Source organism: Camellia sinensis, chromosome 6, assembly GCF_055761805.1.
Source record: "Camellia sinensis isolate YWXY chromosome 6, ASM5576180v1, whole genome shotgun sequence".
Taxonomy (NCBI): Eukaryota; Viridiplantae; Streptophyta; class Magnoliopsida; order Ericales; family Theaceae; genus Camellia; species Camellia sinensis.
The window spans coordinates 53,542,208-53,614,296 of NC_138966.1; the positions used below are offsets into that span (position 1 = coordinate 53,542,208).

Consider the following 72,089-nt stretch of genomic DNA (forward strand, 5'->3'; position numbering starts at 1 on the left):
TCCTGCACAGTGGCAGATATGTAAATACGGGGTTTCCGTACCAATTCTTGCGCATTACGGTTCGAACACCCGAACACCTATACGGATTCTTCTGCACAGTGGCAGATATGTAAATACGGGGTTTACATACCATTTCTTGCGCATTACGGTAAGAACACTCGAACACCTATACGGATTCTCCTGCACAGTGGCAGATATGTAAATACGGGGTTTCCATACCAATTCTTGCGCATTACGGTTCGAACACCCGAACACCTATACGGATTCTCCTGCACAGTGGCAGATATATAAATACGGGGTTTACATACCATTTCGTGCGCATTACGGTTCGAACACTCGCACACCTATACGGATTCTCCTGCACAGTGGCAGATATGTAAATAGGGGGTTTACATACCATTTCTTGCGCATTATGGTTCGAACACTCGAACACCTATACGGATTCTCCTGCACAGTGGCAGATATGTAAATACGGGGTTTTCGTACCAATTCTTGCGCATTACGGTTCGAACACCCGAACACCTATACGGATTCTCCTGCACAGTGGCAGATATGTAAATACGGGGTTTACATACCATTTCTTGCGCATTACGGTTCGAACACTCGAACACCTATACGGATTCTCCTGCAGTGTGGCAGATATGTAAATACGGGGTTTCCATACCAATTCTTGCGCATTACGGTTCGAACAACCGAACACCTATACGGATTCTCCTGCACAGTGGCAGATATGTAAATACGGGGTTTACATACCATTTCTTGCGCATTACGGTTCGAACACTCGAACACCTATACGGATTCTCCTGCACAGTGGCAGATATGTAAATACGGGGTTTCCATACCAATTCTTGCGCATTACGGTTCGAACACCCGAACACCTATACGGATTCTTCTGCACAGTGGCAGATATGTAAATACGGGGTTTACATACCATTTCTTGCGCATTACGGTAAGAACACTCGAACACCTATACGGATTCTCCTGCACAGTGGCAGATATGTAAATACGGGGTTTCCATACCAATTCTTGCGCATTACGGTTCGAACACCCGAACACCTATACGGATTCTCCTGCACAGTGGCAGATATGTAAATACAGGGTTTCCATACCAATTCTTGCGCATTACGGTTCGAACACCCGAACACCTATACGGATTCTCCTGCACAGTGGCAGATATGTAAATACGGGGTTTACATACCATTTCTTGCGCATTACGGTTCGAACACTCAAACACCTATACGGATTCTCCTGCACAGTGGCAGATATGTAAATACGGGGATTACATACCATTTCTTGCGCATTACGGTTCGAACACTCGAACACCTATACGGATTCTCCTGCACAGTGGCAGATATGTAAATACGGGGTTTCCATACCAATTCTTGCGCATTACGGTTCGAACACTCGAACACCTATACGGATTCTCCTGCACAGTAGCGGATATGTAAATTCGGGGTTTCCATACCAATTCTTGCGCATTACGGTTCGAACACCCTAACACCTATACGGATTCTCCTGCACAGTGGCAGATTTGTAAATACGGGGTTTACATACCATTTCTTGCGCATTACGGTTCGAACACTCGAACACCCATACGGATTCTCCTGCACAGTGGCAGATATGTAAATACGGGGTTTCCGTACCAATTCTTGCGCATTACGGTTCGAACACCCGAACACCTATACGGATTCTTCTGCACAGTGGCAGATATGTAAATACGGTGCTTACATACCATTTCTTGCGCATTACGGTAAGAACACTCGAACACCTATACGGATTCTCCTGCACAGTGGCAGATATGTAAATACGGGGTTTCCATACCAATTCTTGCGCATTACGGTTCGAACACCCGAACACCTATACGGATTCTCCTGCACAGTGGCAGATATGTAAATACAGGGTTTCCATACCAATTCTTGCGCATTACGGTTCGAACACCCGAACACCTATACGGATTCTCCTGCACAGTGGCAGATATGTAAATACGGGGTTTACATACCATTTCTTGCGCATTACGGTTCGAACACTCAAACACCTATACGGATTCTCCTGCACAGTGGCAGATATGTAAATACGGGGATTACATACCATTTCTTGCGCATTACGGTTCGAACACTCGAACACCTATACGGATTCTCCTGCACAGTGGCAGATATGTAAATACGGGGTTTACATACCATTTCTTGCGCATTACGGTTCGAACACTCGAACACCTATACGGATTCTCCTGCACAGTGGCAGATATGTAAATACGGGGTTTTCGTACCAATTCTTGCGCATTACGGTTCGAACACCCGAACACCTATACGGATTCTCCTGCACAGTGGCAGATATGTAAATACGGGGTTTACATACCATTTCTTGCGCATTACGGTTCGAACACTCGAACACCTATACGGATTCTCCTGCACAGTGGCAGATATGCAAATACGGGGTTTCCATACCAATTCTTGCGCATTACGGTTCGAACACTCGAACACCTATACGGATTCTCCTGCACAGTAGCGGATATGTAAATTCGGGGTTTCCATACCAATTCTTGCGCATTACGGTTCGAACACCCTAACACCTATACGGATTCTCCTGCACAGTGGCAGATATGTAAATACGGGGTTTACATACCATTTCTTGCGCATTACGGTTCGAACACTCGAACACCCATACGGATTCTCCTGCACAGTGGCGGATATGTAAATACGGGGTTTCCGTACCAATTCTTGCGCATTACGGTTCGAACACCCGAACACCTATACGGATTCTTCTGCACAGTGGCAGATATGTAAATACGGGGTTTACATACCATTTCTTGCGCATTACGGTAAGAACACTCGAACACCTATACGGATTCTCCTGCACAGTGGCAGATATGTAAATACGGGGTTTCCATACCAATTCTTGCGCATTACGGTTCGAACACCCGAACACCTATACGGATTCTCCTGCACAGTGGCAGATATATAAATACGGGGTTTACATACCATTTCGTGCGCATTACGGTTCGAACACTCGCACACCTATACGGATTCTCCTGCACAGTGGCAGATATGTAAATAGGGGGTTTACATATCATTTCTTGCGCATTATGGTTCGAACACTCGAACACCTATACGGATTCTCCTGCACAGTGGCAGATATGTAAATACGGGGTTTTCGTACCAATTCTTGCGCATTACGGTTCGAACACCCGAACACCTATACGGATTCTCCTGCACAGTGGCAGATATGTAAATACGGGGTTTACATACCATTTCTTGCGCATTACGGTTCGAACACTCGAACACCTATACGGATTCTCCTGCACTGTGGCAGATATGTAAATACGGGGTTTCCATACCAATTCTTGCGCATTACGGTTCGAACAACCGAACACCTATACGGATTCTCCTGCACAGTGGCAGATATGTAAATACGGGGTTTACATACCATTTCTTGCGCATTACGGTTCGAACACTCGAACACCTATACGGATTCTCCTGCACAGTGGCAGATATGTAAATACGGGGTTTCCATACCAATTCTTGCGCATTACGGTTCGAACACCCGAACACCTATACGGATTCTTCTGCACAGTGGCAGATATGTAAATACGGGGTTTACATACCATTTCTTGCGCATTACGGTAAGAACACTCGAACACCTATACGGATTCTCCTGCACAGTGGCAGATATGTAAATACGGGGTTTCCATACCAATTCTTGCGCATTACGGTTCGAACACCAGAACACCTATACGGATTCTCCTGCACAGTGGCAGATATGTAAATACAGGGTTTCCATACCAATTCTTGCGCATTACGGTTCGAACACCCGAACACCTATACGGATTCTGCTGCACAGTGGCAGATATGTAAATACGGGGTTTACATACCATTTCTTGCGCATTACGGTTCGAACACTCAAACACCTATACGGATTCTCCTGCACAGTGGCAGATATCTAAATACGGGGATTACATACCATTTCTTGCGGATTACGGTTCGAACACTCGAACACCTATACGGATTCTCCTGCACAGTGGCAGATATGTAAATACGGGGTTTCCATACCAATTCTTGGGCATTACGGTTCGAACACTCGAACACCTGTACGGATTGTCCTGCACAGTGGCAGATATGTAAATACGGGGTTTACATACCATTTTTTGCGCATTACGGTTCGAACACTCGAACACCTATACGGATTCTCCTGCACAGTGGCAGATATGTAAATACGGGGATTCCGTACCAATTCTTGCGCATTACGGTTCGAACACCCGAACACCTATACGGATTCTTCTGCACAGTGGCAGATATGTAAATACGGGGTTTACATACCATTTCTTGCGCATTACGGTTCGAACACCCGAACACCTATACGGATTCTCCTGCACTGTGGCAGATATGTAAATACAGGGTTTCCATACCAATTCTTGCGCATTACGGTTCGAACACCCGAACACCTATACGGATTCTCCTGCACAGTGGCAGATATGTAAATACGGGGTTTACATACCATTTCTTGCGCATTACGGTTCGAACACTCAAACACCTATACGGATTCTCCTGCACAGTGGCAGATATTTAAATACGGGGATTACATACCATTTCTTGCGCATTACGGTTCGAACACGCGAACACCTATACGGATTCTCCTGCACAGTGGCAGATATGTAAATACGGGGTTTCCATACCAATTCTTGCGCATTACGGTTCGAACACTCGAACACCTGTACGGATTGTCCAGCACAGTGGCAGATATGTAAATACGGGGTTTACATACCATTTCTTGCGCATTACGGTTCGAACACCCGAAGACCTATACGGATTCTCCTGCACAGTGGCAGATATGTAAATACGGGGTTTACATACCATTTCTTGCGCATTACGGTTCGAACACTCGAACACCTATACGGATTCTCCTGCACAGTGGCAGATATGTAAATACGGGGTTTCCATACCAATTCTTGCGCATTACGGTTCGAACACCCGAACACCTATACGGATTCTCCTGCACAGTGGCAGATATATAAATACGGGGTTTACATACCATTTCTTGCGCATTACGGTTCGAACACTCGCACACCTATACGGATTCTCCTGCACAGTGGCAGATATGTAAATACGGGGTTTTCGTACCAATTCTTGCGCATTACGGTTCGAACACCCGAACACCTATACGGATTCTCCTGCACAGTGGCAGATATGTAAATACGGGGATTACATACCATTTCTTGCGCATTACGGTTCGAACACTCGAACACCTATACGGATTCTCCTGCACTGTGGCAGATATGTAAATACGGGGTTTCCATACCAATTCTTGCGCATTACGGTTCGAACACCCGAACACCTATACGGATTCTCCTGCACAGTGGCAGATATGTAAATACGGGGTTTACATACCATTTCTTGCGCATTACGGTTCGAACACTCGAACACCTATACGGATTCTCCTGCACAGTGGCAGATATGTAAATACGGGGTTTCCATACCAATTCTTGCGCATTACGGTTCGAACACCCGAACACCTATACGGATTCTTCTGCACAGTGGCAGATATGTAAATACGGGGTTTACATACCATTTCTTGCGCATTACGGTAAGAACACTCGAACACCTATACGGATTCTCCTGCACAGTGGCAGATATGTAAATACGGGGTTTCCATACCAATTCTTGCGCATTACGGTTCGAACACCCGAACACCTATACGGATTCTCCTGCACAGTGGCAGATATATAAATACGGGGTTTACATACCATTTCGTGCGCATTACGGTTCGAACACTCGCACACCTATACGGATTCTCCTGCACAGTGGCAGATATGTAAATAGGGGGTTTACATACCATTTCTTGCGCATTATGGTTCGAACACTCGAACACCTATACGGATTCTCCTGCACAGTGGCAGATATGTAAATACGGGGTTTTCGTACCAATTCTTGCGCATTACGGTTCGAACACCCGAACACCTATACGGATTCTCCTGCACAGTGGCAGATATGTAAATACGGGGTTTACATACCATTTCTTGCGCATTACGGTTCGAACACTCGAACACCTATACGGATTCTCCTGCAGTGTGGCAGATATGTAAATACGGGGTTTCCATACCAATTCTTGCGCATTACGGTTCGAACAACCGAACACCTATACGGATTCTCCTGCACAGTGGCAGATATGTAAATACGGGGTTTACATACCATTTCTTGCGCATTACGGTTCGAACACTCGAACACCTATACGGATTCTCCTGCACAGTGGCAGATATGTAAATACGGGGTTTCCATACCAATTCTTGCGCATTACGGTTCGAACACCCGAACACCTATACGGATTCTTCTGCACAGTGGCAGATATGTAAATACGGGGTTTACATACCATTTCTTGCGCATTACGGTAAGAACACTCGAACACCTATACGGATTCTCCTGCACAGTGGCAGATATGTAAATACGGGGTTTCCATACCAATTCTTGCGCATTACGGTTGGAACACCCGAACACCTATACGGATTCTCCTGCACAGTGGCAGATATGTAAATACAGGGTTTCCATACCAATTCTTGCGCATTACGGTTCGAACACCCGAACACCTATACGGATTCTCCTGCACAGTGGCAGATATGTAAATACGGGGTTTACATACCATTTCTTGCGCATTACGGTTCGAACACTCAAACACCTATACGGATTCTCCTGCACAGTGGCAGATATGTAAATACGGGGATTACATACCATTTCTTGCGCATTACGGTTCGAACACTCGAACACCTATACGGATTCTCCTGCACAGTGGCAGATATGTAAATACGGGGTTTCCATACCAATTCTTGCGCATTACGGTTCGAACACTCGAACACCTATACGGATTCTCCTGCACAGTAGCGGATATGTAAATTCGGGGTTTCCATACCAATTCTTGCGCATTACGGTTCGAACACCCTAACACCTATACGGATTCTCCTGCACAGTGGCAGATTTGTAAATACGGGGTTTACATACCATTTCTTGCGCATTACGGTTCGAACACTCGAACACCCATACGGATTCTCCTGCACAGTGGCAGATATGTAAATACGGGGTTTCCGTACCAATTCTTGCGCATTACGGTTCGAACACCCGAACACCTATACGGATTCTTCTGCACAGTGGCAGATATGTAAATACGGTGCTTACATACCATTTCTTGCGCATTACGGTAAGAACACTCGAACACCTATACGGATTCTCCTGCACAGTGGCAGATATGTAAATACGGGGTTTCCATACCAATTCTTGCGCATTACGGTTCGAACACCCGAACACCTATACGGATTCTCCTGCACAGTGGCAGATATGTAAATACAGGGTTTCCATACCAATTCTTGCGCATTACGGTTCGAACACCCGAACACCTATACGGATTCTCCTGCACAGTGGCAGATATGTAAATACGGGGTTTACATACCATTTCTTGCGCATTACGGTTCGAACACTCAAACACCTATACGGATTCTCCTGCACAGTGGCAGATATGTAAATACGGGGATTACATACCATTTCTTGCGCATTACGGTTCGAACACTCGAACACCTATACGGATTCTCCTGCACAGTGGCAGATATGTAAATACGGGGTTTACATACCATTTCTTGCGCATTACGGTTCGAACACTCGAACACCTATACGGATTCTCCTGCACAGTGGCAGATATGTAAATACGGGGTTTTCGTACCAATTCTTGCGCATTACGGTTCGAACACCCGAACACCTATACGGATTCTCCTGCACAGTGGCAGATATGTAAATACGGGGTTTACATACCATTTCTTGCGCATTACGGTTCGAACACTCGAACACCTATACGGATTCTCCTGCACAGTGGCAGATATGCAAATACGGGGTTTCCATACCAATTCTTGCGCATTACGGTTCGAACACTCGAACACCTATACGGATTCTCCTGCACAGTAGCGGATATGTAAATTCGGGGTTTCCATACCAATTCTTGCGCATTACGGTTCGAACACCCTAACACCTATACGGATTCTCCTGCACAGTGGCAGATATGTAAATACGGGGTTTACATACCATTTCTTGCGCATTACGGTTCGAACACTCGAACACCCATACGGATTCTCCTGCACAGTGGCGGATATGTAAATACGGGGTTTCCGTACCAATTCTTGCGCATTACGGTTCGAACACCCGAACACCTATACGGATTCTTCTGCACAGTGGCAGATATGTAAATACGGGGTTTACATACCATTTCTTGCGCATTACGGTAAGAACACTCGAACACCTATACGGATTCTCCTGCACAGTGGCAGATATGTAAATACGGGGTTTCCATACCAATTCTTGCGCATTACGGTTCGAACACCCGAACACCTATACGGATTCTCCTGCACAGTGGCAGATATATAAATACGGGGTTTACATACCATTTCGTGCGCATTACGGTTCGAACACTCGCACACCTATACGGATTCTCCTGCACAGTGGCAGATATGTAAATAGGGGGTTTACATATCATTTCTTGCGCATTATGGTTCGAACACTCGAACACCTATACGGATTCTCCTGCACAGTGGCAGATATGTAAATACGGGGTTTTCGTACCAATTCTTGCGCATTACGGTTCGAACACCCGAACACCTATACGGATTCTCCTGCACAGTGGCAGATATGTAAATACGGGGTTTACATACCATTTCTTGCGCATTACGGTTCGAACACTCGAACACCTATACGGATTCTCCTGCACTGTGGCAGATATGTAAATACGGGGTTTCCATACCAATTCTTGCGCATTACGGTTCGAACACCCGAACACCTATACGGATTCTCCTGCACAGTGGCAGATATGTAAATATGGGGTTTACATACCATTTCTTGCGCATTACGGTTCGAACACTCAAACACCTATACGGATTCTCCTGCACAGTGGCAGATATGTAAATACGGGGATTACATACCATTTCTTGCGGATTACGGTTCGAACACTCGAACACCTATACGGATTCTCCTGCACAGTGGCAGATATGTAAATACGGGGTTTCCATACCAATTCTTGCGCATTACGGTTCGAACACTCGAACACCTGTACGGATTGTCCTGCACAGTGGCAGATATGTAAATATGGGGTTTACATACCATTTCTTGCGCATTACGGTTCGAACACCCGAACACCTATACGGATTCTCCTGCACAGTGGCAGATATGTAAATACGGGGTTTACATACCATTTCTTGCGCATTACGGTTCGATCACTCGAACACCTATACGGATTCTCCTGCACAGTGGCAGATATGTAAATACGGGGTTTCCGTACCAATTCTTGCGCATTACGGTTCGAACACCCGAACACCTATACGGATTCTGCTGCACAGTGGCAGATATGTAAATACGGGGATTACATACCATTTCTTGCGCATTACGGTTCGAACACTCGAACACCTATACGGATTCTCCTGCACAGTGGCAGATATGTAAATACGGGGTTTCCATACCAATTCTTGCGCATTACGGTTCGAACACTCGAACACCTATACGGATTCTCCTGCATAGTGGCAGATATATAAATACGGGGTTTCCATACCAATTCTTGCGCATTAAGGTTCGAACACCCGAACACCTATACGGATTCTCCTGCACAGTGGCAGATATGTAAATACGGGGTTTACATACCATTTCTTGCGCATTACGGTTCGAACACTCGAACACCTATACGGATTCTCCTGCACAGTGGCAGATATGTAAATACGGGGTTTCCGTACCAATTCTTGCGCATTACGGTTCGAACACCCGAACACCTATACGGATTCTTCTGCACAGTGGCAGATATGTAAATACGGGGTTTACATACCATTTCTTGCGCATTACGGTAAGAACACTCGAACACCTATACGGATTCTCCTGCACAGTGGCAGATATGTAAATACGGGGTTTCCATACCAATTCTTGCGCATTACGGTTCGAACACCCGAACACCTATACGGATTCTCCTGCACTGTGGCAGATATGTAAATACAGGGTTTCCATACCAATTCTTGCGCATTACGGTTCGAACACCCGAACACCTATACGGATTCTCCTGCACAGTGGCAGATATGTAAATACGGGGTTTACATACCATTTCTTGCGCATTACGGTTCGAACACTCAAACACCTATACGGATTCTCCTGCACAGTGGCAGATATGTAAATACGGGGATTACATACCATTTCTTGCGCATTACGGTTCGAACACGCGAACACCTATACGGATTCTCCTGCACAGTGGCAGATATGTAAATACGGGGTTTCCATACCAATTCTTGCGCATTACGGTTCGAACACTCGAACACCTATACGGATTGTCCTGCACAGTGGCAGATATGTAAATACGGGGTTTACATACCATTTCTTGCGCATTACGGTTCGAACACCCGAACACCTATACGGATTCTCCTGCACAGTGGCAGATACGTAAATACGGGGTTTACATACCATTTCTTGCGCATTACGGTTCGAACACTCGAACACCTATACGGATTCTCCTGCACAGTGGCAGATATGTAAATACGGGGTTTCCGTACCAATTCTTGCGCATTACGGTTCGAACACCCGAACACCTATAGGGATTCTCCTGCACAGTGGCAGATATGTAAATACGGGGTTTACATACCATTTCTTGCGCATTACGGTTCGAACACTCGAACACCAATACGGATTCTCCTGCACAGTGGCAGATATGTAAATACGTGGTTTCCATACCAATTCTTGCGCATTACGGTTCGAACACCCGAACACCGATACGAATTCTCCTGCACAGTGGCAGATATATAAATACGGGGTTTACATACCATTTCTTGCGCATTACGGTTCGAACACTCGCACACCTATACGGATTCTCCTGCACAGTGGCAGATATGTAAATACGGGGTTTACATACCATTTCTTGCGCATTACGGTTCGAACACTCGAACACCTATACGGATTCTCCTGCACAGTGGCAGATATGTAAATACGGGGTTTCCATACCAATTCTTGCGCATTACGGTTCGAACACTCGAACACCTATACGGATTCTCCTGCACAGTAGCGGATATGTAAATTCGGGGTTTCCATACCAATTCTTGCGCATTACGGTTCGAACACCCGAACACCTATACGGATTCTCCTGCACAGTGGCAGATATGTAAATACGGGGTTTACATACCATTTCTGGCGCATTACGGTTCGAACACTCGAACACCTATACGGATTCTCCTGCACAGTGGCGGATATGTAAATACGGGGTTTCCGTACCAATTCTTGCGCATTACGGTTCGAACACCCGAACACCTATACGGATTCTTCTGCACAGTGGCAGATATGTAAATACGGGGTTTACATACCATTTCTTGCGCATTACAGTAAGAACACTCGAACACCTATACGGATTCTCCTGCACAGTGGCAGATATGTAAATACGGGGTTTCCATACCAATTCTTGCGCATTACGGTTCGAACACCCGAACACCTATACGGATTCTCCTGCACAGTGGCAGATATGTAAATACAGGGTTTCCATACCAATTCTTGCGCATTACGGTTCGAACACCCGAACACCTATACGGATTCTCCTGCACAGTGGCAGATATGTAAATATGGGGTTTACATACCATTTCTTGCGCATTACGGTTCGAACACTCAAACACCTATACGGATTCTCCTGCACAGTGGCAGATATATAAATACGGGGATTACATACCATTTCTTGCGCATTACGGTTCGAACACTCGAACACCTATACGGATTATCCTGCACAGTGGCAGATATGTAAATACGGGGTTTCCATACCAATTCTTGCGCATTACGGTTCGAACACTCGAACACCTGTACGGATTGTCCTGCACAGTGGCAGATATGTAAATACGGGGTTTACATACCATTTCTTGCGCATTACGGTTCGAACACCCGAACACCTATACGGATTCTCCTGCACAGTGGCAGATATGTAAATACGGGGTTTACATACCATTTCTTGCGCATTACGGTTCGAACACTCGAACACCTATACGGATTCTCCTGCACAGTGGCAGATATGTAAATACGGGGTTTCCGTACCAATTCTTGCGCATTACGGTTCGAACACCCGAACACCTATACGGATTCTTCTGCACAGTGGCAGATATGTAAATACGGGGTTTACATACCATTTCTTGCGCATTACGGTAAGAACACTCGAACACCTATACGGATTCTCCTGCACAGTGGCAGATATGTAAATACGGGGTTTCCATACCAATTCTTGCGCATTACGGTTCGAACACCCGAACACCTATACGGATTCTCCTGCACTGTGGCAGATATGTAAATACAGGGTTTCCATACCAATTCTTGCGCATTACGGTTCGAACACCCGAACACCTATACGGATTCTCCTGCACAGTGGCAGATATGTAAATACGGGGTTTACATACCATTTCTTGCGCATTACGGTTCGAACACTCAAACACCTATACGGATTCTCCTGCACAGTGGCAGATATGTAAATACGGGGATTACATACCATTTCTTGCGCATTACGGTTCGAACACGCGAACACCTATACGGATTCTCCTGCACAGTGGCAGATATGTAAATACGGGGTTTCCATACCAATTCTTGCGCATTACGGATTGAACACTCGAACACCTGTACGGATTGTCCTGCACAGTGGCAGATATGTAAATACGGGGTTTACATACCATTTCTTGCGCATTACGGTTCGAACACCCGAACACCTATACGGATTCTCCTGCACAGTGGCAGATATGTAAATACGGGGTTTACATACCATTTCTTGCGCATTACGGTTCGAACACTCGAACACCAATACAGATTCTCCTGCACAGTGGCAGATATGTAAATACGGGGTTTCCGTACCAATTCTTGCGCATTACGGTTCGAACACCCGAACACCTATACGGATTCTCCTGCACAGTGGCAGATATGTAAATACGGGGTTTACATACAATTTCTTGCGCATTACGGTTCGAACACTCGAACAACTATACGGATTCTCCTCCACAGTGGCAGATATGTAAATACGGGGTTTCCATACCAATTATTGCGCATTACGGTTCGAACACCCGAACACCTATACGGATTCTCCTGCACAGTGGCAGATATATAAATACGGGGTTTACATACCATTTCTTGCGCATTACGGTTCGAACACTCGCACACCTATACGGATTCTCCTGCACAGTGGCAGATATGTAAATACGGGGTTTACATACCATTTCTTGCGCATTACGGTTCGAACACTCGCACACCTATACGGATTCTCCTGCACAGTGGCAGATATGTAAATACGGGGTTTACATACCATTTCTTGCGCATTACGGTTCGAACACTCGAACACCTATACGGATTCTCCTGCACAGTGGCAGATATGTAAATACGGGGTTTCCATACCAATTCTTGCGCATTACGGTTCGAACACTCGAACACCTATACGGATTCTCCTGCACAGTAGCGGATATGTAAATTCGGGGTTTCCATACCAATTCTTGCGCATTACGGTTCGAACACCCGAACACCTATACGGATTCTCCTGCACAGTGGCAGATATGTAAATACGGGGTTTACATACCATTTCTTGCGCATTACGGTTCGAACACTCGAACACCTATACGGATTCTCCTGCACAGTGGCGGATATGTAAATACGGGGTTTCCGTACCAATTCTTGCGCATTACGGTTCGAACACCCGAACACCTATACGGATTCTTCTGCACAGTGGCAGATATGTAAATACGGGGTTTACATACCATTTCTTGCGCATTACGGTAAGAACACTCGAACACCTATACGGATTCTCCTGCACAGTGGCAGATATGTAAATACGGGGTTTCCATACCAATTCTTGCGCATTACGGTTCGAACACCCGAACACCTATACGGATTCTCCTGCACAGTGGCAGATATGTAAATACAGGGTTTCCATACCAATTCTTGCGCATTACGGTTCGAACACCCGAACACCTATACGGATTCTCCTGCACAGTGGCAGATATGTAAATATGGGGTTTACATACCATTTCTTGCGCATTACGGTTCGAACACTCAAACACCTATACGGATTCTCCTGCACAGTGGCAGATATATAAATACGGGGATTACATACCATTTCTTGCGCATTACGGTTCGAACACTCGAACACCTATACGGATTATCCTGCACAGTGGCAGATATGTAAATACGGGGTTTCCATACCATTTCTTGCGCATTACGGTTCGAACACTCGAACACCTGTACGGATTGTCCTGCACAGTGGCAGATATGTAAATACGGGGTTTACATACCATTTCTTGCGCATTACGGTTCGAACACTCGAACACCTATACGGATTCTCCTGCACAGTGGCAGATATGTAAATACGGGGTTTCCGTACCAATTCTTGCGCATTACGGTTCGAACACCCGAACACCTATACGGATTCTTCTGCACAGTGGCAGATATGTAAATACGGGGTTTACGTACCAATTCTTGCGCATTACGGTTCGAACACCCGAACACCTATACGGATTCTTCTGCACAGTGGCAGATATGTAAATACGGGGTTTACATACCATTTCTTGCGCATTACGGTTCGAACACTCGAACACCTATACGGATTCTCCTGCACAGTGGCAGATATGTAAATACGGGGTTTCCATACCAATTCTTGCGCATTACGGTTCGAACACCCGAACACCTATACGGATTCTCCTGCACTGTGGCAGATATGTAAATACAGGGTTTCCATACCAATTCTTGCGCATTACGGTTCGAACACCCGAACACCTATACGGATTCTCCTGCACAGTGGCAGATATGTAAATACGGGGTTTACATACCATTTCTTGCGCATTACGGTTCGAACACTCAAACACCTATACGGATTCTCCTGCACAGTGGCAGATATGTAAATACGGGGATTACATACCATTTCTTGCGCATTACGGTTCGAACACGCGAACACCTATATGGATTCTCCTGCATAGTGGCAGATATGTAAATACGGGGTTTCCATACCAATTCTTGCGCATTACGGTTTGAACACTCGAACACCTGTACGGATTGTCCTGCACAGTGGCAGATATGTAAATACGGGGTTTACATACCATTTCTTGCGCATTACGGTTCGAACACCCGAACACCTATACGGATTCTCCTGCACAGTGGCAGATATGTAAATACGGGGTTTACATACCTTTTCTTGCGCATTACGGTTCGAACACCCGAACACCTATACGGATTCTCCTGCACAGTGGCAGATATGTAAATACGAGGTTTACATACAATTTCTTGCGGATTACGGTTCGAACACTCGAACAACTATACGGATTCTCCTGCACAGTGGCAGATATGTAAATACGGGGTTTCCATACCAATTATTGCGCATTACGGTTCGAACACCCGAACACCTATACGGATTCTCCTGCACAGTGGCAGATATATAAATACGGGGTTTACATACCATTTCTTGCGCATTACGGTTCGAACACTCGCACACCTATACGGATTCTCCTGCACAGTGGCAGATATGTAAATACGGGGTTTACATACCATTTCTTGCGCATTACGGTTCGAACACTCGAACACCTATACGGATTCTCCTGCACAGTGGCAGATATGTAAATACAGGGTTTCCATACCAATTCTTGCGCATTACGGTTCGAACACTCGAACACCTATACGGATTCTCCTGCACAGTAGCGGATATGTAAATTCGGGGTTTCCATACCAATTCTTGCGCATTACGGTTCGAACACCCGAACACCTATACGGATTCTCCTGCACAGTGGCAGATATGTAAATACGGGGTTTACATACCATTTCTTGCGCATTACGGTTCGAACACTCGAACACCTATACGGATTCTCCTGCACAATGGCAGATATGTAAATACGGGGTTTCCGTACCAATTCTTGCGCATTACGGTTCGAACACCCGAACACCTATACGGATTCTTCTGCACAGTGAAAGATATGTAAATACGGGGTTTACATACCATTTCTTGCGCATTACGGTAAGAACACTCGAACACCTATACGGATTCTCCTGCACAGTGGCAGATATGTAAATACGGGGTTTCCATACCAATTCTTGCGCATTACGGTTCGAACACCCGAACACCTATACGGATTCTCCTGCACAGTGGCAGATATGTAAATACAGGGTTTCCATACCAATTCTTGCGCATTACGGTTCGAACACCTGAACACCTATACGGATTCTCCTGTACAGTGGCAGATATGTAAATACGGGGTTTACATACCATTTCTTGAGCATTACGGTTCGAACACTAAAACACCTATACGGATTCTCCTGCACAGTGGCAGATATGTAAATACGGGGATTACATACCATTTCTTGCGCATTACGGTTCGAACAATCGAACACCTATACGGATTCTCCTGCACAGTGGCAGATATGTAAATACGGGGTTTCCATACCAATTCTTGCGCATTACGGTTCGAACACTCGAACACCTGTACGGATTGTCCTGCACAGTGGCAGATATGTAAATACGGGGTTTACATACCATTTCTTGCGCATTTCGGTTCGAACACCCGAACACCTATACGGATTCTCCTACACAGTGGCAGATATGTAAATACGGGGTTTACATACCATTTCTTGCGCATTACGGTTCGAACACGCGAACACCTATACGGATTCTCCTGCACAGTGGCAGATATGTAAATACGGGGTTTCCATACCAATTCTTGCGCATTACGGTTAGAACACTCGAACACCTATACGGATTCTCCTGCATAGTGGCAGATATATAAATACGGGGTTTCCATACCAATTCTTGCGCATTACGGTTCGAACACCCGAACACCTATACGGATTCTCCTGCACAGTGGCAGATATGTAAATACGGGGTTTACATACCATTTCTTGCGCATTACGGTTCGAACACTCGAACACCTATACGGATTCTCCTGCACAGTGGCAGATATGTAAATACGGGGTTTCCGTACCAATTCTTGCGCATTACGGTTCGAACACCCGAACACCTATACGGATTCTTCTGCACAGTGGCACATATATAAATACGGGGTTTACATACCATTTCTTGCGCATTACGGTAAGAACACTCGAACACCTATACGGATTCTCCTGCACAGTGGCAGATATGTAAATACGGGGTTTCCATACCAATTCTTGCGCATTACGGTTCGAACACCCGAACACCTATACGGATTCTCCTGCACTGTGGCAGATATGTAAATACAGGGTTTCCATACCAATTCTTGCGCATTACGGTTCGAACACCCGAATACCTATACGGATTCTCCTGCACAGTGGCAGATATGTAAATACGGGGTTTACATACCATTTCTTGCGCATTACGGTTCGAACACTCAAACACCTATACGGATTCTCCTGCACAGTGGCAGATATGTAAATACGGGGATTACATACCATTTCTTGCGCATTACGGTTCGAACACGCGAACACCTATACGGATTCTCCTGCACAGTGGCAGATATGTAAATACGGGGTTTCCATACCAATTCTTGCGCATTACGGTTCGAACACTCGAACACCTGTACGGATTGTCCTGCACAGTGGCAGATATGTAAATACGGGGTTTACATACCATTTCTTGCGCATTACGGTTCGAACACCCGAACACCTATACGGATTCTCCTGCAAAGTGGCAGATATGTAAATACGGGGTTTACATACCATTTCTTGCGCATTACGGTTCGAACACTCGAACACCTATACGGATTCTCCTGCACAGTGGCAGATATGTAAATACGGGGTTTCCGTACCAATTCTTGCGCATTACGGTTCGAACACCCGAACACCTATACGGATTCTCCTGCACAGTGGCATATATGTAAATACGGGGTTTACATACCAATTCTTGCGCATTACGGTTCGAACACTCGAACACCTATACGGATTCTCCTGCACAGTGGCAGATATGTAAATACGGGGTTTCCATACCAATTCTTGCGCATTACGGTTCGAACACCCGAACACCTATACGGATTCTCCTGCACAGTGGCAGATATGTAAATACGGGGTTTACATACCATTTCTAGCGCATTACGGTTCGAACACTCGAACACCTATACGGATTCTCCTGCACAGTGGCAGATATGTAAATACGGGGTTTCCGTACCAATTCTTGCGCATTACGGTTCGAACACCCGAACACCTATACGGATTCTTCTGCACAGTGGCAGATATGTAAATACGGGGTTTACATACCATTTCTTGCGCATTACGGTAAGAACACTCGAACACCTATACGGATTCTCCTGCACAGTGGCAGATATGTAAATACGGGGTTTCCATACCAATTCTTGCGCATTACGGTTCGAACACCCGAACACCTATACGGATTCTCCTGCATTGTGGCAGATATGTAAATACAGGGTTTCCATACCAATTCTTGCGCATTACGGTTCGAACACCCGAATACCTATACGGATTCTCCTGCACAGTGGCAGATATGTAAATACGGGGTTTACATACCATTTCTTGCGCATTACGGTTCGAACACTCAAACACCTATACGGATTCTCCTGCACAGTGGCAGATATGTAAATACGGGGATTACATACCATTTCTTGCGCATTACGGTTCGAACACGCGAACACCTATACGGATTCTCCTGCACAGTGGCAGATATGTAAATACGGGGTGTAGACACCCCATTTTTGACCGACCTTAAGACTCAGACGTCACCGATTAAGCGCTTGGTGATGTTGCATAATGTGCTTGTTCAGAAGTTTCAGAGTCGCGGCTGTGAGCCCTGCCTCCGGACTTCCAAACCCTTTTCTGTGCCTTGTCTCGGTTTGCGAGCCAGACTCGGTTTTCTCCGTTTCTTTTCCTGAGGGGAGGGAGAGGTCCCGTAGACCATCTCTCAATGTCCGTAGGCTACATTTGGTGGCCGTAGGCCATTTTGCCCATTTCGGAGTCCGGTTCCCGGTTTTCGGAGCCGTCAGGCCGTGTGCCTCGGTTCGGGACCACCTAACCATCTCCGTTTGCTCTGATTTTTGGCATACATCCTATTTCATCCATTTTGAGGGACACTGAGGGCTGAGAAACCCACTTCGAGGTCAAATACAATTTTCGGTGCTTAACAGCCCATTTCCGGGACCTCGAAATGCGTGTTTTGGCCCCGGAACATTCGTTTTGCAATGGTTTTCGTTCATTTTTGGCAGGTACCTCTGTTTTATCACAGGGAAGGTCACTGAAGGGTGGGAGGCCAGCAATTGTTGCAGCAACCAGTTATCTCTCCTCCGGAGCCTCCCGGCGCCCGTTTTTCCAACTTCCGGGCTAATGTTGAATACCTTAGAGCCAGCGTTGCCAACTTTCAACCACATATCTGTGATCTACACATCTGAGAGGCCCCTAAAAGTTCATGGCCGGCCATTAAGGTCACCTGACCCTTTTGACCCCTTTCTTCCGGGCTAATGTTGAACCCCTTGGACCCTTTTTCTCGAACTTTGAACCACATATCTGTGATCTACACATCTGAGAGGCCCCTAAAAGTTCATGGCCGGCCATTAAGGTCACTTGACCCTTTTGAACCCCTCTTTCCGAGCCACTGTTGAACCCCTTGGGCCCACTTTCTTGGAATTTCAATTACATGGTTGTGTTGTACACACATAGGCCTACCTCCCCAATACCTGGCCGGCCAGAAAAGATGGTTGACCCTTTTGACCCCTAGCCGGCCGGCTAGGGGGTGTGGCCGGCCGGCCACCTCCGGCCAAAGTGAGCGGCCGGCCGTGCTCTCCTCACTGTGCCCCTTCCAGCTGTGAGGCAATATCCCCCAGATATTTTCTGTATCCGGGGGATATTTTGGGAGAGAGTTTTCCTCTCCATTTGACCCCCCTTTTACACCCCCTTTCTTGACCTTATAACCAGCTGAGGACCTTCTTCTAGGGGGTTAGAAAATTTGATCTTAAGAACTCCATAGCCAACTCCATCTTCATCTTCTTCAATTCTTCAAAAACCCTAAGTCCATTAACCTCCATTCCTTCTATACCACCAAACTCTACCACCACTATCTCATTTCCAGCAGCTAGGAAGGGTTCTTGAAGGCCAAAGGAGCAGCAAATCCATCCAAGAAGCAACCAAAGTCTAGATCTTCAAGGGTAAGTTCCACTTTGATCCTTTTGACCCTTTCCTTTGATCTATTTCTAAGCCTCATTTCTTTTTGGTTTCAAGCTTCGGTCCTAACTGAAAAGGACAATATTTTGAGCTCATCATCACTTCTCATTAAGGGCTCAACCTTGTTTGAGCTCTCCATAATATACTTGCTTCATTGACCATGTTGTATGTCATGATTTTGTATGCCTTTTTTGACCTATGAGCAATTTATTTTCGAGCATGTTGTAAACTGATATGAGGCATATTTTGAGCCCCTCTTCAACATTGGAGAAGGGCTCAACATTGTTTGGTGTTTCCATATGTCACTTGTAGTTATATCTCCTATTTAGCCCCATTTTTGCATAAATTAATAGCTCTCTTTGCTTCTGTTTTTGGACCTTGGTCCGAACTGAAAGAGGTCTTATTTTGGCCTATACTTCATGTTTCATTCACACTTTTTTCCTGTTTGGTGATTAGTTTATACACTTCATGTTTTAGCACCTTTTGAGCCTTATTTTGCATCATATTTTTAGCATGTTTGTATACTGATTTTGAGGCTGCCATATACTGTAAATGTTCATATTTTTGGTCCATCTTCAGTGTTGTAGAAGGAAATTTTTCAGTTTGAGCTTTGCTTACACCACTTGCTTCTTTACCCCTCTTTTGGCCCCCATTCTTGCATGCTATGCTTCCCTTACCTATGCTTGCTGTTTGGCCATGTTCATAACTGCGAAAGTGCATCTTTTGGGACTGTCTAGCTTCTGTCTTTGCATTGCATGTCCATGTTGTGCATATTTAGTATGGCTATAGGCCATTTCGGATGCCTAATGTTGTATTTCGGGTCATTTCCTTACATTTCATGTCATTTCACTTCATTTCGGGACTGTTTTCCCCCATATTTTGTTGCTGAAATTCCATTAGCATGCTTACATATCATTTTCCATGTCATTCGCATCATTTTATCATTGCCTCGGTTTGCGTGCCCGCGTGCACGCATTTCGAGGCACTTCATTTTCTGCCATCGGCATCCGATGTGAGTGTGGCTGAGGCTCACTCATGTTGGTGTAAGCCCATTTGTCATTTCCATGTCATTTTATCATTGCCTCGGTTTGCGTGCCCGTGTGCACGCATTTCGAGGCACTTCATTTTCTGCCATCGGCATCTTATGTGAGTGTGGCTGAGGCTCTCTCATGTTAGTATAAGTCCATGTTGCATTTTCCATGTCATTCGCATCGCTTTTGCATCGCCTCGGTTTGCGTGCCCGCGTGCACGCATTTCGAGGCACTTCATTTTCTGCCATCGGCATCCGATGTGAGTGTGGCTGAGGCCCACTTCATGTTGGTATAAGCCCACTTGTCGTTTCCATGCCATTTCATTGCATTTTATCATTGCCTCGGTTTGCGTACCCGTGTGCACGTATTTCGAGGCATCTCATTTTCATCATTCTGTCATTGCCTCGGTTTGCGTGCCCGCGTGCATGCATTTCGAAGCATCTCATTTTCATTGCATTTATCATTGCCTCGGTTTGCGTGCCCGTGTGCACGTACTTCGAGGCATCTCATTTTCATTGTATCTGCTATCGCCTCGGTTTGCGTGCCCGTGGGCACGCATTTCGAGGCATCTCATTTTCATTGCATTTATCATCGCCTCGATTTGCGTGCCCATGTGCACGCACTTCGAGGCATCTCATTTTCACCGTATCTGTCATCGCCTCGGTTTACGTGCCCGTGTGCACGTACTTCGAGGCATCTTATTTTCATTGTATCTGTCGTCGCCGCGGTTTGCGTGCCCGTGTGCACGCATTTCGAGGCACCTCATTTTTAGCACTGTGTATGTTAGGATCGCATCTTAGTTACATTTCATGCATATCATGCATATTGCATCGTGTCCGGAATAGGAGTTAGTCCGGGCACGGGAATCGAGGTACATTTCGTACTCCGAGTGACGGAATGTGTCTCAATTCCCCAGTCACCGACACTCCGGATTATCCATGATGGAGTTAGGTTTTAGCTGTAGTTTCATGTGCATTTATCCTATATTGAGTTGTGCATTTCGACTCCTCGGCCATCATGCCTCGGTATGCACGATTGGTGGCACGAGGATCGAGACATGCATATATTTGTGCAAATACATTGCTATGCCCCTTTCCTGCTCTCTGTTGCAGCAAAACCAGGAATCAGCAACCTTTTGGGGGCTTGGCACGCATTTCAAGAACAGGTGTAAACAGAGGCTAATTGGGGCATTCCGGTGGATTTCCGCGCAAGACAATCCGGACATGCATCATCCATCAGAAGCAAGGCAGTCCCTGGCTTGCACGCCAGTTTCATTTGCTTTCTTAGTTAATTCATTAATTAATTAGGATTTTGTAATATTTTGGACTGTAATATTCTTTTATTCGGGACTGTAATATTGGGACTGTATATTTATTCGGACCCTCTCTGTGAGGGCACAACTGTAGAAGTGTGGGTGAGTGTGATGTATGTCTTCCAACCCCACGTCTTTCTCCTTTTTATTTATCCGCTTATTTTTTATGGTTAGATTAGGGCATATTTTAATTAGCATAAAGTATGACAGCATGTTTGCATCATTCATCTGTATTGCCTGCATCGGGCTCGGCGCATCATACTAACTGCATTGTACTTTCAATACCAAGTTGAATACATGTTAGTTGTAGCATTTCATATGCCATCTTAGAATAGCCGAACCTACTATAGTTGCATTTTGCATGTGTTGCATTAGGCATTTCTGTACACTTAGGATCATGCATGATTTCTAATATAGTTTCTATTTTGGCTTGGAGTACTCGGTGAGTTTTATGCTTTAGCATCCTTGCATGTGTGTGAGTGAATGCCATGATAGTATGCTTACCATGAGGCTATATGCTTATCCGATATATCTGACTGAATGCCTGTGGGTGAAGGTTGGGTTATCTGAATTGGAATAAATCATCAAATGTTTCAAAGCCTACCTGCGGGTAGCAAACCATTTTCAAAAAACGAACATGAAATGTTTTGTTCCAATTCAGGCGATCCAGTCTATATTTATATGCTGTGAGCATCACATAGTAACCTAGGCTAATAACCGGAATAAGAACTCACAATGTTTTCAAAAATTGATATCATGGTTAGTAGAGGCCGGTCTATGACCGGGCGAGCGGGGGTGCTCACGAAGTGACCTTCCCCAATCGTACCCAAGTTCCCGAGCCGAGGCAACTTTGGTGATGACGGACACGTGGCCTTTTGGCACCGAGTCAGGGTTTCCTAAATTTCCCAAAATAAAATATTTAGGTGGCGACTCTGTATCTGGCAAAGCAGTCCATGTTTGGCACTTCTTTCAAAAATCAGTTTTCCTAAAAACGATTTGCCGGATTTGGACTCCTTTGGTTCAGATTAAGAACCGTGACAAACATTGCGAGTCCGAGCTGTAGCGAGGTCCCCCGCGGGCCTGTTACAGTTTCTGGCGACTCTGCTGGGGATTTAGAGAACTTGACTCGAACTCATGATATCTGTTTTTGACTACACTTGTGTGTTTCTTTGCATTGCATTTGCATTGGTGCGCCTAGGACACCGTGTTTGCCATCTGCTATTCCTGAACGGTTTGCCGGAGGCTTGTCTTGTCAAGGCATGACCATAAGGCTGACCGGTTGTGGGCTCTGCCAGTATGGGAACACAAACCCCGGTTTTACCGGGGCACCCTTTTTGACCATTCGACCTAGTGCATATTCGGATCCATAGTGACCATTCCAAATTAGGACAGGTTGCTTACCCGTTTATAGGTTGTTTTGAAACCGCTATGTGCATAGTGAAACCTTAGCTCCTGACAAAATAGGACAGGGAAACCTTACCCCAACATAGGGGTGTTTTGGCTCTCACTTATCTGTTATGTGCTTTAGAGTGCGTCTCTACAGGAATGCATGTATCGGTATATGAGTTTGGGCATCAGGCCTGCGGGCTTCAGTTCAAGTATCGGCAGTATCAGGCCTGCGGGCATCAGATCAGTATATGAGTTTGAGTATCGAGCCTGCGGGCATCAGTTCAGTATTGACAGTATCAGGCCTACGGGCATCAGTTCAGCATTGTCAACATCAGGCCTGCGGGCATCAGTTTTCTATTACGGGTATCAGGCCTGCGGGCGTCAGCCAGTATTTGAGGAATATTTATCTGCGGATATCAGATTCTGTTTTAGGGAACAATGATACAGGGATGATAATCAGTGTTTGAGGACAGTGTATACTTCAGCTTATTGACTGTGTGTTGATTATGCCCGACTATGTGTCTTGCATTTTATTTTAAGCTGTTATGCTGCCCGTTTATCTGTTTATTTATTTCCTTTTCGCTTTATTTATCTTTTGCTAGGTCAGTTTTAGCACGATTGCTTCCGACCCAACAGGCATTCCCCAAGCACCTTGGACGCGCGGTCGTCGGCTCCACCGATCTGAGGATCTAATCGACGGACAGCCAGTGTTCCATTCTTTACCCCCTGTTACAAGAAGGAAACAAAGGAAGCGCAGTACGTCTGAATTGAGAGCACCAGAACAGTGGTATCCCCCACCAGTGGACAGTTGGACTGAGATCCCCCTTGAGACAAATCTGTCAGTAGTTCAGACAAATCAAGACAGTATGACGGCACCAACAGGAATTGAGGAGATGATGCGCCAAATGCAAGAAACTATGCAGGCCATGCAGCAAGATGCCGTTCGCCGGGATGAACTCGCTAAGCAACAGTCTGAAATTATGACCCATCAGGCTGAGCTGATTACCAGACTGCAACAGCAGAATGAGGCATCTGCTTCGCAACAAGTCCCTCCCCCGGCAAGGGCCCCATTACCCGAGAAGGCTCCTGTTATTCAAGACGTCCCTCCCAACACCCCGAATACTGTACCGGCTGTCCAAATTTTGCAAGAGGACACAAGTCTTCCAACGGGGCCTGTCCCGCCCCCAATTCCACCACAACTGTCCAAGGCTCATACATCCAATCACCCGGACTCTCCATCCGAGGACGAGGTTGATCCTACGGCTCTGAAATTGAGCAAACTGGAGAAGCTTTTCAAAAAATCCCAAGGGGCTAAGGCTATGCCGGATATCGGAGATGGATATACCGAGGAGGCCGTGACGCTCCCCGATAGATTCAAAATGCCACAAATAGACCGTTTTGACGGGACTGGTGACCCCATGGTTCATATCCGACTGTTTGCGGATGTCTTGCGGCCAATGGGCCTCACACGACAACAGAAGCTCTCATTATTCGGCCGAACCCTGTCGGGTGTGGCCTCCCATTGGTACGCAAGATTATCGGATGAGGTAAAGAAGAACTGGGATGAGATGGCCGAGGCCTTTGTCACACAATATTCCTATAATACTCAGATCGAGATCACAACTCGTGATCTTGAAACGACGAGGCAAGAGCCTAAGGAATCCTTCTCGGACTTTGTGGTCCGATGGAGAGCGAAGGCGTCGACGATGACTCTAAGACCCACTGACAAGGATCAAATTCGGATGATTGTGCGCAATCTCCACCCCAAGTTAATGCAAAGAATGATTGTGGTCCCCTTCCCTACTTTCGCAGATTTACATGATATGGGGGTGCAAATAGAAGATGCTATGAGGCAAGGACTGCTTGACCAGGACAGAGAACAACCGAGGAGGACCTTCAATCGCAACAACAACGCAGGCCCGAGCGGCGCTGCAAATACGAGAGCCTCGGAAGTTGGTATGGTCACCACCACTCCCCCTCCCCCTCCAAGACCCACGACTGCCACACCATTCTCCGGCGCGTCCGGAAGCAACTCACAAAACAGCCGATTCCAACCCCGAGGCCAAAGAACCTTTACTCCACTATATATGCCTCTGACCAAGGTTCTCGGAATACTGATCAGGAAAAACCATTTGAAACCCCTGGAACCCAAGCCATTACCAAATCCACTCCCTCCCTCCTTTGACTCATCGAAATACTGCGCTTATCACCAACAACACGGTCACGACACCGACCGTTGTTTCAGATTACGTCATGAGGTCCAGGATCTTATTGACAAACAGGTGATCGCACCCCCAGACAAACCCAATGTCACAACCAACCCTCTCCCACCACATAACCAACCTCCCCCTCCCAACAGAATTAATTTCATCCAGACTGGGGTCGTGTCTTACGATCCTAGCATCTATATTACGCCCACCCACCTACCCAAGCCGGAGGTGCTCCTCCCCGCTTGCACTGACCTTTTGTGCATGGTGGACGTCTCCAAAACCCAATCGGAGCCGGTGGTGGTGACCATCGAAGACAAGGCAGGGCAGATTTTAGGAAAGAATGAGTCTGTTAAATCTGGGACTGGGCAGAATTTTGCTGAGGGAGCTTATGATCCGAGCAGGCACATCCTATCAACGAGCCGAAGTGGGCTAATTGTAGAATTTCCCGAGACAGGAGAATTGTGCATGATCCGAGAGGATGGATCTAGGCTATGGGCAGATGAGCCGACAACCATAGAAGAGGACTTTGCTAACTTGCAATTTCGCGATGATCAGGAGTTGGAGGACGCGTCCATTAACTGGAATGATTATGAGGGATCAGAGGGGGCCACTGGATGGCTTGAAGATCAACCGGATGCAGTGGGGGAAGCCCAACCAGAACAGAGCCCGGCAGGGGCAGAAACATCATTTGTGGCCGGAACGGCCGAAAATCAAGTTGTACCGCCGGAGAGCGCCGGTGTTAAGAATTCCGCTCAGGACATGGGCATTACGGATGTGGGAACTGTTGAACAAACAACTGTACTGACGCAGTTGGAACAAGCAAAGTTTGAGGAAGCTGAGAGAGCCAGAAAGGCGAAGGGCCCTGAGGGGACCGGAAGTGCTGTGTGCACAAAGACAGACAACGCTGCGAGCATTTGGACAGAGAGCACTGAAAGTGCGAGTAGACTGGAGCCGGACAGATGTCTGTTGGCTGCCAGCGGAATGTGGTGGGAAGATGACGATTTGTGTCTTGCCCACACCGATGAAGACTGGGGAAATGGCCAACCAGATGATACTTGGTATCTTGATGAAGTGGACCACATGACAAGAAGTGGGCGGTACTTCAAGCCCCCACACTTAGACCAACCCGAAGCATTCGGGAAAGACAGAGAAGTAGAGAGACAAAAGGAGAAGCAGATTGAAGACGAGGCTGTGTTGAAACAATTAAAGAAAATACAAGCAGACATCTCCATCTGGGGACTGCTAATGGCATCACGAGTGCACAGGGAAGCTGTCCTATCTGCCATGGACAAGTCGAAACTTTCTATAGACACCACGCCTGAACAGCTGGTTGGGCTGGTTTTTCCGGGAGGAGGTTCCCCGGCATTAACTTTTTCAGACAAGGAGCTACCGCCTGAGGGCGTAAATCATAATAAGCCTCTCTACATCTCTGTGGAATGTAGAGATAAGTGGATACCGGTGGTACTTGTTGATACCGGGTCTGCGATTAATGTCTGCCCAACCAGAACGGCATATGCAATCGGGTTAAAACCCGCGGACTTCATCCCAACCACCCAAGTGATCAGAGCATATGACAATACCAGCAGAGAAGTGATGGGGACTGTTAAAATTCAAACTAAGGTTGGTCCAGGACAACACAGCATCGAATTTCATATCCTGGACGTTCCCGCAACCTTTAACTTACTATTGGGGCGACCGTGGTTGCACCAGGTCAAAGCAGTCTCTTCCACCCTACATCAAATGCTGAAATACCCTCACGGGAAAGGGGTAGCGGTCGTTTTTGGGAATTCATCAATCCATCCGCCGCCGGAAGTGTCTACACCCGTCTTAGAAATCGAGCACGGCACGGAGGATGTATTTTTGTCGGGGTTCACTTTGGCCGAGGCTCAAGTGGTGCAGAATGTCATGGCTGCAAATGAGGGCATGTATGTCAGTGCACAATCTATCTACCTCATGAACAAGCTAAAACATACCCCTGGGATGGGATTAGGGAGAAGTGGCCGGAAAGGCGTCTCAGTGTTGGCCGAAGTGCCGCACAATCCTCACGCCTTTGGACTGGGTTATCTGCCCACCAAGGAGGATTGGGTGAGGAAAGGAAAAGAAATGGCCGGAAGGGCCAGGGCAAAGAAGGCCGGGAAGCCATTTGATTTAATGCACAGGCCCATCTGGGGTACCCTAAACGGACGTTTCGTCCGGGAGGGGGAAGATTTTCCATTCTGCGGCTTCCCGGAGCCATGGCTAAACGCGAAGGGGGAGCGCGTGCCTGGTTTTGAAATCTTCTTCGACATACAACTATCTGGGGATGACGTTGCCGAAGCGCAGACAGACCTACCAACTGAGACTGAGCAGTGTGAAGCAGTGGATCCTGAGAGTACAGAGATGGAAATGGGGGTAGCACTGGCGAGTCTACTATCAGATCCTCCGATCGGCCAAGAGTGCTCGGGGGATAACTCTTCGGTTTCTGTGATTGGAGATGAAATAGCTGCGGGCTTTCCAGCGTCGATCTTGGATGCATCTATCGCACCTTCTCTCATCTGGCAATATGAAGAAGGCTTTTTATCTAGCAGTTCCGGGTCAGGTAGTGAGCCGGAATCTGATTCTACCGAATCTTCTGCGTCGGAATCAGATTCCAGCTCGACTGAGTCTGAGTCCGGTATTCCTGGGGGTGATAACCCGGATACCACAGTCCTGTCTAGGTCGTCTTTTTCATTTTCTTTTGAGTCTGTTGTAACAGAGGAATCTGACGGCTTGGAAGTATTTAATGAGAATGATGTGGATGTGGTTTCCGAGTATTTTTCTGTGCCTTTGATTTATTGCTTAAATCAGGATTTTCAAAATTTTGATGAAAATAGCGAGGAAGAAATTCCTCCAGTTTTGCAACGATTAATTGATCAAGAGCAAGAAAGATTTGTTAAACCTTTAATCGATGAAATCACTTCTGTGAATATTGGTACTGAGAAGGACCCGCGGCTGGTCCAGATCGGGTCCACGTTGTCTTCAGAGGAGTGCGAGCGCTTAGTCGCTTTATTAAAGGATTTCAAAGATGTTTTCGAGTGGTCCTATGAAGACATGCCTGGAATCGATCCTGAGATTGTACAGCACCGGATCCCTCTTGATCCAGAGGCCCGCCCTGTCAAACAGAAACTCAGAAGGATTCGCCCGGACTGGGCCCTCAAGATTAAGGAAGAGGTCACCAAACAAATTGACGCAGGGTTCCTGTTGGTGTCTGAATATCCAACTTGGTTGGCCAACATAGTCCCGGTGCCAAAGAAGGACGGCAGAATTCGGGTCTGTGTAGACTTCAGGGATTTGAACAAGGCCAGTCCGAAGGACGACTTCCCCTTGCCGCACATCGATGAATTGGTGGATTTCACGGCAGGACACGCCTTGCTTTCGTTTATGGATGGTTTCTCAGGCTACAATCAGATAGTAATGGCACCCGAAGACCGAGAGAAGACTGCGTTCACTACCCCGTGGGGGACATATTGTTATCGAGTGATGCCATTCGGTTTGAAAAATGCTGGAGCTACATATCAACGGGCAGCAACTACAATATTACATGATATGATCCATAAGGAGGTCGAAGTGTACGTGGACGACATGATTGTCAAGTCCAAAGATAGAGAGGGCCACTACACCGCCTTACAAAAATTCTTTCAGAGGATCAAAGAGTTTCGGCTGCGACTGAACCCCCAGAAATGCACGTTTGGTGTTACAGCAGGGAAGATGTTAGGGTTTCTGATCACACAAAGGGGCATCGAGGTCGACCCTTCCAAAATCAAGGCCATCTTAGAAATGCCACCACCAAGGACTGAAAAGGAGGTGCGAGGCTTTCTAGGTAAAGTGCAATTCATAAGGCGGTTTATTTCTAAACTAACCTTGACTTGTGAACCACTTTTTGGTCTCCTGAAGAAAGGAAAGAAATTCCAATGGGACGGCCGATGTCAAGTAGCTTTTGAGCAGATTAAAGAATATCTACAGAACCCACCCGTGTTGTCACCGCCAGAACCTGGGAGACCGTTGATACTGTACCTTTCGGTAACTGAGACTACCATGGGCTGCATGCTCGCGCAGGGGTCAGAAGACAAAGTGGAAAGGGCCATATACTATCTGAGCAAAAAGATGCTGGATTACGAGACCCGCTATACACCGCTGGAGAAGGCTTGTTTGGCCTTGGTATGGGCAACCAGGAAGCTGCGGCACTACCTGTTAGCCCACTCTGTAATGTTGGTTTCGCGTTTGGATCCCATCAAATATCTTTTCGAGAAACCAGCACTTACAGGTAGGCTAGCTCGTTGGCTGCTGTTGCTCTCCGAATTTGATTTGAAGTATGTGACGCGCAAGTCAGTAAAAGGCAGAGCGGTAGCGGAGTTCCTTGCCGACCACCCGGTTGAGGGGGATGAAGCGGTTGAGTATCTATTCCCAGATGAAGCCATTCTGCACGTCGAAGATGAAACTTGGACAATGTACTTTGACGGAGCGTCAAACCAGTATGGGTATGGGATAGGGGTGTTGCTGATAGCGCCTGATGATTCCCGTATTCCTTTAGCATTCAAGCTCCGGTTCAAAGTTTCCAACAATGAAGCAGAGTATGAGGCATGTATTGCTGGCCTAGAAGCAGCCCTAGAACTAGGGGCGAGACGAGTGGACGTCATTGGGGACTCGAACCTCGTTGTGTCTCAAGCAAAAGGAGATTGGAAGGTCAAAGAGGAAAGGATGATAACCTACCACCAAACCTTGGATTTGTTAATTCCTCGGTTTGAGAAGCTAAATTTCACCCACCTCGTAAGAGAGAACAACAGGTTTGCAGATTCATTAGCAACTCTATCTTCTATGATAGACATCCCGTCCGGAGTCCGGATGCGTCCAGTCATTATTGATCAGAAGTTTGCGCCAGCGTACGAGTCGATTTCCGCCATAGATGAGGTTCAAGACGGCAACCCCTGGTACTACGACATCTGGAACTTCTTGGAAAAGGAGATATATCCACTAGGGGCAAATGCCAAGGATAAGAGGGCTGTCAGAAGAATGGCTGCTCAGTTCGTTATCTGCGGGGGAAAGCTGTACAAAAGGAGTCATCTGGGAATGCATAAGCTCTGCGTAGAAGCCGAAGAGTCAAAACGCCTGATGGAAGCCATCCATGGGGGGGAGTGCGGTGCACACATGAATGGAGTAATGCTGGCCAGAAAGATCCTCAGACAGGGCTACTACTGGTCAACCATGGAGGAGGATTGCATTGGTTTTGTTCGGCGATGCCACAAATGTCAAATTCATGCAAATCGCATGAACATCCCACCGTCAAAACTATACAACATGACTTCGCCGTGGCCTTTTTCAGTCTGGGGAATTGATGTGATCGGAGCTGTTACCCCGAAGGGGTCAAACGGGCATGAGTTTATCCTGGTAGCGATAGATTATTTTACAAAGTGGGTCGAGGCCCAATCATACGCAGTGTTGAAGGCGTCGCATGTCGCAAAGTTCATCAGGAACAACATCATCTGTCGCTACGGGGTGCCAAACGAAATAATTTCAGACAATGGTTCCCACTTCAAGAAAGAAGTGATAGACTTGTTGGAGAAATACAATGTGGCTTTCCATAAGTCCTCTACATACAGGCCGCAGACCAACGGAGCGGTTGAGGCCGCCAACAAGAATATCAAGCATATACTACAGAAGATGGTGGAAACCTATCGAGATTGGCCAGACAAGCTGCCATTTGCTCTGTGGGGCTACAGGACTTCAATCAGAACTTCTACTGGAGCAACTCCATATTCATTGGTCTATGGAATGGAGGCTGTTCTACCCATTGAAATTGAGGTCCCATCATTACGAGTATTGGCTGAATGCCAGATAGCCGAAGCAGATTGGCAGCAAAGCAGATTCGAAGAACTCATGCTTTTTGATGAAAGAAGACTGAAAGCACTGTACCACATCCAAGGCTATCAACGCAGAATTGCCCGGGCTTTCAACAAGAAGGTTAAGTCCAGGAATCTGAAAGAGGGAGATTTGGTGCTCAAAGACAACCGAGCTCCCATCCACGACCCAAGGGGCAAGTTCAAACCCAATTGGACTGGTCCTTATATCATCAAAGCTATCTGGTCAGGTGGGGCTGTGGTTCTGATGGATCTAGATGGCTTGGAGTTCTCACAACCGATCAATATGGACAAGTTGAAGAAATACTATCCTTGAGAGGCTCGCTAGGCCGAAAACCCGAAAGGGCGACCTAGGCAAGATTCAGGGCACAAAAAATTAGAAAACATAAAAACTGAGCTCGCAAGGTTGAAAACCCGCAAAGGGCGGCCTTGGCAAAAGTTAGAGCGCAAAAGGAGAGTGAAAATACTCGAGCGAACCCAAGCCTGAACTACGTAAGACTTGATTCCCATCTTTGGGATACGTAGGCAGCTTCGTCTTGAAGTTCAGTCATAAACTTTTCCCCGATCAACTTTGTCCAATTCGATCATCTCAGTCATCTTTATCTATCAGCGTTTACCGTGATCTCCGGTACAGTGCTGTTCAAACTAGGGGCAACTTTCCGTTGCCGCGACGGTGCAGAGTTACTCAGACAAGGGGCAACTTTCCGTTGCTTTGGAGTGCCGCATTGTTCTTCAGACTAGGGGCAACTTTCCAGTTGCAAGGATCTGGGGTTGTGTATCTCAGTGACAGATTTTCGGCATGTCCAGTTCTGATCCACATCGAAAATGGTTTTGAAAAGTTTTAATAAAAGTTGACTTTGTTCAAATCAATCTTTTTATGACTTAGACCATTTTTTGGACCAAAAGTGGAAAATTTTCAGTACCATAACTTTCAATTTCATTGATTTCAAAATAGAGTTCTCCTGCTCTTGCATTACAATCGAGGTTGCTTTTTAGTACAATCATAAAGAAAACTTGAAAATACTAATAAGCAATAAATTTGGGGCATAGTTGAATCAAGTATCTCTGTGTCCCACTCCAGAGTTGGACGGGATATCTGATGCCAAGCTGGGCCCAACTTGTACCTCCTTTTTTGAGCCAATCCACATATTCATCTAACAAAGCGCAACTGAAGGTTGAAACAGGGGCCAGAAACTCTCTAGTCCTCCATGCCGTGGCATGTCTCTGGCCGGCCAGCTCCCATGGATGACTGGCAATGTTGCAGTGTGTCCCCTCGGCCTTGTCTTGCTCTTCGAAGGAGAACTCCAAGCATTACCATACAACAGGAGAGCCGAAGGCCTTCATTTCAGACGCGTTCCGATGCCCAGATCGTCAGAAGTACACCTTTTGTTTTTGAGCTTTTTGCTTATCGAGTTGTTGTACTTTGTTTATCAGTTGTTTGTCGAGCGGACGTGTTTTGTGTTTTGAGTCCTTGCTCTCTGTTTAAGCAAATTTTGTTAAAGTCTTGTTTGTTTGCATTGTTGCTTTTTGCTTATCGAGTTGTAAACTTGCTAAAGATTCTGTTATATCTTAGTAAGTTGGGTTGTTTAGTTTGTTGCGTCGGTTCACTACCTGATTTGGTGATTACAATGCGCATTACCATTCAAATTCATTTCTTGTGCAAAACAAATTGATGCGATACGATACTAAAAGTTCAAAATACAAACACCTTTTCAAAAGCTATTTCATTTCATCATGCTTTACAACGAACAAAAGGTACAGGTTTTACAAAAACAAAACTGCCTAACAATGTGCAAAGTGCTACAAACTACTAGTAAAAAGAAAAATAAAGCATGGAAATAACAACATCAAAATCCTCGGGAACGGGAACGAGAAGCCCGCCTGGTCCTCTTTTGTGGAACAACCTCCACACCATCATCAGAGTCGGAGCTGTCGTCCTCAGGATCCTCCTCAGCCTCGCCTCTGTTCCCCGAGCCAAAACCGGAGCCTCCCTCCTCGACAGATGTCTCGAACTGACGGTCGGTAGCCTCCTCCTCCTCCTCCTCATCAGACTCCACCTCCACAACATGAGCCCTGCGTCTGCGGACAGGCCCCCCTCGAGCTCCTCGAAATGGCCTAGATGGCCCGGCTCCTCGGGAAGGCCGAGATGACCCCTCCCCCTGATAAGGCCCGGATGGCCCAGCTCCCTGATAAGGCCCAGATGGCCCAGCTCCCCAATGAGGCCCAGGTGGCCTGGTCTGTGGCTGACCGGACCATGAAGGCATCTGAAAACAAAGAGTTCAATTCAAATACATCAGTCCGAATATATACATCAGATGCAGATACAAGCAAAAGCTACGTAAAGTGGGTGCATGTAAATATAGTGTACAAGTGAGGTGTGTGTCAGATGTGCTCTACACAAGTAGTCTATCGATGCAGTAGAAATCAGCATGTCATCAGAAGTATGATAAATGCCAAAAAATTGAAGGGTACCTGAATGCCCGCGACAGACAACTGTGCCTCCCTGCGTAGGACCATGCCCTCGAGTGTGGCCACCAGCTCAACCATCTCCTCCATGTACCCTCGCGATGGCTGCAAAAATGAGTTCATAATCATCAGTGAACAAATGAGTATCTAAACATCTGAAATGATGAATGACGAAAGTGGAGCATACCGGCGGTGAGTCCGGATCAATGGCATATCGATCACTGGGCATCCGAGGCTCTAGTGGAACTGGAATCGGAGAGCTAGTCCCATACTGCCACGCCATCAACTCAGTAGGCATATCTGGCCATCCCAGATGAGGATGAATCGACGGGTTCGGAGGAAACGGTCTACTCCCACCTCTAGATGCGCCAGCCCTGCTAGAAGAAGGGATGTCTGTAGCCCGAGCCTGAGCCTGATCCGAGGATGACATACCGGCAGGTCTCATCATCGGAATACGAGCTTCTGTCAATGGAGGCATCAAATATATGTGACGATAGGTGGCGTAGTCCCCCTCCGCAACATATAACAAAGCATCGCTGCCTAGCATGGCGCCGACTACCTCTGAGTAAGAGAGCCCGCCAGCGGTCCGCATACTAGCCGGAGGTACCGCGGGAACATCCTGGGAAAGATACCCCCGTACCTGGCACAGAAAGCGCTCCCCCAGGAACCAGACTCTGCCGACTGGCCCTTCGAGCAGGACCCTATACCGGGAGATGCCTGATGCTCCGGTATACTGAAGTAAGAGATCATCACCCAGAGGTGCCCAAGGCTGCCAAGTAATCTGCGGATGATAAATGTATAAACCAATCAGAAAACGAGAATATACAGAGCAAATCAAAGATGAAAATGAAAAGAACTGAAAGTTCTGAAATACCTCTGAGTGTCGCACAGTGTCGAAGTACTGTCGCAGGCGAACCAGGGTCTCTCGAGGCCTCGCCCGGTGCGGGCCCTCAAAAATCAATGAATATGGGGTCACGGGAATCCCCACCACCTCCAGCACTGGGGCTAACGATGGGAAATATACATAAGCCCATAACTGAGAAGAGCAGTGCAGAATGTAAATACGAAATGCTGAGAGCAAAATGCAGACTGTAAAAGTACGATGTGTGTGCAATGTACAAGTAATGAAGAGCAGAAATGTAAATCGAGGGGACAGAAAGTACCTCCCAAGCTCTCCAGTAGCCGCCAAGCAAATCGCCCCGCCCGCGGGAGGTCGCGCTCATGTAAAAGTAGAGGGTAGCCAGGCCAGCGCCACCCCAATCATATCTACTGACCTGTGATAGGTCGACTAGAGCGCTCAACAGATATAGCCCAATGGTGTTCCCTCTGTCGGCGAACAGGGTAGTCCCGAAGAGGAACATCAGGAAGCCACGAGTATACTGCTCTGTCTCCTCAGGAGTCTCGGGCATCATCTCAGCCCGCCGAAAATGGGAGGAAAACCAAGTATAGCGGACTCTCCCAGAGACCCTGTCAACAGGTGGGCGAGCCCCCAACAAATACATCCAGGCGGCCTCCCACTCGCCCATATCCTCATCGTATGGGATGGCCCAACCTCCGACATCAAGGCCGGTCAATACAGCAAAATCAAAAGGGGTCATAGTCATGTCCCCGGTAGCAGAGAAATGAAAGGAATTAGTGGTGTCCCACCATCTCTCTACCAAAGCTGCCATCAAGGTCCTCCTGGCAGGACAGCGTGACAACCCGGCGCAGAAGGGCCCAAACCCTGCCAAGTCTACCAAACCCCTGACGCCCTCCGGGAGCTCAGCATACCAATCCCGTGCCATGGTAGAACCATACCCTCGCACACTGCGGGAACCACCCTGCATTCAGAATGAATATATGTGTCAATAATGAAATAAATGGGCTGTGTGCCAACAAGATGAAATGGGCTGTGTGCCGACGAAGTAAAATAAACTACATGCAAATTCTATCTACCTGGGCTGCGTGTTCAGAGAATTTGAATTTTGGGCTGCGTGTTCAACTTTCAGTTAATTTGTGGGCTGCGTGTTCACTATCTACCTGGGCTGCGTGTTCAGAGAATTTGAATTTTGGGCTGCGTGTTCAACTTTCAGTTAATTTGTGGGCTGCGTGTTCACTATCTACCTGGGCTGCGTGTTCAGAGAATTTGAATTTTGGGCTGCGTGTTCAACTTTCAGTTAATTTGTGGGCTGCGTGTTCACTATCTATCTGGGCTGCGTGTTCAGAGAATTTGAATTTTAGGCTGCGTGTTCAATTTTCAGTTTATTTGTGGGCTGCGTGTTCACTATCCACCTGGGCTGCGTGTTCAGAGAATTTGAATTTTGGGCTGTGTGTTCAATTTTCGGTTTATTTGTGGGCTGCGTGTTCACTATCTACCTGGGCTGCGTGTTCAGAGAATTTGAATTTTGGGCTGCGTGTTCAACTTTCAGTTAATTTGTGGGCTGCGTGTTCACTATCTACCTGGGCTGCGTGTTCAGAGAATTTGAATTTTGGGCTGCGTGTTCAATTTTCAGTTTATTTGTGGGCTGCGTGTTCACTATCTACCTGGGCTGCGTGTTCAGAGAATTTGAATTTTGGGCTGCGTGTTCAATTTTCAGTTAATTTGTGGGCTGCGTGTTCACTATCTACCTGGGCTGCGTGTTCAGAGAATTTGAATTTTGGGCTGCGTGTTCAATTTTCAGTTTATTTGTGGGCTGCGTGTTCACTATCCACCTGGGCTGCGTGTTCAGAGAATTTGAATTTTGGGCTGTGTGTTCAATTTTCGGTTTATTTGTGGGCTGCATGTTCACTATCTACCTGGGCTGCGTGTTCAGAGAATTTGAATTTTGGGCTGCGTGTTCAACTTTCAGTTAATTGTGGGCTGCGTGTTCACTATCTACCTGGGCTGCGTGTTCAGAGAATTTTTGAATTTTGGGCTGCGTGTTCAACTTTCAGTTAATTGTGGGCTGCGTGTTCACTATCTATCTGGGCTGCGTGTTCAGAAAATTTAAAGTGTGGGCTGTGTGTTCACTTTCGAATTCGGGCTGTGTGTTCGACAAATCAGTGTTTGAGCCGTGTGTTCTAAAGTGTGGGCTGTGTGTTCGCAATTAATTAATGAGCCGAGTGTTCAGAAATTCAAGTGTTGAAACTACATGCTCAAAGATGTAAGGAAAGTACTATGTCACAAGCTAAATGTTTAAGCATGGCAAGGGTGCGAAATGTAAAAAAAACAGAAGATGAGGTAAATACCTCTCGGGCCTCGTGAGAGAGATGCTGCTCCGGCTCTCTGAGAAGCAGATCCGCAGGTGCTCTCTCGTCGAAACTGGTAAAATGACGGAAAACGGCACGTGGAAGAACGTGTACTGGTGGACGATACCTCCCGGGAATAAAAGGGCGAGTCCTCGGAGGTAGGGTCATGGGATCGAAGTCATCACCGGCACCTGAAAAGCCTCCACCGTGGGGAGAATTGCCCGCCATGTTCAAGAATCTGCAAAAGGGAAGCAAAAATGAGCAAAATGCGCAAAAATTGGAAAAGTCAACAAAAGTCAACTCTCGAAAAATAAAAAGTCAACAAAAGTCAACTCCCGAGAAAATATTCTAAATATTAAGATGAACTTACCTCAAGTGTTGAAAATGCAAAAAGAAGCTCCGAAGCCGGAATTTAATCGCTCCAAAGTGTTTAAAACTAAGTGTTTTTACGAAAACAATTTGCGCGAGGCGTTGGAAAATGCGCGTAAAACTCAAAACTGGAGAGAAAAGCGTTGAAAGAGGCAAGGAATGAAATGGGGTTCGGCTGCTATTTATAGGCTTCAAGCCTTGGATGAAATGCATGCAAAAAGGAGGCAAAAAGACGAAAATACCCCTGGGAAAAGGGCACGGCCGGCCGGCCTCTAAAAATAGCTGGCCAGCCATCTGCTTTTTGCAGAAATGGCCGGCCAGCCATTAGCTTTTTTAGAAAACGGTTGGACACCCCCCCTTGGGAAGATAAACGGCCGGCCATGCTCCCCACATACTCACCTAGCTCTCTGCAAATTTTGAGGAAGATCGGAGTTCCCGGGACCTGAAAAAGTTCAAGAAACGTACACTTCCGGCCGCAAAATTGCTCCGTCCGGACTTCGGTTTCAAGTTCTGATGTGTGTCTCATCATCATCCATCGAAATCAACGTGTATCCTTTTTTGAATGGGTTATAACCTTTCAGAGAAGTGGATCAGAGGTCGTGATCAAGTTACTTTCGCCGAAACACGCGTTTCCGTACTCGTTGTTTCATGACAAATGAACACCCTGTTTCATGCTCGTTTTGTACTATCTTGCATCCTCATAGACATACTCGCATTGTCATGTACATTTCTCGATATTTGTATACCTCTGTGTTTGAGCATGCGTCGTCACACATATCTCATTCTTGCATTACGATGCATCCACTCACCAACACTGCGTGTGTCAAACTTTCGAAATCACATTGAATATATGTTGTTAGCATATTGTGCTTGTTGCAATTTCTCTCTCTTGCAGGCACGATATTGTATGTACGGTTCAATTGAGGCTGGTGCGACCAGACGAATCACGCAGGTATTGTATCTTCTCCGTGTGAGACATGGCGGGGATTGAATAATCCCCCGCGTTCTTAACTGCATGAAATGTAGTTGTCGCTTTGCATTCTTGCTTAAAATTGTTGCATCTATTTGCGAATACTTGCCTCATTACAGCTAGCTGCATTTGCACGATCATCGGGCTACCTTCGGCTTCTTGCATATCATTTGCATTTTGCCCCCTGCCTGCGGGCATGCCTGCGGGCACATCTTTTTCTATCTTGTATGTTTGTCTGAGTCTTCGGCCTTGTCAAAAATGGGTCGTCTCTAGGCTTTGACATTCACTCCCGTCACTTGTGACTTCCGAGTTCTGTCAAAGAGGGGCAACTGTAGACACCCCATTTTTGACCGACCTTAAGACTCAGACGTCACCGATTAAGCGCTTGGTGATGTTGCATAATGTGCTTGTTCAGAAGTTTCAGAGTCGCGGCTGTGAGCCCTGCCTCCGGACTTCCAAACCCTTTTCTGTGCCTTGTCTCGGTTTGCGAGCCAGACTCGGTTTTCTCCGTTTCTTTTCCTGAGGGGAGGGAGAGGTCCCGTAGACCATCTCTCAATGTCCGTAGGCTACATTTGGTGGCCGTAGGCCATTTTGCCCATTTCGGAGTCCGGTTCCCGGTTTTCGGAGCCGTCAGGCCGTGTGCCTCGGTTCGGGACCACCTAACCATCTCCGTTTGCTCTGATTTTTGGCATACATCCTATTTCATCCATTTTGAGGGACACTGAGGGCTGAGAAACCCACTTCGAGGTCAAATACAATTTTCGGTGCTTAACAACCCATTTCCGGGACCTCGAAATGCGTGTTTTGGCCCCGGAACATTCGTTTTGCAATGGTTTTCGTTCATTTTTGGCAGGTACCTCTGTTTTATCACAGGGAAGGTCACTGAAGGGTGGGAGGCCAGCAATTGTTGCAGCAACCAGTTATCTCTCCTCCGGAGCCTCCCGGCGCCCGTTTTTCCAACTTCCGGGCTAATGTTGAATACCTTAGAGCCAGCGTTGCCAACTTTCAACCACATATCTGTGATCTACACATCTGAGAGGCCCCTAAAAGTTCATGGCCGGCCATTAAGGTCACCTGACCCTTTTGACCCCTTTCTTCCGGGCTAATGTTGAACCCCTTGGACCCTTTTTCTCGAACTTTGAACCACATATCTGTGATCTACACATCTGAGAGGCCCCTAAAAGTTCATGGCCGGCCATTAAGGTCACTTGACCCTTTTGAACCCCTCTTTCCGAGCCACTGTTGAACCCCTTGGGCCCACTTTCTTGGAATTTCAATTACATGGTTGTGTTGTACACACATAGGCCTACCTCCCCAATACCTGGCCGGCCAGAAAAGATGGTTGACCCTTTTGACCCCTAGCCGGCCGGCTAGGGGGTGTGGCCGGCCGGCCACCTCCGGCCAAAGTGAGCGGCCGGCCGTGCTCTCCTCACTGTGCCCCTTCCAGCTGTGAGGCAATATCCCCCAGATATTTTCTGTATCCGGGGGATATTTTGGGAGAGAGTTTTCCTCTCCATTTGACCCCCCTTTTACACCCCCTTTCTTGACCTTATAACCAGCTGAGGACCTTCTTCTAGGGGGTTAGAAAATTTGATCTTAAGAACTCCATAGCCAACTCCATCTTCATCTTCTTCAATTCTTCAAAAACCCTAAGTCCATTAACCTCCATTCCTTCTATACCACCAAACTCTACCACCACTATCTCATTTCCAGCAGCTAGGAAGGGTTCTTGAAGGCCAAAGGAGCAGCAAATCCATCCAAGAAGCAACCAAAGTCTAGATCTTCAAGGGTAAGTTCCACTTTGATCCTTTTGACCCTTTCCTTTGATCTATTTCTAAGCCTCATTTCTTTTTGGTTTCAAGCTTCGGTCCTAACTGAAAAGGACCATATTTTGAGCTCATCATCACTTCTCATTAAGGGCTCAACCTTGTTTGAGCTCTCCATAATATACTTGCTTCATTGACCATGTTGTATGTCATGATTTTGTATGCCTTTTTTGACCTATGAGCAATTTATTTTCGAGCATGTTGTAAACTGATATGAGGCATATTTTGAGCCCCTCTTCAACATTGGAGAAGGGCTCAACATTGTTTGGTGTTTCCATATGTCACTTGTAGTTATATCTCCTATTTAGCCCCATTTTTGCATAAATTAATAGCTCTCTTTGCTTCTGTTTTTGGACCTTGGTCCGAACTGAAAGAGGTCTTATTTTGGCCTATACTTCATGTTTCATTCACACTTTTTTCCTGTTTGGTGATTAGTTTATACACTTCATGTTTTAGCACCTTTTGAGCCTTATTTTGCATCATATTTTTAGCATGTTTGTATACTGATTTTGAGGCTGCCATATACTGTAAATGTTCATATTTTTGGTCCATCTTCAGTGTTGTAGAAGGAAATTTTTCAGTTTGAGCTTTGCTTACACCACTTGCTTCTTTACCCCTCTTTTGGCCCCCATTCTTGCATGCTATGCTTCCCTTACCTATGCTTGCTGTTTGGCCATGTTCATAACTGCGAAAGTGCATCTTTTGGGACTGTCTAGCTTCTGTCTTTGCATTGCGTGTCCATGTTGTGCATATTTAGTATGGCTATAGGCCATTTCGGATGCCTAATGTTGTATTTCGGGTCATTTCCTTACATTTCATGTCATTTCACTTCATTTCGGGACTGTTTTCCCCCATATTTTGTTGCTGAAATTCCATTAGCATGCTTACATATCATTTTCCATGTCATTCGCATCATTTTATCATTGCCTCGGTTTGCGTGCCCGCGTGCACGCATTTCGAGGCACTTCATTTTCTGCCATCGGCATCCGATGTGAGTGTGGCTGAGGCTCACTCATGTTGGTGTAAGCCCATTTGTCATTTCCATGTCATTTTATCATTGCCTCGGTTTGCGTGCCCGTGTGCACGCATTTCGAGGCACTTCATTTTCTGCCATCGGCATCTTATGTGAGTGTGGCTGAGGCTCTCTCATGTTAGTATAAGTCCATGTTGCATTTTCCATGTCATTCGCATCGCTTTTGCATCGCCTCGGTTTGCGTGCCCGCGTGCACGCATTTCGAGGCACTTCATTTTCTGCCATCGGCATCCGATGTGAGTGTGGCTGAGGCTCACTCATGTTGGTGTAAGCCCATTTGTCATTTCCATGTCATTTTATCATTGCCTCGGTTTGCGTGCCCGTGTGCACGCATTTCGAGGCACTTCATTTTCTGCCATCGGCATCTTATGTGAGTGTGGCTGAGGCTCTCTCATGTTAGTATAAGTCCATGTTGCATTTTCCATGTCATTCGCATCGCTTTTGCATCGCCTCAGTTTGCGTGCCCGCGTGCACGCATTTCGAGGCACTTCATTTTCTGCCATCGGCATCCGATGTGAGTGTGGCTGAGGCCCACTTCATGTTGGTATAAGCCCACTTGTCGTTTCCATGCCATTTCATTGCATTTTATCATTGCCTCGGTTTGCGTACCCGTGTGCACGTATTTCGAGGCATCTCATTTTCATCATTCTGTCATTGCCTCGGTTTGCGTGCCCGCGTGCATGCATTTCGAAGCATCTCATTTTCATTGCATTTATCATTGCCTCGGTTTGCGTGCCCGTGTGCACGTACTTCGAGGCATCTCATTTTCATTGTATCTGCTATCGCCTCGGTTTGCGTGCCCGTGGGCACGCATTTCGAGGCATCTCATTTTCATTACATTTATCATCGCCTCGATTTGCGTGCCCATGTGCACGCACTTCGAGGCATCTCATTTTCACCGTATCTGTCATCGCCTCGGTTTACGTGCCCGTGTGCACGTACTTCGAGGCATCTTATTTTCATTGTATCTGTCGTCGCCGCGGTTTGCGTGCCCGTGTGCACGCATTTCGAGGCACCTCATTTTTAGCACTGTGTATGTTAGGATCGCATCTTAGTTACATTTCATGCATATCATGCATATTGCATCGTGTCCGGAATAGGAGTTAGTCCGGGCACGGGAATCGAGGTACATTTCGTACTCCGAGTGACGGAATGTGTCTCAATTCCCCAGTCACCGACACTCCGGATTATCCATGATGGAGTTAGGTTTTAGCTGTAGTTTCATGTGCATTTATCCTATATTGAGTTGTGCATTTCGACTCCTCGGCCATCATGCCTCGGTATGCACGATTGGTGGCACGAGGATCGAGACATGCATATATTTGTGCAAATACATTGCTATGCCCCTTTCCTGCTCTCTGTTGCAGCAAAACCAGGAATCAGCAACCTTTTGGGGGCTTGGCACGCATTTCAAGAACAGGTGTAAACAGAGGCTAATTGGGGCATTCCGGTGGATTTCCGCGCAAGACAATCCGGACATGCATCATCCATCAGAAGCAAGGCAGTCCCTGGCTTGCACGCCAGTTTCATTTGCTTTCTTAGTTAATTCATTAATTAATTAGGATTTTGTAATATTTTGGACTGTAATATTCTTTTATTCGGGACTGTAATATTGGGACTGTATATTTATTCGGACCCTCTCTGTGAGGGCACAACTGTAATAAGTGTGGGTGAGTGTGATGTATGTCTTCCAACCCCACGTCTTTCTCCTTTTTATTTATCCGCTTATTTTTTATGGTTAGATTAGGGCATATTTTAATTAGCATAAAGTATGACAGCATGTTTGCATCATTCATCTGTATTGCCTGCATCGGGCTCGGCGCATCATACTAACTGCATTGTACTTTCAATACCAAGTTGAATACATGTTAGTTGTAGCATTTCATATGCCATCTTAGAATAGCCGAACCTACTATAGTTGCATTTTGCATGTGTTGCATTAGGCATTTCTGTACACTTAGGATCATGCATGATTTCTAATATAGTTTCTATTTTGGCTTGGAGTACTCGGTGAGTTTTATGCTTTAGCATCCTTGCATGTGTGTGAGTGAATGCCATGATAGTATGCTTACCATGAGGCTATATGCTTATCCGATATATCTGACTGAATGCCTGTGGGTGAAGGTTGGGTTATCTGAATTGGAATAAATCATCAAATGTTTCAAAGCCTACCTGCGGGTAGCAAACCATTTTCAAAAAACGAACATGAAATGTTTTGTTCCAATTCAGGCGATCCAGTCTATATTTATATGCTGTGAGCATCACATAGTAACCTAGGCTAATAACCGGAATAAGAACTCACAATGTTTTCAAAAATTGATATCATGGTTAGTAGAGGCCGGTCTATGACCGGGCGAGCGGCGGTGCTCACGAAGTGACCTTCCCCAATCGTACCCAAGTTCCCGAGCCGAGGCAACTTTGGTGATGACGGACACGTGGCCTTTTGGCACCGAGTCAGGGTTTCCTAAATTTCCCAAAATAAAATATTTAGGTGGCGACTCTGTATCTGGCAAAGCAGTCCATGTTTGGCACTTCTTTCAAAAATCAGTTTTCCTAAAAACGATTTGCCGGATTTGGACTCCTTTGGTTCAGATTAAGAACCGTGACAAACATTGCGAGTCCGAGCTGTAGCGAGGTCCCCCGCGGGCCTGTTACACGGGGTTTCCATACCAATTCTTGCGCATTACGGTTCGAACACCTGAACACCTATACGGATTCTCCTGTACAGTGGCAGATATGTAAATACGGGGTTTACATACCATTTCTTGAGCATTACGGTTCGAACACTCAAACACCTATACGGATTCTCCTGCACAGTGGCAGATATGTAAATACGGGGATTACATACCATTTCTTGCGCATTACGGTTCGAACAATCGAACACCTATACGGATTCTCCTGCACAGTGGCAGATATGTAAATACGGGGTTTCCATACCAATTCTTGCGCATTACGGTTCGAACACTCGAACACCTGTACGGATTGTCCTGCACAGTGGCAGATATGTAAATACGGGGTTTACATACCATTTCTTGCGCATTTCGGTTCGAACACCCGAACACCTATACGGATTCTCCTGCACAGTGGCAGATATGTAAATACGGGGTTTACATACCATTTCTTGCGCATTACGGTTCGAACACGCGAACACCTATACGGATTCTCCTGCACAGTGGCAGATATGTAAATACGGGGTTTCCATACCAATTCTTGCGCATTACGGTTCGAACACTCGAACACCTATACGGATTCTCCTGCATAGTGGCAGATATATAAATACGGGGTTTCCATACCAATTCTTGCGCATTACGGTTCGAACACCCGAACACCTATACGGATTCTCCTGCACAGTGGCAGATATGTAAATACGGGGTTTACATACCATTTCTTGCGCATTACGGTTCGAACACTCGAACACCTATACGGATTCTCCTGCACAGTGGCAGATATGTAAATACGGGGTTTCCGTACCAATTCTTGCGCATTACGGTTCGAACACCCGAACACCTATACGGATTCTTCTGCACAGTGGCACATATGTAAATACGGGGTTTACATACCATTTCTTGCGCATTACGGTAAGAACACTCGAACACCTATACGGATTCTCCTGCACAGTGGCAGATATGTAAATACGGGGTTTCCATACCAATTCTTGCGCATTACGGTTCGAACACCCGAACACCTATACGGATTCTCCTGCACTGTGGCAGATATGTAAATACAGGGTTTCCATACCAATTCTTGCGCATTACGGTTCGAACACCCGAATACCTATACGGATTCTCCTGCACAGTGGCAGATATGTAAATACGGGGTTTACATACCATTTCTTGCGCATTACGGTTCGAACACTCAAACACCTATACGGATTCTCCTGCACAGTGGCAGATATGTAAATACGGGGTTTACATACCATTTCTTGCGCATTACGGTTCGAACACGCGAACACCTATACGGATTCTCCTGCACAGTGGCAGATATGTAAATACGGGGTTTCCATACCAATTCTTGCGCATTACGGTTCGAACACTCGAACACCTGTACGGATTGTCCTGCACAGTGGCAGATATGTAAATACGGGGTTTACATACCATTTCTTGCGCATTACGGTTCGAACACCCGAATACCTATACGGATTCTCCTGCAAAGTGGCAGATATGTAAATACGGGGTTTACATACCATTTCTTGCGCATTACGGTTCGAACACTCGAACACCTATACGGATTCTCCTGCACAGTGGCAGATATGTAAATACGGGGTTTCCGTACCAATTCTTGCGCATTACGGTTCGAACACCCGAACAGCTATACGGATTCTCCTGCACAGTGGCAGATATGTAAATACAGGGTTTCCATACCAATTCTTGCGCATTACGGTTCGAACACCTGAACACCTATACGGATTCTCCTGTACAGTGGCAGATATGTAAATACGGGGTTTACATACCATTTCTTGAGCATTACGGTTCGAACACTCAAACACCTATACGGATTCTCCTGCACAGTGGCAGATATGTAAATACGGGGATTACATACCATTTCTTGCGCATTACGGTTCGAACAATCGAACACCTATACGGATTCTCCTGCACAGTGGCAGATATGTAAATACGGGGTTTCCATACCAATTCTTGCGCATTACGGTTCGAACACTCGAACACCTGTACGGATTGTCCTGCACAGTGGCAGATATGTAAATACGGGGTTTACATACCATTTCTTGCGCATTACGGTTCGAACACTCGAACACCTATACGGATTCTCCTGCACAGTGGCAGATATGTAAATGCGGGGTTTCCGTACCAATTCTTGCGCATTACGGTTCGAACACCCGAACACCTATACGGATTCTTCTGCACAGTGGCACATATGTAAATACGGGGTTTACATACCATTTCTTGCGGATTACGGTAAGAACACTCGAACACCTATACGGATTCTCCTGCACAGTGGCAGATATGTAAATACGGGGTTTCCATACCAATTCTTGCGCATTACGGTTCGAACACCCGAACACCTATACGGATTCTCCTGCACTGTGGCAGATATGTAAATACAGGGTTTCCATACCAATTCTTGCGCATTACGGTTCGAACACCCGAACACCTATACGGATTCTCCTGCACAGTGGCAGATATGTAAATACGGGGTTTACATACCATTTCTTGCGCATTACGGTTCGAACACTCAAACACCTATACGGATTCTCCTGCACAGTGGCAGATATGTAAATACGGGGATTACATACCATTTCTTGCGCATTACGGTTCGAACACGAGAACACCTATATGGATTCTCCTGCACAGTGGCAGATATGTAAATACGGGGTTTCCATACCAATTCTTGCGCATTACGGTTTGAACACTCGAACACCTGTACGGATTGTCCTGCACAGTGGCAGATATGTAAATACGGGGTTTACATACCATTTCTTGCGCATTACGGTTCGAACACCCGAACACCTATACGGATTCTCCTGCACAGTGGCAGATATGTAAATACGGGGTTTACATACCTTTTCTTGCGCATTACGGTTCGAACACCCGAACACCTATACGGATTCTCCTGCACAGTGGCAGATATGTAAATACGAGGTTTACATACCATTTCTTGCGGATTACGGTTCGAACACTCGAACAACTATACGGATTCTCCTGCACAGTGGCAGATATGTAAATACGGGGTTTCCATACCAATTATTGCGCATTACGGTTCGAACACCCGAACACCTATACGGATTCTCCTGCACAGTGGCAGATATATAAATACGGGGTTTACATACCATTTCTTGCGCATTACGGTTCGAACACTCGCACACCTATACGGATTCTCCTGCACAGTGGCAGATATGTAAATACAGGGTTTACATACCATTTCTTGCGCATTACGGTTCGAACACTCGAACACCTATACGGATTCTCCTGCACAGTAGCGGATATGTAAATTCGGGGTTTCCATACCAATTCTTGCGCATTACGGTTCGAACACCCGAACACCTATACGGATTCTCCTGCACAGTGGCAGATATGTAAATACGGGGTTTACATACCATTTCTTGCGCATTACGGTTCGAACACTCGAACACCTATACGGATTCTCCTGCACAATGGCAGATATGTAAATACGGGGTTTCCGTACCAATTCTTGCGCATTACGGTTCGAACACCCGAACACCTATACGGATTCTTCTGCACAGTGAAAGATATGTAAATACGGGGTTTACATACCATTTCTTGCGCATTACGGTAAGAACACTCGAACACCTATACGGATTCTCCTGCACAGTGGCAGATATGTAAATACGGGGTTTCCATACCAATTCTTGCGCATTACGGTTCGAACACCCGAACACCTATACGGATTCTCCTGCACAGTGGAAGATATGTAAATACAGGGTTTCCATACCAATTCTTGCGCATTACGGTTCGAACACCTGAACACCTATACGGATTCTCCTGTACAGTGGCAGATATGTAAATACGGGGTTTACATACCATTTCTTGAGCATTACGGTTCGAACACTCAAACACCTATACGGATTCTCCTGCACAGTGGCAGATATGTAAATACGGGGATTACATACCATTTCTTGCGCATTACGGTTCGAACAATCGAACACCTATACGGATTCTCCTGCACAGTGGCAGATATGTAAATACGGGGTTTCCATACCAATTCTTGCGCATTACGGTTCGAACACTCGAACACCTGTACGGATTGTCCTGCACAGTGGCAGATATGTAAATACGGGGTTTACATACCATTTCTTGCGCATTTCGGTTCGAACACCCGAACACCTATACGGATTCTCCTGCACAGTGGCAGATATGTAAATACGGGGTTTACATACCATTTCTTGCGCATTACGGTTCGAACACGCGAACACCTATACGGATTCTCCTGCACAGTGGCAGATATGTAAATACGGGGTTTCCATACCAATTCTTGCGCATTACGGTTCGAACACTCGAACACCTATACGGATTCTCCTGCATAGTGGCAGATATATAAATACGGGGTTTCCATACCAATTCTTGCGCATTACGGTTCGAACACCCGAACACCTATACGGATTCTCCTGCACAGTGGCAGATATGTAAATACGGGGTTTACATACCATTTCTTGCGCATTACGGTTCGAACACTCGAACACCTATACGGATTCTCCTGCACAGTGGCAGATATGTAAATACGGGGTTTCCGTACCAATTCTTGCGCATTACGGTTCGAACACCCGAACACCTATACGGATTCTTCTGCACAGTGGCACATATGTAAATACGGGGTTTACATACCATTTCTTGCGCATTACGGTAAGAACACTCGAACACCTATACGGATTCTCCTGCACAGTGGCAGATATGTAAATACGGGGTTTCCATACCAATTCTTGCGCATTACGGTTCGAACACCCGAACACCTATACGGATTCTCCTGCACTGTGGCAGATATGTAAATACAGGGTTTCCATACCAATTCTTGCGCATTACGGTTCGAACACCCGAATACCTATACGGATTCTCCTGCACAGTGGCAGATATGTAAATACGGGGTTTACATACCATTTCTTGCGCATTACGGTTCGAACACTCAAACACCTATACGGATTCTCCTGCACAGTGGCAGATATGTAAATACGGGGATTACATACCATTTCTTGCGCATTACGGTTCGAACACGCGAACACCTATACGGATTCTCCTGCACAGTGGCAGATATGTAAATACGGGGTTTCCATACCAATTCTTGCGCATTACGGTTCGAACACTCGAACACCTGTACGGATTGTCCTGCACAGTGGCAGATATGTAAATACGGGGTTTACATACCATTTCTTGCGCATTACGGTTCGAACACCCGAATACCTATACGGATTCTCCTGCAAAGTGGCAGATATGTAAATACGGGGTTTACATACCATTTCTTGCGCATTACGGTTCGAACACTCGAACACCTATACGGATTCTCCTGCACAGTGGCAGATATGTAAATACGGGGTTTCCGTACCAATTCTTGCGCATTACGGTTCGAACACCCGAACAGCTATACGGATTCTCCTGCACAGTGGCAGATATGTAAATACAGGGTTTCCATACCAATTCTTGCGCATTACGGTTCGAACACCTGAACACCTATACGGATTCTCCTGTACAGTGGCAGATATGTAAATACGGGGTTTACATACCATTTCTTGAGCATTACGGTTCGAACACTCAAACACCTATACGGATTCTCCTGCACAGTGGCAGATATGTAAATACGGGGATTACATACCATTTCTTGCGCATTACGGTTCGAACAATCGAACACCTATACGGATTCTCCTGCACAGTGGCAGATATGTAAATACGGGGTTTCCATACCAATTCTTGCGCATTACGGTTCGAACACTCGAACACCTGTACGGATTGTCCTGCACAGTGGCAGATATGTAAATACGGGGTTTACATACCATTTCTTGCGCATTTCGGTTCGAACACCCGAACACCTATACGGATTCTCCTGCACAGTGGCAGATATGTAAATACGGGGTTTACATACCATTTCTTGCGCATTACGGTTCGAACACGCGAACACCTATACGGATTCTCCTGCACAGTGGCAGATATGTAAATACGGGGTTTCCATACCAATTCTTGCGCATTACGGTTCGAACACTCGAACACCTATACGGATTCTCCTGCATAGTGGCAGATATATAAATACGGGGTTTCCATACCAATTCTTGCGCATTACGGTTCGAACACCCGAACACCTATACGGATTCTCCTGCACAGTGGCAGATATGTAAATACGGGGTTTACATACCATTTCTTGCGCATTACGGTTCGAACACTCGAACACCTATACGGATTCTCCTGCACAGTGGCAGATATGTAAATACGGGGTTTCCGTACCAATTCTTGCGCATTACGGTTCGAACACCCGAACACCTATACGGATTCTTCTGCACAGTGGCACATATGTAAATACGGGGTTTACATACCATTTGTTGCGCATTACGGTAAGAACACTCGAACACCTATACGGATTCTCCTGCACAGTGGCAGATATGTAAATACGGGGTTTCCATACCAATTCTTGCGCATTACGGTTCGAACACCCGAACACCTATACGGATTCTCCTGCACTGTGGCAGATATGTAAATACAGGGTTTCCATACCAATTCTTGCGCATTACGGTTCGAACACCCGAATACCTCTACGGATTCTCCTGCACAGTGGCAGATATGTAAATACGGGGTTTACATACCATTTCTTGCGCATTACGGTTCGAACACTCAAACACCTATACGGATTCTCCGGCACAGTGGCAGATATGTAAATACGGGGATTACATACCATTTCTTGCGCATTACGGTTCGAACACGCGAACACCTATACGGATTCTCCTGCACAGTGGCAGATATGTAAATACGGGGTTTCCATACCAATTCTTGCGCATTACGGTTCGAACACTCGAACACCTGTACGGATTGTCCTGCACAGTGGCAGATATGTAAATACGGGGTTTACATACCATTTCTTGCGCATTACGGTTCGAACACCCGAACACCTATACGGATTCTCCTGCAAAGTGGCAGATATGTAAATACGGGGTTTACATACCATTTCTTGCGCATTACGGTTCGAACACTCGAACACCTATACGGATTCTCCTGCACAGTGGCAGATATGTAAATACGGGGTTTCCGTACCAATTCTTGCGCATTACGGTTCGAACACCCGAACACCTATACGGATTCTCCTGCACAGTGGCAGATATGTAAATACGGGGTTTACATACCAATTCTTGCGCATTACGGTTCGAACACTCGAACACCTATACGGATTCTCCTGCACAGTGGCAGATATGTAAATACGGGGTTTCCATACCAATTCTTGCGCATTACGGTTCGAACACCCGAACACCTATACGGATTCTCCTGCACAGTGGCAGATATGTAAATACGGGGTTTACATACCATTTCTAGCGCATTACGGTTCGAACACTCGAACACCTATACGGATTCTCCTGCACAGTGGCAGATATGTAAATACGGGGTTTCCGTACCAATTCTTGCGCATTACGGTTCGAACACACGAACACCTATACGGATTCTTCTGCACAGTGGCAGATATGTAAATACGGGGTTTACATACCATTTCTTGCGCATTACGGTAAGAACACTCGAACACCTATACGGATTATCCTGCACAGTGGCAGATATGTAAACACGGGGTTTCCATACCAATTCTTGCGCATTACGGTTCGAACACCCGAACACCTATACGGATTCTCCTGCACTGTGGCAGATATGTAAATACAGGGTTTCCATACCAATTCTTGCGCATTACGGTTCGAACACCCGAATACCTATACGGATTCTCCTGCACAGTGGCAGATATGTAAATACGGGGTTTACATACCATTTCTTGCGCATTACGGTTCGAACACTCAAACACCTATACGGATTCTCCTGCACAGTGGCAGATATGTAAATACGGGGATTACATACCATTTCTTGCGCATTACGGTTCGAACACGCGAACACCTATACGGATTCTCCTGCACAGTGGCAGATATGTAAATACGGGGTTTCCATACCAATTCTTGCGCATTACGGTTCGAACACTCGAACACCTGTACGGATTGTCCTGCACAGTGGCAGATATGTAAATACGGGGTTTACATACCATTTCTTGCGCATTACGGTTCGAACACCCGAACACCTATACGGATTCTCCTGCAAAGTGGCAGATATGTAAATACGGGGTTTACATACCATTTCTTGCGCATTACGGTTCGAACACTCGAACACCTATACGGATTCTCCTGCACAGTGGCAGATATGTAAATACGGGGTTTCCGTACCAATTCTTGCGCATTACGGTTCGAACACCCGAACACCTATACGGATTCTCCTGCACAGTGGCAGATATGTAAATACGGGGTTTACATACCATTTCTTGCGCATTACGGTTCGAACACTCGAACACCTATACGGATTCTCCTGCACAGTGGCAGATATGTAAATACGGGGTTTACATACCAATTCTTGCGCATTACGGTTCGAACACCCGAACACCTATACGGATTCTCCTGCACAGTGGCAGATATGTAAATACGGGGTTTACATACCATTTCTAGCGCATTACGGTTCGAACACTCGAACACCTATACGGATTCTCCTGCACAGTGGCAGATATGTAAATACGGGGTTTCCGTACCAATTCTTGCGCATTACGGTTCGAACACCCGAACACCTATACGGATTCTTCTGCACAGTGGCAGATATGTAAATACGGGGTTTACATACCATTTCTTGCGCATTACGGTTCGAACACTCGAACACCAATACAGATTCTCCTGCACAGTGGCAGATATGTAAATACGGGGTTTCTGTACCAATTCTTGCGCATTACGGTTCGAACACCCGAACACCTATACGGATTCTCCTGCACAGTGGCAGATATGTAAATACGGGGTTTACATACCATTTCTTGCGCATTACGGTTCGAACACTCGAACAACTATACGGATTCTCCTGCACAGTGGCAGATATGTAAATACGGGGTTTCCATACCAATTCTTGCGCATTACGGTTCGAACACCCGAACACCTATACGGATTCTCCTGCACAGTGGCAGATATATAAATACGGGGTTTACATACCATTTCTTGCGCATTACGGTTCGAACACTCGCACACCTATACGGATTATCCTGCACAGTGGCAGATATGTAAATACGGGGTTTACATACCATTTCTTGCGCATTACGGTTCGAACACTCGAACACCTATACGGATTCTCCTGCACAGTGGCAGATATGTAAATACAGGGTTTCCATACCAATTCTTGCGCATTACGGTTCGAACACTCGAACACCTATACGGATTCTCCTGCACAGTAGCGGATATGTAAATTCGGGGTTTCCATACCAATTCTTGCGCATTACGGTTCGAACACCCGAACACCTATACGGATTCTCCTGCACAGTGGCAGATATGTAAATACGGGGTTTACATACCATTTCTTGCGCATTACGGTTCGAACACTCGAACACCTATACGGATTCTCCTGCACAGTGGCAGATATGTAAATACAGGGTTTCCATACCAATTCTTGCGCATTACGGTTCGAACACTCGAACACCTATACGGATTCTCCTGCACAGTAGCGGATATGTAAATTCGGGGTTTCCATACCAATTCTTGCGCATTACGGTTCGAACACCCGAACACCTATACGGATTCTCCTGCACAGTGGCAGATATGTAAATACGGGGTTTACATACCATTTCTTGCGCATTACGGTTCGAACACTCGAACACCTATACGGATTCTCCTGCACAGTGGCAGATATGTAAATACGGGGTTTCCGTACCAATTCTTGCGCATTACGGTTCGAACACCCGAACAGCTATACGGATTCTCCTGCACAGTGGCAGATATGTAAATACAGGGTTTCCATACCAATTCTTGCGCATTACGGTTCGAACACCTGAACACCTATACGGATTCTCCTGTACAGTGGCAGATATGTAAATACGGGGTTTACATACCATTTCTTGAGCATTACGGTTCGAACACTCAAACACCTATACGGATTCTCCTGCACAGTGGCAGATATGTAAATACGGGGATTACATACCATTTCTTGCGCATTACGGTTCGAACAATCGAACACCTATACGGATTCTCCTGCACAGTGGCAGATATGTAAATACGGGGTTTCCATACCAATTCTTGCGCATTACGGTTCGAACACTCGAACACCTGTACGGATTGTCCTGCACAGTGGCAGATATGTAAATACGGGGTTTACATACCATTTCTTGCGCATTTCGGTTCGAACACCCGAACACCTATACGGATTCTCCTGCACAGTGGCAGATATGTAAATACGGGGTTTACATACCATTTCTTGCGCATTACGGTTCGAACACGCGAACACCTATACGGATTCTCCTGCACAGTGGCAGATATGTAAATACGGGGTTTCCATACCAATTCTTGCGCATTACGGTTCGAACACTCGAACACCTATACGGATTCTCCTGCATAGTGGCAGATATATAAATACGGGGTTTCCATACCAATTCTTGCGCATTACGGTTCGAACACCCGAACACCTATACGGATTCTCCTGCACAGTGGCAGATATGTAAATACGGGGTTTACATACCATTTCTTGCGCATTACGGTTCGAACACTCGAACACCTATACGGATTCTCCTGCACAGTGGCAGATATGTAAATACGGGGTTTCCGTACCAATTCTTGCGCATTACGGTTCGAACACCCGAACACCTATACGGATTCTTCTGCACAGTGGCACATATGTAAATACGGGGTTTACATACCATTTGTTGCGCATTACGGTAAGAACACTCGAACACCTATACGGATTCTCCTGCACAGTGGCAGATATGTAAATACGGGGTTTCCATACCAATTCTTGCGCATTACGGTTCGAACACCCGAACACCTATACGGATTCTCCTGCACTGTGGCAGATATGTAAATACAGGGTTTCCATACCAATTCTTGCGCATTACGGTTCGAACACCCGAATACCTCTACGGATTCTCCTGCACAGTGGCAGATATGTAAATACGGGGTTTACATACCATTTCTTGCGCATTACGGTTCGAACACTCAAACACCTATACGGATTCTCCTGCACAGTGGCAGATATGTAAATACGGGGATTACATACCATTTCTTGCGCATTACGGTTCGAACACGCGAACACCTATACGGATTCTCCTGCACAGTGGCAGATATGTAAATACGGGGTTTCCATACCAATTCTTGCGCATTACGGTTCGAACACTCGAACACCTGTACGGATTGTCCTGCACAGTGGCAGATATGTAAATACGGGGTTTACATACCATTTCTAGCGCATTACGGTTCGAACACCCGAACACCTATACGGATTCTCCTGCAAAGTGGCAGATATGTAAATACGGGGTTTACATACCATTTCTTGCGCATTACGGTTCGAACACTCGAACACCTATACGGATTCTCCTGCACAGTGGCAGATGTGTAAATACGGGGTTTCCGTACCAATTCTTGCGCATTACGGTTCGAACACCCGAACACCTATACGGATTCTCCTGCACAGTGGCAGATATGTAAATACGGGGTTTACATACCAATTCTTGCGCATTACGGTTCGAACACTCGAACACCTATACGGATTCTCCTGCACAGTGGCAGATATGTAAATACGGGGTTTCCATACCAATTCTTGCGCATTACGGTTCGAACACCCGAACACCTATACGGATTCTCCTGCACAGTGGCAGATATGTAAATACGGGGTTTACATACCATTTCTAGCGCATTACGGTTCGAACACTCGAACACCTATACGGATTCTCCTGCACAGTGGCAGATATGTAAATACGGGGTTTCCGTACCAATTCTTGCGCATTACGGTTCGAACACACGAACACCTATACGGATTCTTCTGCACAGTGGCAGATATGTAAATACGGGGTTTACATACCATTTCTTGCGCATTACGGTAAGAACACTCGAACACCTATACGGATTATCCTGCACAGTGGCAGATATGTAAACACGGGGTTTCCATACCAATTCTTGCGCATTACGGTTCGAACACCCGAACACCTATACGGATTCTCCTGCACTGTGGCAGATATGTAAATACAGGGTTTCCATACCAATTCTTGCGCATTACGGTTCGAACACCCGAATACCTATACGGATTCTCCTGCACAGTGGCAGATATGTAAATACGGGGTTTACATACCATTTCTTGCGCATTACGGTTCGAACACTCAAACACCTATACGGATTCTCCTGCACAGTGGCAGATATGTAAATACGGGGATTACATACCATTTCTTGCGCATTACGGTTCGAACACGCGAACACCTATACGGATTCTCCTGCACAGTGGCAGATATGTAAATACGGGGTTTCCATACCAATTCTTGCGCATTACGGTTCGAACACTCGAACACCTGTACGGATTGTCCTGCACAGTGGCAGATATGTAAATACGGGGTTTACATACCATTTCTTGCGCATTACGGTTCGAACACCCGAACACCTATACGGATTCTCCTGCACTGTGGCAGATATGTAAATACAGGGTTTCCATACCAATTCTTGCGCATTACGGTTCGAACACCCGAATACCTCTACGGATTCTCCTGCACAGTGGCAGATATGTAAATACGGGGTTTACATACCATTTCTTGCGCATTACGGTTCGAACACTCAAACACCTATACGGATTCTCCTGCACAGTGGCAGATATGTAAATACGGGGATTACATACCATTTCTTGCGCATTACGGTTCGAACACGCGAACACCTATACGGATTCTCCTGCACAGTGGCAGATATGTAAATACGGGGTTTCCATACCAATTCTTGCGCATTACGGTTCGAACACTCGAACACCTGTACGGATTGTCCTGCACAGTGGCAGATATGTAAATACGGGGTTTACATACCATTTCTAGCGCATTACGGTTCGAACACCCGAACACCTATACGGATTCTCCTGCAAAGTGGCAGATATGTAAATACGGGGTTTACATACCATTTCTTGCGCATTACGGTTCGAACACTCGAACACCTATACGGATTCTCCTGCACAGTGGCAGATGTGTAAATACGGGGTTTCCGTACCAATTCTTGCGCATTACGGTTCGAACACCCGAACACCTATACGGATTCTCCTGCACAGTGGCAGATATGTAAATACGGGGTTTACATACCAATTCTTGCGCATTACGGTTCGAACACTCGAACACCTATACGGATTCTCCTGCACAGTGGCAGATATGTAAATACGGGGTTTCCATACCAATTCTTGCGCATTACGGTTCGAACACCCGAACACCTATACGGATTCTCCTGCACAGTGGCAGATATGTAAATACGGGGTTTACATACCATTTCTAGCGCATTACGGTTCGAACACTCGAACACCTATACGGATTCTCCTGCACAGTGGCAGATATGTAAATACGGGGTTTCCGTACCAATTCTTGCGCATTACGGTTCGAACACACGAACACCTATACGGATTCTTCTGCACAGTGGCAGATATGTAAATACGGGGTTTACATACCATTTCTTGCGCATTACGGTAAGAACACACGAACACCTATACGGATTATCCTGCACAGTGGCAGATATGTAAACACGGGGTTTCCATACCAATTCTTGCGCATTACGGTTCGAACACCCGAACACCTATACGGATTCTCCTGCACTGTGGCAGATATGTAAATACAGGGTTTCCATACCAATTCTTGCGCATTACGGTTCGAACACCCGAATACCTATACGGATTCTCCTGCACAGTGGCAGATATGTAAATACGGGGTTTACATACCATTTCTTGCGCATTACGGTTCGAACACTCAAACACCTATACGGATTCTCCTGCACAGTGGCAGATATGTAAATACGGGGATTACATACCATTTCTTGCGCATTACGGTTCGAACACGCGAACACCTATACGGATTCTCCTGCACAGTGGCAGATATGTAAATACGGGGTTTCCATACCAATTCTTGCGCATTACGGTTCGAACACTCGAACACCTGTACGGATTGTCCTGCACAGTGGCAGATATGTAAATACGGGGTTTACATACCATTTCTTGCGCATTACGGTTCGAACACCCGAACACCTATACGGATTCTCCTGCAAAGTGGCAGATATGTAAATACGGGGTTTACATACCATTTCTTGCGCATTACGGTTCGAACACTCGAACACCTATACGGATTCTCCTGCACAGTGGCAGATATGTAAATACGGGGTTTCCGTACCAATTCTTGCGCATTACGGTTCGAACACCCGAACACCTATACGGATTCTCCTGCACAGTGGCAGATATGTAAATACGGGGTTTACATACCATTTCTTGCGCATTACGGTTCGAACACTCGAACACCTATACGGATTCTCCTGCACAGTGGCAGATATGTAAATACGGGGTTTACATACCAATTCTTGCGCATTACGGTTCGAACACCCGAACACCTATACGGATTCTCCTGCACAGTGGCAGATATGTAAATACGGGGTTTACATACCATTTCTAGCGCATTACGGTTCGAACACTCGAACACCTATACGGATTCTCCTGCACAGTGGCAGATATGTAAATACGGGGTTTCCGTACCAATTCTTGCGCATTACGGTTCGAACACCCGAACACCTATACGGATTCTTCTGCACAGTGGCAGATATGTAAATACGGGGTTTACATACCATTTCTTGCGCATTACGGTTCGAACACTCGAACACCAATACAGATTCTCCTGCACAGTGGCAGATATGTAAATACGGGGTTTCTGTACCAATTCTTGCGCATTACGGTTCGAACACCCGAACACCTATACGGATTCTCCTGCACAGTGGCAGATATGTAAATACGGGGTTTACATACCATTTCTTGCGCATTACGGTTCGAACACTCGAACAACTATACGGATTCTCCTGCACAGTGGCAGATATGTAAATACGGGGTTTCCATACCAATTCTTGCGCATTACGGTTCGAACACCCGAACACCTATACGGATTCTCCTGCACAGTGGCAGATATATAAATACGGGGTTTACATACCATTTCTTGCGCATTACGGTTCGAACACTCGCACACCTATACGGATTATCCTGCACAGTGGCAGATATGTAAATACGGGGTTTACATACCATTTCTTGCGCATTACGGTTCGAACACTCGAACACCTATACGGATTCTCCTGCACAGTGGCAGATATGTAAATACAGGGTTTCCATACCAATTCTTGCGCATTACGGTTCGAACACTCGAACACCTATACGGATTCTCCTGCACAGTAGCGGATATGTAAATTCGGGGTTTCCATACCAATTCTTGCGCATTACGGTTCGAACACCCGAACACCTATACGGATTCTCCTGCACAGTGGCAGATATGTAAATACGGGGTTTACATACCATTTCTTGCGCATTACGGTTCGAACACTCGAACACCTATACGGATTCTCCTGCACAGTGGCAGATATGTAAATACGGGGTTTCCATACCAATTCTTGCGCATTACGGTTCGAACACCCGAACACCTATACGGATTCTCCTGCACAGTGGCAGATATGTAAATACGTGGTTTACATACCATTTCTTGCGCATTACGGTTCGAACACTCGAACACCTATACGGATTCTCCTGCACAGTGGAAGATATGTAAATACGGGGTTTACATACCATTTCTTGCGCATTACGGTTCGAACACTCGAACACCTATACGGATTCTCCTGCACAGTGGCAGATATGTAAATACGGGGTTTCCGTACCAATTCTTGCACATTACGGTTCGAACACCCGAACACCTATACGGATTCTCCTACACAGTGGCAGATATGTAAATACGGGGTTTACATACCATTTCTTGCGCATTACGGTTCGAACACTCGAACACCTATACGGATTCTCCTACACAGTGGCAGATATGTAAATACGGGGTTTCCATACTAATTCTTGCGCATTACGGTTCGAACACCCGAACACCTATACGGATTCTCCTGCACAATGGCAGATATGTAAATACGGGGTTTACATACCATTTCTTGCGCATTACGGTTCGAACACTCGCACACCTATACGGATTCTCCTGCACAGTGGCAGATATGTAAATACGGGGTTTACATACCATTTCTTGCGCATTACGGTTCGAACACCCGAACACCTATACGGATTCTCCTGCACAATGGCAGATATGTAAATACGGGGTTTACATACCATTTCTTGCGCATTACGGTTCGAACACTCGAACACCTATACGGATTCTCCTGCACAGTGGCAGATATGTAAATACGGGGTTTCCATACCAATTCTTGCGCATTACGGTTCGAACACCCGAACACCTATACGGATTCTCCTGCACAGTGGCAGATATGTAAATACGGGGTTTACATACCATTTCTTGCGCATTACGGTTCGAACACTCGAACACCTATACGGATTCTCCTGCACAGTGGCAGATATGTAAATACGGGGTTTCCGTACCAATTCTTGCGCATTACGGTTCGAACACCCGAACACCTATACGGATTCTTCTGCACAGGGGCAGATATGTAAATACGGGGTTTACATACCATTTCTTGCGCATTACGGTAAGAACACTCGAACACCTATACGGATTCTCCTGCACAGTGGCAGATATGTAAATACGGGGTTTCCATACCAATTCTTGCGCATTACGGTTCGAACACCCGAACACCTATACGGATTCTCCTGCACAGTGGCAGATATGTAAATACAGGGTTTCCATACCAATTCTTGCACATTACGGTTCGAACACCCGAACACCTATACGGATTCTCCTGCACAGTGGCTGATATGTAAGTACGGGGTTTACATACTATTTCTAGCGCATTACGGTTCGAACACTCGAACACCTATACGGATTCTCCTGCACAGTGGCAGATATGTAAATACGGGGTTTCCGTACCAATTCTTGCGCATTACGGTTCGAACACCCGAACACCTATACGGATTCTTCTGCACAGTGGCAGATATGTAAATACGGGGTTTACATACCATTTCTTGCGCATTACGGTAAGAACACTCGAACACCTATACGGATTCTCCTGCACAGTGGCAGATATGTAAATACGGGGTTTCCATACCAATTCTTGCGCATTACGGTTCGAACACCCGAACACCTATACGGATTCTCCTGCACTGTGGCAGATATGTAAATACAGGGTTTCCATACCAATTCTTGCGCATTACGGTTCGAACACCCGAACACCTATACGGATTCTCCTGCACAGTGGCAGATATGTAAATACGGGGTTTACATACCATTTCTTGCGCATTACGGTTCGAACACTCAAACACCTATACGGATTCTCCTGCACAGTGGCAGATATGTAAATACGGGGATTACATACCATTTCTTGCGCATTACGGTTCGAACACGCGAACACCTATACGGATTCTCCCGCACAGTGGCAGATATGTAAATACGGGGTTTCCATACCAATTCTTGCGCATTACGGTTTGAACACTCGAACACCTGTACGGATTGTCCTGCACAGTGGCAGATATGTAAATACGGGGTTTACATACCATTTCTTGCGCATTACGGTTCGAACACCCGAACACCTATACGGATTCTCCTGCACAGTGGCAGATATGTAAATACGGGGTTTACATACCATTTCTTGCGCATTACGGTTCGAACACTCGAACACCAATACAGATTCTCCTGCATAGTGGCAGATATGTAAATACGGGGTTTCCGTACCAATTCTTGCGCATTACGGTTCGAACACCCGAACACCTATACGGATTCTCCTGCACAGTGGCAGATATGTAAATACGGGGTTTACATACCATTTCTTGCGCATTACGGTTCGAACACTCGAACAACTACACGGATTCTCCTGCACAGTGGCAGATATGTAAATACGGGGTTTCCATACCAATTTTTGCGCATTACGGTTCGAACACCCGAACACCTATACGGATTCTCCTGCACAGTGGCAGATATATAAATACGGGGTTTACATACCATTTCTTGCGCATTACGGTTCGAACACTCGCACACCTATACGGATTCTCCTGCACAGTGGCAGATATGTAAATACGGGGTTTACATACCATTTCTTGCGCATTACGGTTCGAACACTCGAACACCTATACGGATTCTCCTGCACAGTGGCAGATATGTAAATACAGGGTTTCCATACCAATTCTTGCGCATTACGGTTCGAACACTCGAACACCTATACGGATTCTCCTGCACAGTAGCGGATATGTAAATTCGGGGTTTCCATACCAATTCTTGCGCATTACGGTTCGAACACCCGAACACCTATACGGATTCTCCTGCACAATGGCAGATATGTAAATACGGGGTTTACATACCATTTCTTGCGCATTACGGTTCGAACACTCGAACACCTATACGGATTCTCCTGCACAGTGGCAGATATGTAAATACGGGGTTTCCATACCAATTCTTGCGCATTACGGTTCGAACACCCGAACACCTATACGGATTCTCCTGCACAGTGGCAGATATGTAAATACGTGGTTTACATACCATTTCTTGCGCATTACGGTTCGAACACTCGAACACCTATACGGATTCTCCTGCACAGTGGCAGATATGTAAATACGGGGTTTCCGTACCAATTCTTGCGCATTACGGTTCGAACACCCGAACACCTATACGGATTCTTCTGCATAGTGGCAGATATGTAAATATGGGGTTTACATACCATTTCTTGCGCATTACGGTAAGAACACTCGAACACCTATACGGATTCTCCTGCACAGTGGCAGATATGTAAATACGGGGTTTCCATACCAATTCTTGCGCATTACGGTTCGAACACCCGAACACCTATACGGATTCTCCTGCACAGTGGCAGATATGTAAATACAGGGTTTCCATACCAATTCTTGCACATTACGGTTCGAACACCCGAACACCTATACGGATTCTCCTACACAGTGGCAGATATGTAAATACGGGGTTTACATACCATTTCTAGCGCATTACGGTTCGAACACTCGAACACCTATACGGATTCTCCTGCACAGTGGCAGATATGTAAATACGGGGTTTCCGTACCAATTCTTGCGCATTACGGTTCGAACACCCGAACACCTATACGGATTCTCCTGCACAGTGGCAGATATGTAAATACGGGGTTTACATACCATTTCTTGCGCATTACGGTTCGAACACTCGAACACCTATACGGATTCTCCTGCACAGTGGCAGATATGTAAATACAGGGTTTCCATACCAATTCTTGCGCATTACGGTTCGAACACTCGAACACCTATACGGATTCTCCTGCACAGTAGCGGATATGTAAATTCGGGGTTTCCATACCAATTCTTGCGCATTACGGTTCGAACACCCGAACACCTATACGGATTCTCCTGCACAGTGGCAGATATGTAAATACGGGGTTTACATACCATTTCTTGCGCATTACGGTTCGAACACTCGAACACCTATACGGATTCTCCTGCACAGTGGCAGATATGTAAATACGGGGTTTCCATACCAATTCTTGCGCATTACGGTTCGAACACCCGAACACCTATACGGATTCTCCTGCACAGTGGCAGATATGTAAATACGTGGTTTACATACCATTTCTTGCGCATTACGGTTCGAACACTCGAACACCTATACGGATTCTCCTGCACAGTGGAAGATATGTAAATACGGGGTTTACATACCATTTCTTGCGCATTACGGTTCGAACACTCGAACACCTATACGGATTCTCCTGCACAGTGGCAGATATGTAAATACGGGGTTTCCGTACCAATTCTTGCACATTACGGTTCGAACACCCGAACACCTATACGGATTCTCCTACACAGTGGCAGATATGTAAATACGGGGTTTACATACCATTTCTTGCGCATTACGGTTCGAACACTCGAACACCTATACGGATTCTCCTACACAGTGGCAGATATGTAAATACGGGGTTTCCATACTAATTCTTGCGCATTACGGTTCGAACACCCGAACACCTATACGGATTCTCCTGCACAATGGCAGATATGTAAATACGGGGTTTACATACCATTTCTTGCGCATTACGGTTCGAACACTCGCACACCTATACGGATTCTCCTGCACAGTGGCAGATATGTAAATACGGGGTTTACATACCATTTCTTGCGCATTACGGTTCGAACACCCGAACACCTATACGGATTCTCCTGCACAATGGCCGATATGTAAATACGGGGTTTACATACCATTTCTTGCGCATTACGGTTCGAACACTCGAACACCTATACGGATTCTCCTGCACAGTGGCAGATATGTAAATACGGGGTTTCCATACCAATTCTTGCGCATTACGGTTCGAACACCCGAACACCTATACGGATTCTCCTGCACAGTGGCAGATATGTAAATACGGGGTTTACATACCATTTCTTGCGCATTACGGTTCGAACACTCGAACACCTATACGGATTCTCCTGCACAGTGGCAGATATGTAAATACGGGGTTTCCGTACCAATTCTTGCGCATTACGGTTCGAACACCCGAACACCTATACGGATTCTTCTGCACAGGGGCAGATATGTAAATACGGGGTTTACATACCATTTCTTGCGCATTACGGTAAGAACACTCGAACACCTATACGGATTCTCCTGCACAGTGGCAGATATGTAAATACGGGGTTTCCATACCAATTCTTGCGCATTACGGTTCGAACACCCGAACACCTATACGGATTCTCCTGCACAGTGGCAGATATGTAAATACAGGGTTTCCATACCAATTCTTGCACATTACGGTTCGAACACCCGAACACCTATACGGATTCTCCTGCACAGTGGCTGATATGTAAGTACGGGGTTTACATACTATTTCTAGCGCATTACGGTTCGAACACTCGAACACCTATACGGATTCTCCTGCACAGTGGCAGATATGTAAATACGGGGTTTCCGTACCAATTCTTGCGCATTACGGTTCGAACACCCGAACACCTATACGGATTCTTCTGCACAGTGGCAGATATGTAAATACGGGGTTTACATACCATTTCTTGCGCATTACGGTAAGAACACTCGAACACCTATACGGATTCTCCTGCACAGTGGCAGATATGTAAATACGGGGTTTCCATACCAATTCTTGCGCATTACGGTTCGAACACCCGAACACCTATACGGATTCTCCTGCACTGTGGCAGATATGTAAATACAGGGTTTCCATACCAATTCTTGCGCATTACGGTTCGAACACCCGAACACCTATACGGATTCTCCTGCACAGTGGCAGATATGTAAATACGGGGTTTACATACCATTTCTTGCGCATTACGGTTCGAACACTCAAACACCTATACGGATTCTCCTGCACAGTGGCAGATATGTAAATACGGGGATTACATACCATTTCTTGCGCATTACGGTTCGAACACGCGAACACCTATACGGATTCTCCCGCACAGTGGCAGATATGTAAATACGGGGTTTCCATACCAATTCTTGCGCATTACGGTTTGAACACTCGAACACCTGTACGGATTGTCCTGCACAGTGGCAGATATGTAAATACGGGGTTTACATACCATTTCTTGCGCATTACGGTTCGAACACCCGAACACCTATACGGATTCTCCTGCACAGTGGCAGATATGTAAATACGGGGTTTACATACCATTTCTTGCGCATTACGGTTCGAACACTCGAACACCAATACAGATTCTCCTGCATAGTGGCAGATATGTAAATACGGGGTTTCCGTACCAATTCTTGCGCATTACGGTTCGAACACCCGAACACCTATACGGATTCTCCTGCACAGTGGCAGATATGTAAATACGGGGTTTACATACCATTTCTTGCGCATTACGGTTCGAACACTCGAACAACTACACGGATTCTCCTGCACAGTGGCAGATATGTAAATACGGGGTTTCCATACCAATTTTTGCGCATTACGGTTCGAACACCCGAACACCTATTCGGATTCTCCTGCACAGTGGCAGATATATAAATACGGGGTTTACATACCATTTCTTGCGCATTACGGTTCGAACACTCGCACACCTATACGGATTCTCCTGCACAGTGGCAGATATGTAAATACGGGGTTTACATACCATTTCTTGCGCATTACGGTTCGAACACTCGAACACCTATACGGATTCTCCTGCACAGTGGCAGATATGTAAATACAGGGTTTCCATACCAATTCTTGCGCATTACGGTTCGAACACTCGAACACCTATACGGATTCTCCTGCACAGTAGCGGATATGTAAATTCGGGGTTTCCATACCAATTCTTGCGCATTACGGTTCGAACACCCGAACACCTATACGGATTCTCCTGCACAATGGCAGATATGTAAATACGGGGTTTACATACCATTTCTTGCGCATTACGGTTCGAACACTCGAACACCTATACGGATTCTCCTGCACAGTGGCAGATATGTAAATACGGGGTTTCCATACCAATTCTTGCGCATTACGGTTCGAACACCCGAACACCTATACGGATTCTCCTGCACAGTGGCAGATATGTAAATACGTGGTTTACATACCATTTCTTGCGCATTACGGTTCGAACACTCGAACACCTATAGGGATTCTCCTGCACAGTGGCAGATATGTAAATACGGGGTTTCCGTACCAATTCTTGCGCATTACGGTTCGAACACCCGAACACCTATACGGATTCTTCTGCATAGTGGCAGATATGTAAATATGGGGTTTACATACCATTTCTTGCGCATTACGGTAAGAACACTCGAACACCTATACGGATTCTCCTGCACAGTGGCAGATATGTAAATACGGGGTTTCCATACCAATTCTTGCGCATTACGGTTCGAACACCCGAACACCTATACGGATTCTCCTGCACAGTGGCAGATATGTAAATACAGGGTTTCCATACCAATTCTTGCACATTACGGTTCGAACACCCGAACACCTATACGGATTCTCCTACACAGTGGCAGATATGTAAATACGGGGTTTACATACCATTTCTAGCGCATTACGGTTCGAACACTCGAACACCTATACGGATTCTCCTGCACAGTGGCAGATATGTAAATACGGGGTTTCCGTACCAATTCTTGCGCATTACGGTTCGAACACCCGAACACCTATACGGATTCTTCTGCATAGTGGCAGATATGTAAATACGGGGTTTACATACCATTTCTTGCGCATTACGGTAAGAACAATCGAACACCTATACGGATTCTCCTGCACAGTGGCAGATATGTAAATACGGGGTTTCCATACCAATTCTTGCGCATTACGGTTCGAACACCCGAACACCTATACGGATTCTCCTGCACTGTGGCAGATATGTAAATACAGGGTTTCCATACCAATTCTTGCGCATTACGGTTCGAACACCCGAACACCTATACGGATTCTCCTGCACAGTGGCAGATATGTAAATACGGGGTTTACATACCATTTCTTGCGCATTACGGTTCGAACACTCAAACACCTATACGGATTCTCCTGCACAGTGGCAGATATGTAAATACGGGGATTACGTACCGTTTCTTGCGCATTACGGTTCGAACACGCGAACACCTATACGGATTCTCCTGCACAGTGGCAGATATGTAAATACGGGGTTTCCATACCAATTCTTGCGCATTACGGTTTGAACACTCGAACACCTGTACGGATTGTCCTGCACAGTGGCAGATATGTAAATACGGGGTTTACATACCATTTCTTGCGCATTACGGTTCGAACACCCGAACACCTATACGGATTCTCCTGCACAGTGGCAGATATGTAAATACGGGGTTTACATACCATTTCTTGCGCATTACGGTTCGAACACTCGAACACCAATACAGATTCTCCTGCACAGTGGCAGATATGTAAATACGGGGTTTCCGTACCAATTCTTGCGCATTACGGTTCGAACACCCGAACACCTATACGGATTCTTCTGCATAGTGGCAGATATGTAAATACGGGGTTTACATACCATTTCTTGCGCATTACGGTAAGAACAATCGAACACCTATACGGATTCTCCTGCACAGTGGCAGATATGTAAATACGGGGTTTCCATACCAATTCTTGCGCATTACGGTTCGAACACCCGAACACCTATACGGATTCTCCTGCACTGTGGCAGATATGTAAATACAGGGTTTCCATACCAATTCTTGCGCATTACGGTTCGAACACCCGAACACCTATACGGATTCTCCTGCACAGTGGCAGATATGTAAATACGGGGTTTACATACCATTTCTTGCGCATTACGGTTCGAACACTCGAACACCAATACAGATTCTCCTGCACAGTGGCAGATATGTAAATACGGGGTTTCCGTACCAATTCTTGCGCATTACGGTTCGAACACCCGAACACCTATACGGATTCTCCTGCACAGTGGCAGATATGTAAATACGGGGTTTACATACCATTTCTTGCGCATTACGGTTCGAACACTCGAACAACTATACGGATTCTCCTGCACAGTGGCAGATATGTAAATACGGGGTTTCCATACCAATTCTTGCGCATTACGGTTCGAACACCCGAACACCTATACGGATTCTCCTGCACAGTGGCAGATATATAAATACGGGGTTTACATACCATTTCTTGCGCATTACGGTTCGAACACTCGCACACCTATACGGATTCTCCTGCACAGTGGCAGATATGTAAATACGGGGTTTACATACCATTTCTTGCGCATTACGGTTCGAACACTCGAACACCTATACGGATTCTCCTGCACAGTGGCAGATATGTAAATACAGGGTTTCCATACCAATTCTTGCGCATTACGGTTCGGACACTCGAACACCTATACGGATTCTCCTGCACAGTAGCGGATATGTAAATTCGGGGTTTCCATACCAATTCTTGCGCATTACGATTCGAACACCCGAACACCTATACGGATTCTCCTGCACAGTGGCAGATATGTAAATACGGGGTTTACATACCATTTCTTGCGCATTACGGTTCGAACACTCGAACACCTATACGGATTCTCCTGCACAGTGGCAGATATGTAAATACGGGGTTTCCGTACCAATTCTTGCGCATTACGGTTCGAACATCCGAACACCTATACGGATTCTTCTGCACAGTGGCAGATATGTAAATACGGGGTTTACATACCATTTCTTGCGCATTACGGTAAGAACACTCGAACACCTATACGGATTCTCCTGCACAGTGGCAGATATGTAAATACGGGGTTTCCATACCAATTCTTGCGCATTACGGTTCGAACACCCGAACACCTATACGGATTCTCCTGCACAGTGGCAGATATATAAATACAGGGTTTTCATACCAATTCTTGCGCATTACGGTTCGAACACCCGAACACCTATACGGATTCTCCTGTACAGTGGCAGATATGTAAATACGGGGTTTACATACCATTTCTTGAGCATTACGGTTCGAACACTCAAACACCTATACGGATTCTCCTGCACAGTGGCAGATATGTAAATACGGGGATTACATACCATTTCTTGCGCATTACGGTTCGAACAATCGAACACCTATACGGATTCTCCTGCACAGTGGCAGATAGGTAAATACGGGGTTTCCATACCAATTCTTGCGCATTACGGTTCGAACACTCGAACACCTGTACGGATTGTCCTGCACAGTGGCAGATATGTAAATACGGGGTTTACATACCATTTCTTGCGCATTACGGTTCGAACACCCGAACACCTATACGGATTCTCCTGCACAGTGGCAAATATGTAAATACGGGGTTTACATACCATTTCTTGCGCATTACGGTTCGAACACTCGAACACCTATACGGATTCTCCTGCACAGTGGCAGATATGTAAATACGGGGTTTCCGTACCAATTCTTGCGCATTACGGTTCGAACACCCGAACAACTATACGGATTCTCCTACATAGTGGCAGATATGTAAATACGGGGTTTACATACCATTTCTTGCGCATTACGGTTCGAACACTCGAACACCTATACGGATTCTCCTACACAGTGGCAGATATGTAAATACGGGGTTTCCATACCAATTCTTGCGCATTACGGTTCGAACACCCGAACACCTATACGGATTCTCCTGCACAATGGCAGATATGTAAATACGGGGTTTACATACCATTTCTTGCGCATTACGGTTCGAACACTCGCACACCTATACGGATTCTCCTGCACAGTGGCAGATATGTAAATACGGGGTTTACATACCATTTCTTGCGCATTACGGTTCGAACACCCGAACACCTATACGGATTCTCCTGCACAATGGCAGATATGTAAATACGGGGTTTACATACCATTTCTTGCGCATTACGGTTCGAACACTCGAACACCTATACGGATTCTCCTGCACAGTGGCAGATATGTAAATACGGGGTTTCCATACCAATTCTTGCGCATTACGGTTCGAACACCCGAACACCTATACGGATTCTCCTGCACAGTGGCAGATATGTAAATACGGGGTTTACATACCATTTCTTGCGCATTACGGTTCGAACACTCGAACACCTATACGGATTCTCCTGCACAGTGGCAGATATGTAAATACGGGGTTTCCGTACCAATTCTTGCGCATTACGGTTCGAACACCCGAACACCTATACGGATTCTTCTGCACAGTGGCAGATATGTAAATACGGGGTTTACATACCATTTCTTGCGCATTACGGTAAGAACACTCGAACACCTATACGGATTCTCCTGCACAGTGGCAGATATGTAAATACGGGGTTTCCATACCAATTCTTGCACATTACGGTTCGAACACCCGAACACCTATACGGATTCTCCTGCACAGTGGCAGATATGTAAATACAGGGTTTCCATACCAATTCTTGCACATTACGGTTCGAACACCCGAACACCTATACGGATTCTCCTGCACAGTGGCAGATATGTAAATACGGGGTTTACATACCATTTCTTGCGCATTACGGTTCGAACACTCAAACACCTATACGGATTCTCCTGCACAGTGGCAGATATGTAAATACGGGGATTACATACCATTTCTTGCGCATTATGGTTCGAACACTCGAACACCTATACGGATTCTCCGGCACAGTGGCAGATACGTAAATACGGGGTTTCCATACCAATTCTTGCGCATTACGGTTCGAACACTCGAACACCTGTACGGATTGTCCTGCACAGTGGCAGATATGTAAATACGGGGTTTACATACCATTTCTTGCGCATTACGGTTCGAACACCCGAACACCTATACAGATTCTCCTGCACAGTGGCAGATATGTAAATACGGGGTTTACATACCATTTCTTGCGCATTACGGTTCGAACACTCGCACACCTATACGGATTCTCCTGCACAGTGGCAGATATGTAAATACGGGGTTTACATACCATTTCTTGCGCATTACGGTTCGAACACCCGAACACCTATACGGATTCTCCTGCACAATGGCAGATATGTAAATACGGGGTTTACATACCATTTCTTGCGCATTACGGTAAGAACACTCGAACACCTATACGGATTCTCCTGCACAGTGGCAGATATGTAAATACGGGGTTTCCATACCAATTCTTGCGCATTACGGTTCGAACACCCGAACACCTATACGGATTGTCCTGCACAGTGGCAGATATGTAAATACAGGGTTTCCATACCAATTCTTGCGCATTACGGTTCGAACACCCGAACACCTATACGGATTCTCGTGCACAGTGGCAGATATGTAAATATAGGGTTTGCATACCATTTCTTGCGCATTACGGTTCGAACACTCAAACA

The 72,089-nt window shown here is 46.1% G+C and overlaps 1 protein-coding gene across 1 annotated transcript; it reads right to left on the bottom strand.

Moving 5' to 3' along the window:
- Positions 1-34,944: 34,944 nt before the first annotated feature.
- LOC145793299 (protein MAINTENANCE OF MERISTEMS-like) lies at positions 34,945-37,992 on the bottom strand. Its single transcript, XM_082876092.1, has 5 exons — positions 37,597-37,992; positions 35,553-36,209; positions 35,264-35,425; positions 34,980-35,170; positions 34,945-34,948 (listed from the first exon to the last, which is right to left on the bottom strand). The coding sequence occupies exons 1-5, from the start codon at positions 37,822-37,824 to the stop codon at positions 34,945-34,947; spliced, it is 1,242 nt and encodes a 413-aa protein (XP_082732218.1). The 5' UTR covers positions 37,825-37,992.
- Between the last annotated feature and the right edge of the window lie 34,097 nt (positions 37,993-72,089).

Bases quoted from the DNA above. Each gene is read 5' to 3' on its own strand.
- LOC145793299 (XM_082876092.1), bottom strand. From the start codon at position 37,824: ATGGCGGGCAATTCTCCCCACGGTGGAGGCTTTTCAGGTGCCGGTGAT. The intron at 35,426-35,552 runs GTACTTTCTGTC...TGCTCTTCTCAG, and splicing joins GCTACTGGAGAGCTTGGGAG to TTATGGGCTTATGTATATTT. The intron at 35,171-35,263 runs GTATTTCAGAAC...TATCATCCGCAG, and splicing joins ACACTGTGCGACACTCAGAG to ATTACTTGGCAGCCTTGGGC.